Source organism: Anopheles merus, chromosome 3R, assembly GCF_017562075.2.
Source record: "Anopheles merus strain MAF chromosome 3R, AmerM5.1, whole genome shotgun sequence".
In the NCBI taxonomy this organism is placed as follows: domain Eukaryota; kingdom Metazoa; phylum Arthropoda; class Insecta; order Diptera; family Culicidae; genus Anopheles; species Anopheles merus.
In genome coordinates this window covers 6,854,067-6,922,162 of record NC_054084.1, presented here as the reverse complement: position 1 = coordinate 6,922,162, position 68,096 = coordinate 6,854,067, and the positions used below count along the sequence as shown (strand labels likewise).

The window sequence follows — 68,096 nt, the reverse complement described above, 5'->3', positions numbered from 1 at the left end:
AGGATATAAAAGCCTCTCAACGCTACCTTACTGAACGCCTAAAGGTATGCAATTTGTGATTTTTTCTTGTTTTCAATGAATATTTTATACAATATTCTTGTTGATGGGCTGTTGTTGATCCAGATACCGGCCAACTAATAAACAAACAGATTTGATGTAATGTATTAAATTGTATCGTAAATTGCTACTAAAACATTTGTTAGTACAACCTTTGCTAAGTTCCATGTGTGATCCTGGTCATGGCACCATGTACATATCATTACTTACTTACTTATCCGGCACTTTGCGGTCTTGGCCTGCCTCAGGAGTGTCCGTATCATTATATAAAATTAATAAATTACAATTTATCCTCACTTTAACACTCACTGCATTGCATAAGATGTTTCTTTTTTTCTATTTACCTTGGTTTCAATCTAATTAATATGCAATAAAATATTATCGCTTTCAGCGGCAAACACAGCTGCATCGTAATCGCAGGCAATGGAATGTAGATAAGTGGTCACCATTAGCCACTGGGCCCGGCTAAACCGACCCAAACCATTCTCCCTGAACCCTGAACTCACAGCTTGTCGAGTGGTCATTTACTCCTGCCCGGGGAGGCATTTTCCCCGTACGCTTCGAGCAGTGCGGCGAAAGAAACGGCGCTACAGCTGAACGCACCCCGGCCACCAGAGTGATCGTAATTGAAAGTGCACCGCAGCTCGCCCACATCCACACTGACACACTTCTATTCTTTTGCAGGGACGGGACGTACTGTTGGGTTGGAAAACGAAACTTAACGCACAGGTCACCGGTCACCGCTTGCCGGAGGCTGCTGGGTCCAATTTCAAACGGGAAGAGCGTAACCGGCCCGGTTACATTGGGCATGTTCGTGATGCGGATGCCTAGGATGCATCGCACTTGGTGCCGCAGTAATTAGCTTTGCAAGCGACGGCTCACACTCATCCGTCCCAGAGGATGAGATGGTTCCGGGAACGCTCTGTCTGGCGGTAGCAGGTGTGGCCAGCCTAATGCTGGCTCTACCGGAAAGCTCCCTTTGGCGCGCTGATGGATATGCACACTGCTAGCCATTTGTGTGTAATGAGCGATGCGGGCACATCAGTCCATATTATGGTTGATACAAAAACGGATTAAAAGAAGCATTTTTCGTACGTTTAGAATGTGCATACATTCACTTCCTTTGGAGAGTGTTTACCCGCCCCTTTGTTTGATGTTGAAAAATAACAGTTTTAATGTGCAATTTTCATCTTCTCACCGCGCTTTGCACCATTTTTCGCAAACAGAAGCTCGCTCGAGGGAGTGCAGAAAACCATCCACTTTGCTTCCGGTAACACAGACAAAACACATACATTCCCCCGTTCGCTGGCTAGAAGATAATAGTGTGGAAGGTGGAAAGGTGAATACAAAAAATCACACCCATCAAGCTGCTTTATGGGGATGCTGCTCGGAGCTCGTGCTGCTGCTGTGTTTTTTTTCTCAGAACCGAAACAAATGTTGTTATTCGCTAAACAACGTTGCACCTTTTTCCGGAAGATAAGTTCACTGCTCGGGGCTTGTGGGGGAAAGGCAGTGTTTCGTTTATGCACGCTGTGTCTACGTACTGTGCAACAGGCCACAAAGGAGCCACGGAATCAGACCGGCCCGAGGTTACGTGGTTTGGTCTTGGTGCGGCACACAGCACAAGCAACACACCACACAGAGGAGTGGAATGAATTTGTGCAAAGGTTTGTTCACTGCTTCATTCCGGGTCGGGCATAAGTCGGTACACGAGTACGGAATGCAATTGCAACTTTTTATTTTAACCCCACAAAGAGAGAGAGAGAGAGAGAGAGAGAGAGAGAGAGAGAGAGAGAGAGAGAGAGAGAGTCAGGGGGAAAATGGGGATATTTAGCTTCATAAAGCAGAAGCATCCGACCGGGCACGAATGCACCTGTGTGGGACCAAACCCCATCGACGATGATAAAGTTTCATCCAGCGGTAAGCTCTTTTCTTGTTGAGGGTGTTTTTCATTTTCGCCCTGTGCTAGGTGCTAAACACTGGTTTACGGTACACAGATGGGTTTGCTTTGTGCTGCAGATGGAGCGCAGTGGCGAAGATGCTCCAGCTTATGGTGCACGTTTGCGTGCGATTGAATCTTGGTTTTTAGTTTTATTTTGTTTTAGCGGGAAGTTGTAAAGGTGTGAAACAATATGTTTTATTGCACAAAACAGCAAAATATTGAGTGTTTTCTTTTGTTTCTTTGAAATGAATTTCCAGTAAATGAAATTAATTACACAACCAGTAAAGAATGCAATTTGAACTGCTGAGCTGCTGAAAATATTACAACAAGACATAATGCGCCTACATGTATACTATCCGCATTACACAGACTACTAAAAGGCATGAACATTAGTTGAACAAGACTGTTGAGATATAAAACCTTTTTCGTGCCCGGAATTTCAGTCCTCTGTCTTCCAAATCTTCTTCAGTTTTCCTCAATCGAGCACTTTTGCACTTGACAGTAATGGATTTTTCGTTGAGAAGGGACCTTTTTTTTCATGAACCGAAGTGAATTTTAATCAGACAACAATACAAATTCCTCCAGGCTTGCATGTAAGGAATTTCGTACCCATCTCTCTTAGCTGACCTCAATCTCGAGCCTACCGCCGTAATCATGTAGTCTATTTATCATCGCAAAAAGGGTCGCCAGTGGGAACTGGGCAAAGGTACTGCTGTATGGTTTTATGGAGCAAAGCTGATGATCGGTCATTACATAGGCAAGGCTTTCGTTATGCTAGATTATAACATACCAAGCATGATGAATGAATTGGTTTAATGCAGGTTTATAATCATCTTTACGAGTATGTTTTGTGTTTGTCTCGAAAACATATATCGTCCACTCAAATTCTATGCGTATACCCAATCAACCATAACCTCGTAGAGCAACGAAATGTGATTGGCAATACCATATCAGCTTGACAATAGGGGTGACATGTATGCAAAATCATGTCTCCTTCGTCACCAGCAATGTCAAGCTCCCAGCTCAGCAATTGACTGAAGATTAAAGCCCTTAGCTCGACAATGCAATGCGACGGAAGTAGCAGGCAACAGGAATGTGAAGGATATATCATTTTGTACATCACAAAACCCGATTCCAACCCCCAGATTGTCGGACAGCGATGAAGCGCACTTCCACTTCAGCCGACATTTGACAATCGGTAAGGAGTTTCCCCGTGCGACGAGTAGGAGTCCAATAAATCATCGCAGTACATGGGCGGCAGTGGTCGGGAGGAAAGGATACAAACCCGAGCTACAAATGCGAGGTCCCGAGTGAGTGAACTGCGGTATAGGGCGCTCTTCCTGCGCTTACAATACATTCCCGAATACATTCCCGAAGTCACCGTCCGGAAGGAAGCGGTGCTGCTACAATAGCTGTAATCCCGGATGAAAAGTGTAGTTTCGTTTTTACTTGTCTGATGAAGTTTTCTTTCCGGCTTTCTCTTTCAGCCACTGCAGAGGTTCGTGCTGACTTCGTGTCTGGTCTGGACGGAGGAGAAAGTTTCACGATCAAGGAGTTAGGGGCTAGGCGACAACTTGGAAAGTTGCTGGGAACAGTGGAAAGAACATAATAGTGGACAGTTTATTGTTTAGCAGTTTAACGAAGCAGCTTAAAGCTTAAAGATTAAAAAGAGAGATGAAAATCATTATAAAAGATTGAGCCGATAAGAAGAATGTTAATAAATGAATTCATAGTTCAAACATAATCACACAAACAAATTGAATTGAAATAATAAAAAGATGCCAAAGAATCTCATGCTCTTGAACAAAGCAATACAAATAGACAATAACAAATATTCTACCCAAATAATAGGAGGAATCAAACAACAGCTAAGTAAAGGTTATCATCACAAAACATCTGTTTTCAAGAAGTGCAGGAAAAAATGCACACATCAACAATGTCTTTTCTTCCCTACCAGAAGGGGCAGGGCCGAACGTACGGAAGGCTCTTTTTCCTTTACCATTGTACTCTTAAGCGCATCTCTTTATCGCCGCTTCCACCGTACGGTGCGAAATTGCGAGTGGAGTGCCGAAAGGTTCGCTCGTACGTAGGTGCCAACACAGAGAAGCGGGACGTATCGGTTTATTTTCTTCCACTTTCAGCACAACTAGCGAACGAGATGCTGTACTAAGGGACTCAATAGCAATGACAACACCCATCGTCGTCGTACAACAGTTTTGCAGCGTGTGTTTTTTTTATTGGTGCGATTTTTCTTACCCGGAAGTGAAAACCGATCGTCGAGCAATAACGGTGCTGCTTCCGGCGATGCCTTAACGAAGGGTAGACGACGAAGCGGCTTAACAATTATTGTCGCCAGCAGCGTGTGCTGCCGGTGATTTGATCCGTTCGTGCAGGTTGGAGGATTCCAGATTCCAGGTCCCCACGAAACTGCTGCTGCTGAAATGAACGGATGCTTCACTAAAGGTGCTTGATTTGGAAGCTTCCGCCTTTCCAAGCCGCCAGCGGGTTGAGCAATCGAACGGGATGTTGTTAGCGCTTTTCACTGCACACATTCTTTGGCAATCGATTGCAGCGTTCTTCTGGGGGGAAAACTATTCATGCGACGAACGTGAAAGCGTTTTGCAAAGACTGCTAGGAAAACAGAAGGAACAGAACCCACCACTCTCCGAGCTGTGTCGATGGAAAATAGGGAAGGAAAAGCATGGAAGAAAGAGCAGGAAGCAGTTTAAATTTTTAATACCACCCACCAACTATCCGACCAGACAATCCCCAGACCCGCTCAACCATCGGTTGTAAGTGGAAGTGGAAATGGGAACTCCCAGGAATAAGCCGCACGATGCAACAACCCGTGCGTTGTGTGAGAGCAGCTTCCGGTTCAATTTGTGGATTCATTACTCTCCCTCGCAGTGCTCACTCCGGCTAAAGCTGCAGGGAAAAATCCTTGCTGGAAAAGCTGCAGGTAGAACTGCTCAACAACAGAAGCAGCAAACGTGGCAAAAAAAAACGATTCCTTCTTAACTGTAAGCAAACCCCAGGGCAACGAACGAACAGGCACAACAACATCATCGTACCGCCTATCGCGCTAGGCTGGATGGTAATTTGTTTAGGCGTTTTGTTGCTGTGTCTTCATTTATTTCCGTGGCATGACGTCAACCCTGGCCCGGGCTCGAGACTCGTCAGAAGCAAATGGAAGCAAATTCGTTTGCAATTCCGCTGCTTCCGCTGTGCGGCGGGACAGTGTCTTCGCGTCTGCTGCTGGCGTGAAACCGGAAATGGCATCGTCAGGGCTCGTGCAAATGGTGCCACCGGCAGAATGATTAGATGTATTGAATGGTTCGATGAGAATGGGAGGAAGCGGCAAAAGGGTAGGCAGACGGAAGATGGGAGCATAATTTAGCAACATCGCAGCATCGGAATGCGTCTTTGTGTCGAGTGTAATACATTAGCGAAACGTTGATAAGGCGGGCCGGATGTGTGCGCACTGATTGATTCTAATTGGAAATGTCAGGTTTTTGGCGCTGGGAGAAGGTATTGATTATGGGGGGTTGCTTCATTTGCGCTGCTAATCCGGCTGCTTTGAGTGAGATTAGGTTTGTTTCAAGGCTTTACATTGTAAACCATACTATTTTGAATAAATCAATAACTGAATCCGGTTCAAAGGACTAAAACAAAGCTTTAATAATTTCTATTAATTTATTTATTATTTATGTAAAAAACAGTAATTTGATTATGAATCGTGGTGCCAAACATACTGACACACAAAACAGTAATTTAGAAAACGTACAAAACCTCTATCAACACTACCACTGTGAAGGTAAATCGAAGCGAAATTATCACAAAAACAAAGCAAATCTAATCGTTCGCTCCGATAAGAATTGAGTAACTGGAACAAAGTATCGTCACTGGCTGGCGCTCGGCACTGACCTGCGTAGGCGAATGCATGGGCTCGGCACTGCAACGAATGCGTCTCGCATGCCAATGTGGGCGATCGATCAATAGACCGTACGAAGGGCGGAAACAAAAAAAACGAACCCTCTCCATACGCCCCAAGCGGAAGGAAATCGAATTGGTCGGTGGTAAATATAAACAACGACTAAAATACTACCTCACGTACGCAAACACACATCCAAACATATACACACATCGCACCTGAAAGAGCTAAAACTGGCCCAGCAAAGGGGGTGGAAGATGGCAACAGAACGGACGGTGGCACACAGACACAAGTGTGTTTCATCAATATTCAACACGTGTCATCGGAGTCGTGCCGTGCCGAATGGTTAAGAGCAGGCAGTGGAAAGGGGAGGGAATGTTTTCCTTCTTCCGGGCACGTTACTTCCGGGAAAAAGGGGAACTACGGTGGTCTAGGATAGCATCGAACTATTCCCAGCAGTGTTGTATGCAAAAAAAACGGCAAGAAATGAAGCTGCAAAGCATGTCGAGTGCGAAAAAGTGTAACTTTTCTCCCATTTTTTTGTGTGCGCCTTCCAGCGCTTGTCCAACAACCCACCGATGTCCAGCGCCAAAGAGGTGGAGTTGGTGTCCGTTCGCTTGGGAAAAGAACAACGCTCGTCCGGCACGTGAACGTTTGATGCAATTTTTACGCTTGATCTTTCCTGTCCGTCTTCTGTAGGTTTTTTTTTGTTTCGCTCCCATGTCCCCGTCTGAGTCTGAGCGAGGGCGTATTCCGGAAGTGGACAAGCTAGACATCACCCATCACTGTAATCTATCATAGAAAAAAAGCAGGAAAATAACATAAAAAACGCACGCCCGCACCAGAAAGAAGTCAAGCCCAAGCGATCCGTTTGATCTTTTGTTTGGATGGCCGAAAGCGGTCTCCCAGAGTTTGGTCTGCGTTTTCACTCCCAGAAAGGGGAAAGCGAGAATGTGTGAGGAAAAGGGGGACGTACAGCACACACACACACAGACAGACAAAAAAACTCCCCCAGCCACAAAGAAGACGAACGATGCTACTCGAAGCTGAAGAGAAATGTAAACAACGGTGCGAGCAATCAACAGTTTTCCGTCCGACAAAACCGTGCGGCCTGTGTATGGGCCCGTGCGGTGGAGGTTTTGCCCGTTGCCGATGCCGTTCGTCCGTCGTGTGTAGCGTGCTCTCTGGCCAAAAGGGAAACATGTGCTTTTGCCACGAACCATGCCCGAGCGATGGTGCTCAACAGATGAGAGAGATAAAATGAGAGAGTGTATTGCTGTGAGAGGGAAACGAGTAAAAATAAATATTGAAGTAAAGCAAGGGCACTTAGTGTAACATATAATTTATTTATTTATTTATTTATTTGAAAATTGCTTCTATTTAACAGGCAAAAATGTTGAAAAATAAATTGCAAATATTTAAAAATACTATTAACACATGAAGCATTCTATCTGTTCCTCAACAACTCACTGTGCAAAACGCGCCTTCGCCTCTCCGTGAGACTGAAGCAAACGCAACGGGTCGAAGCGAGACGACTAGCTACTTCATTGCTCGCGTTGCGAGTTTTTCCAACCCACCAGCGGAAGGGATGCTGCCGGTCTCGCGATCGGCACGATCTCTGTGCGGAGGCACGGCCATCCTGCACGGTGTAGAGCCGAAGGAAAAGTGCCAAATCCTTCAGTCGGTGGCGTGAATTTCCTCCGTACGGTTGTGTCTGTCAGCCAGCTCGTGCCCGAAGAAGGGAACCGTTACGTTTTCTTCGAAGTGTGTGACTCGAACTGCGCCTGTTCGTCGTGCGAGCGTCGGTAGTGGAGGCAACACAGCGCGGCATTCGATTGCGACTCCATCTTCTGTTGTGTCCGGTGGGAAATTAAGTAAAGGATAATGATTAAAAAATAGCTTCCGCATTCATACAGCAGAGGTATGCTTTCTTTCTGCCTTTATTGAAAATGTTTATCGTTGCGTGATTTTGTTTCGTGCGTCTGTCCCTTTGAGCTACCTGGTCGTGAGCGCTTGTTTTGTAAATTTTGTTTCCTCCTTTATTTTAAAACCAAACCTCCGGGTAACGTAGCAGTGAATCAAAATTTAGCCAATCATGAAATTTACTCCTTTCTTTACAACCTGACCGGACCTGCCATCGCTTCACATCGTGAGTGTGTTTCTTTGTGACGTGTGCGTGCTGTCCCGCCGGAAAAACGGATAAAAAGGATGTAAAAACGCGCGAATGGTTGGTTGCGTGAAGGTGGCGGCGATGATGATGGTGATGAGTGGTGAAGTTGAAAGTAATCCGAATCGCTTCATTTTCCTGCAACAGCCTCCCTTTTGAAGTGTGGCGTAAGCCGACATCGGCCAAGCTCCCAAGATGGTGCAGGTGCGGCGGGCGTGCGTTTGAGTCGGATTGAGAATCGGGTCGCGCGCTCAAGCGTACGTTTTGTGCGTGCCCGGGTGAACACGGTGCTGCACACGTGTGTGAGTGTGTGAGTAGTGGAACAACGACAGGAAAAAGAGCCAAATCGAAAGAAAAAAATCACAAAAAATAAATACCCGCAACCCGTAGTGTGTGGTGTAATTTACGCTGTGACATACGCACCACGGAACGGTGGTAAAAGAGGTAACCAGCAGGAGCCTTCCGAGTGGAGGCTGTTTTTTTTCTTCGTAAAATAGATTGCCATTTTTATTGACTTCGACGGGGCCGTTCGTGAGGCAAAGAGGAAACGCGTGAACAACCCGGAGCAATGTTGTAAATGGCGATCGGTAAGTTACCTTTTTCAATGTGCCCTAGCCCTCGCCTACCTTTGCGTGGCAGGATGTGGAAGGTTGGTGAAGCGGGAAATAAAAAAAAGAAATCGTTTATTCCTTTCACTGGAAAATGATCAAATCACTCACCGACAGGCACGATTTATTACAAGGAAAAGCTGTTTCGTGCACAGCGAAGGGGAAACGTAACGTAACGGCGAGGTACTTTGATGTCCCGTGGAGTAAAGTTATTAAATTTTTGGTTGGGTTGAGCAGTGAGCTATGCGGGAGGTGAGCGTAAAACTGCCCGCGTGGGTGCTCCTGTTGTGGCGTCGTTGTATGTATGTCAGAAGCGTTTGAGCGCACTTTTAATTGAGTCAATTGTTTCACACCCATTTTAATGGTGCACGCTGAAAAGTGTTCTAGGGAAGTAATGCCATTTAATTTCACGTTTCACAAAAAATAAAACACTTAAAATGGCTTAGTCCTTTTTAATAAGTAAATTTTTAGTTGAAAGCTCTTAAAAGTGAAAAGTGTTGCATACATTTAGGCGCTCACCGAATCTAACTATTGAGCAATCTAATTGTAGTTGTCTACTCATTATTTTGTTTGATTATAGAAAATTATTAATCAATTTTAGCAAACTTTATACAATGAACTCTCTTCTCTTAAAAGTCTGGAAAAGCTTGTCGAAATTCCCTAAATTAAATATATTTTCTACATTGAATTGATTCTCATTTTTGTTCCATCCCTTCATTTGAATAGAGCCCCAACGTGGACATTTAAAGGCTTCCAAATTGAATTCATCCGTTGCTAAATTACATCAAAACACTTCTCACGAAATTTACCTTTTTTCAATCCTCTATCACTGTAGCGTCAGACGCATCATTGTCAATTTCCGCCATTGAGCGACGAGCTATTCAATTGGAATCTCATCAGTCTTCAATAAAATTTCATTACTGTTGCATTTTGTGACGTGCCGGAGTCGTCACAATGTTCGTAAAGCAGTTTGTATGAAAAAACAGTTTTGTTGCCTTTCAGTTTCTTTTGGAAAGATTTTTGTTTTTCCTTGCTCCCCGCCAATGGCAATGCGTCAAGCGATAACTGAACGCTTACCGAGTGTCCCACTCGCTACCCCAATCCCGCCGCCCGTCCTGCCCCACCAATGGACGACGGATGAAGAATGGCAAAACCTATGCATAATCTAATTTGACGAAAATAAACGATTACTTTTATGACCCACCTTTGCTTCCGGTTACTTGCCCGGTCTAGTGGCGCGTCCGATGCGATTCAATTATGCTCGTGTTGCCCGAGTCCGTCGCCCGGCAGCGTACTTTACCGCGCGAGAGTGAGTGGGACATGTCTCTGTGTATGTGTGCTTCTTTGCTGTATGTATTCCATCATCATCGTTCGTCTGCTCCGCTTCCTTGTCTCAGGGTCACGTGCAAAAGCGCTTGCCGGGAAAGTTGTGTTCCACGCTCCGACAGCTCCTTGGAATGTGCGCGAGGGAAACCCGGCGTGTGATAAGAACGATAAAGCAGTTACTGATGCTTTATGAAGCTCGAGCGGAACGCTTTGGCCACTTGGGGCAGGCGACGATAATGTGGCAGAGAAGATTGCTGCCGCCGAAGCAAGGTGTGCATTAAAGAGGGAGAAGCCCTCTGGAAAACAACTCGCCTCATACCGACAGGTCGGGAAGGTTCCAAACAATCTTGCTGATTTAATTTTACCTTCCACAGCCTTCTTACTGAGCAGCAGAAGAGCTTCAGCTGAAACTGAAAGTCGACTCGTTTGCTCTTCCTTTAAGCATTTTCTCAATCTCAGCGCTGAGTACATTCTGACACAGATTTGCCTACCCAGTGTTTGTGTGTGTGTGTGCGTTTGTCCACAGCTGTGACCCGTGTACTGTTGCGCACAATTCCGGTGAAACCAATTCAAAACTGGTCCTCGACCGGGGGACGTATCGTCGATCGTCGAACGCAACGAGTAGTCCCGGTTCGCAACAGTAACTCGGCGGATATCGTTTTAATTGGCTGGCGCTCGGGCTGCCACCATTGTGATAATGCCGTCATAATAAATGGTGGAAAAGCTAATGAATGCTAAGTGAATTTCGGTACGGTGGCAATTGCAGCAACGCCCAGGATCTGGTAGGCACAGGAGACGGTCGGAGGCGTTGGTAATACCACTCGGGGTTGGTATGGCATTTGTAAATCATTAATTAGATCGTGGAACGCGCGCATTGCCGGTGACCGGCGGAGGAGTTTTCGGATCGTTTGGCTGGGCAGAAATGGGAACGGTTGCAGGGCAAGAACATTTGGAGACAGATGCACAGAAAGGAACTGAAATGTTGATTTTGCCCTTTGTCCTTTTGGCTCCGATGGTTCTTTGCTTTCAAAGAGTCTGTGTGCTGTAAAGCTACTGAGATATATTGGTGTAACTGTTTGAAACGGTAATAAGTACAAATTTCAAGAGAAATATTGAAAATAATGGTAATAAAATCCATTCGTTTTCAAGTAATTCAAACTACCGAAATAAATAAGTGATATATGTGATGTATAAAGCATACCTTTAGGCGCTTATTTTAGAAGATCAGCAAGATAATCAGTTTCACGTTATTGATGTTTTCAAATTTGAACATATTTTGTATTTTATAATCCTATTTCATGTAATCATAGGATAACACAGTTGTTTTCGCTCAAAAAATCAAAATAAATACAATCACAATTATGGCTCTTCCATTCGGTTTTTGTTTTTTTTTTGTATAGAATTTCCAATTCAATTAAAAAATAACCCCCAATAAAAACGCCACTGTCTCTGGCGATTAATATTTCATCTTCGATTTTTCCCGCCCCTCAGTTCAGTCGGTGGTGTTCGAGCGTCGAGCAAGTAACAAAACAAAACCCCGTAACAGATGGTGCTGATGAGTGATGTACGCTTACCGTACACGTATACGATGCCCGAAGAAAAACCGAAACCCGGCACAGCCACTCCAGCCGTCCAACGCGCACACCGGAACTGAAAAATGTGACCCACCTGTGGTCCAATCACATGGGGGTTGCGCTGTGAAAACTTTCCAATTCACACAGCAAGCAAAGGAACGAACCATGCCACGCTTGAAAGACCATTTGGAAAATTGCTTATTTTGATTGCGAGCGTGGCCCCGGAGCTCGTGCAGTCGGGTTTCGGACTGTGACTATGATCCTCTGGGGGGTTTTGCTGCCATTTTTTTGTAGCTATTCTGGCCACCGTCTGAGTAGTCTTGGAAGAATTCGAGCTCGAGAAACGTTGTACTTGAATTCATTGGCATGCGGGTTAGCGTGATCGTTTCATTTTTCCAAACACACACAGACTCATACTAACCTCGTCTCCATCCATACTGCACAGCACGTACAAGCGCAAAGGGTTAAAGGGGTTTTGCATCTTGTAACGAAAAATATTCCATCGGAATATGATTCCAATTCTAGCTTCATGCCAGCACACACACACACACACACTGCGAAGATTGCTGGGAGAAAAATGGAAACATTTATTTATGACACTCGTTGGCGAGCAGCAGAAGCACAAGTTTTTTCCAACTCACGCTGGCTTACAGTGTAACAACATTAGATTTCTCAATTTACTTCGTGAGCGTGAATATGACAAAGAAAACACGCAAAAACATGGCTGGGAAAAAAGGCGAAAGTCAACAAAGAGCGGTCAACGGTGACGATCATGGAAGATGTGTAGATATTTATCGTACATCATCCGAAGCGGAATTTAAGCATTTCTGAATCAGATTTTCCTTTTTTTTTGCGGTACCACAAAAAGTGTATCTTTGGATGGCAAATTTTTTTTTGGCTTCACTCAAGTTGTTTTTTTTTTTGGCTTCACGCTTGGGAAAGGAAACTCGATTTCACTTTTTCCACTGAATCAGAAAGCATTCGGTCCCTTAAGATTAAGAGCGATGGGTTCAGCTGGGTCTCGAGTTGGTCCGGTTAGCGTGCTTGGGTGGAACGACAACAACCATGACGTTGATGATGATGATGGAGATGATCTACACAGTGAGATGAGATTTCATTCATTTTTCATAAGTTAATCTTTCATTTGCTTCACTTAGCCTGGGTGCTGCACGGGTCGTCTGGGGAAATGATTCATTTATGCACGTTTAGCTTGTGGCTAGTTTTTGGCAGCACGGGTCTCTGATTTCATTCTTTAGCTCATGGTAGCTTGTTGGTACCAACTTTTCCATCAAACTTGCTCGCCTCTTCCACATTCACACCAGCCAAGAATGATTGAAGTGGTGGGATTAATATCGCAATATTGTTTGCCGCTGAGCATGGCGTGGCGCGAGCACGGATGTATAGCGCAACGGTTCATGAAAGCGTAGATGTAATAATTATCCTCGAAGCATTCAGGAAACGCTTTGCACACGTCTCAATTATGGTGTTGGCACACGAAACTGTGAAAGCAAATCATTTCCACATTAGAAACTACATACAAATAATCGTCTGGCGGGGTGTTTCCGCCACGAAATTGCTTTTGACATAATTACACCCTCACTTCGTTCTAGGAGCAGAGTTTATCAAAATTACCTACGTACACACCCACCTGAGCGCCTGCACCAGCGCACCCTCATCTCCTTCATCATCGTCATCATCCGGTCCGAGTTGCTTTGAAATGACAAAGCCCGCTGGAAACCACCTGTCACCTTGCGTTATGCTTTCTTGCGTCCTGTGCCGAGCGCATATAATTACCATAATTGATAGTGAGCCAACGGGACTACGCTCGCCATCTGCTCGAGGCAGCAGCGTTGCATCCCGGACGTGGCCGTCGTACCGGAAACTTGGTTAGTTTATGTTTACGAGGAAAACCGGTAATCGATTTATGTGGGGTTCGTGGAACGTAACGGTACGGCTCGCGGGTCTCGTGGTTTGTTTTCGAATTAGTACGATCAAATAAGGGAAGCGGCCGATGAGCGTTTCTGTAGTTCGCTGAACGTAAATAAACAATGCTTGACCCCGTAGTAAATAATTCATTGCCTGCATGGAGTTGCGCGCACAGGGTTTTCCTTTGTGAAAAGATGAAACAAGCAACACTCATTAACGCGAAATAATTACGTGGGAAGTTTGATGGGAATAATTGATTTCGTGAATTCTTGTACACTTTACATCACGGTAATTGACGCTTAACTGGTCAATATGATCGGTAATTGTTTTAAAACTAATTATTACTACTGTTGACGCCGTCAACCGTCAATTCAGATGCAACAGCCTCCTTGCACGGGTCACGCGATAGAGGGCGCTGCCGGTCGCTTCGAAATTAATCGGTTTATCGAAACCCGACCAGCGACGACACGAACCGAAGCCCTTAGGGGGAATGACCGGCGCAGCAGGATGACGAGCAGATTCCTTCGCGCACCTGAGCATACGCACGTGATTTTTTAGCGCCACCTTGCGAAATAGTAATAAATTATACCATTCAAAATTCGGCTAAAAAACGTTTTAATTGATCTTTGGGTAGAAAGAATCGGTTGCATCGCAACAACTACTGCTAGCATGCAAATTAGGTTGTTGATAACCGTTTTGCATACATTTAGGCGGAGATGTAATTGTGGAGGCTTAATAGACTCATGCATGAAACACAATTGCATACATTTAGGCGTTTGAAAATGTAAATATCTAACATAAATATACCAAATTTTGAAAAATATCTCTCCGTTGCTTGAATGCCTTTTCACGTAAAAGCAATCAACGTATTCCTGTCTCATCATGGTGGAGCGTCGTAAAGCAATAAAACAGGAAGACGCTCCTGTATAAATGTTCACCTTCTTCTAATTCCCTCAGCTGTTAACATGCACCCACACCAATCAAGACTGTGATACGCTGGGTCGCTCGGATCGCTGATGTAATCTTACATTTCCATCCGGAGCGCGGTAACTGCCAAACCTTATGTTCTGGAAATGGTACAAGTAACAAAATTAAGCATCTCATCGCTATTTCACTCGAGCCGCTCCCTGCTCCACCACTGGCATTGACTTCGTAGCGTAGAGCAATATTAAGATGTAGCCCCGAAAGCGAACCAATTCACTTCCCAGACCTAGTGCTGCTTCCGTTATCGAACAGATTTAACTGGAATCATTAATTTTGCTACTCAATTTGTAGCTACACCCGGTTCCTTCCCAGTGTGGTATCGTAGCTGTCGGGTGTGTTCTGTGTCGGCCGGGCTGTGAGTGTGGGATGCCAGAGAAAGGGACCGGAATTCTGTTTTCTTTTGGGCTGGGTCGTTCTAGGTCTGGAGGAAACGTTTTACAAAGCCGAACCGATATATCGTGCATTTTAGAGTTTTTGGTTGGTAGTTCGGGCAAGGGTGAAAGCGTATGAATTTCGATGTGGAAAAGAGCAATTTATTGAGTTTTGGGTTTGAGTGAGGCCAATTCTCTAGAGACCGAGCCATGAGCGGCACGTGTAAGGGAAGGCTTTAAATGAAACTCGAACTCGAGGGATTCTAAGTCGTATGTAAAATAGGCAATGTGTAAGATAGTTGAGGTTGGGTAGGTCTCCTGCCTCAACCGAAACTATCCATTTGCCATTTAACGCCTTAATTATCGAACCATTTTCAAATTGCAACGTGAGTAATCGGACTGATGTTTGAGGTTTCGAGGCGTATATTGCCCTCAGCTTTCACAAAATGGTGCCAGGTCGGCTTCAAGATTGGGTTTGTTAGGCTAAAAGGTTTCTGATGAAAGGCCAGTACAATAGCCCATTACATTCACATTTCAAACGAACATGAAGCTACCGGAAGGAAAGGTGCAGCTCGGATGTGTGACTGTGCGTAAGAGCCTTGGAATGAATTTAGAAGCGATGTTGCCCACTGTAGCATACTGCTCTGTGGCTGATGGTACGTTTTCCAGGAAGGATGGAAGGCTTTGATGAGAGTGAAACCGACACACGTACACCCTTGGTTTGGCTCATTCCTTCAAGCATTATCTGCTGAATGCAGGGTGAAGCCAAAGATTCTTCCAGCTAAACCACATCTCATAGAATTGCAGTGACCGTACGCTGCACACACACGCTGCTGACGTTCACTTTGTCAATTCTGTCAGATCAATTTGCACCGGCTGGAAAGGGGAAAATCTACTGGAATTGGTAGCTTGTTTGATTGTATTGCATTGCGCTCCCACAAGACAGCGGTGTGCGTTGCTTTTGTTCACTACTCGTACATAATACAATATTCGGTGAAAGCAGAGAACTAAATCCCAAAAAAGGCTAACCGTAAGCTTGCTACCAAATTCGCATTCACCAGGTGGCACCGGGTGTGTGGGAAATGGAACGAGATGCCATAACCTTAGGACATTCAGCAGAAACGGATCGGCAAAAGCTATCTCGTGAAAGATTCCACCACCAACGACATTGATGCATTTCGGTGAAGGATTGCGAACGGAATTGTACCATAATGTTGGCTGATTGATGGGTTTTTGAGCTTTATATGGTGTGTGTATTTTTGTTACGCTTTATGCGTTATGTGTTTGAACGGTGGGTTGTTGCGTGTTGGCTAGTGACCAGCAGGGAGGTGTGCACTACATACGCAGCTATATGCTTTGTTTCCCGCTATAAGTATTTTCCTTCTACGAACTGAGAAAAAGGGCAAGGAAGGCAGGCAAACAAAATCAGGTGGAAACGATTGGCTTTCTTCGAAGCATCCCGGGAAGAGGATTTAGTTTCGGCGGGTGATTTGATTTTCCGGTGGCATTTGATACTTCAACCAAGGTGTCAGGTTTCTCGGGAGTGTGGCAAGTGATGATGCTAAGTGAAAGTGCTAAGTGAATAGCACAAACAAGAGGATTGGAGAATATTTGAAAAGAGTGTGATGATGTTTGTTTGTTGATAGTTGTTTTGCTTTTCAATGATAGAATGAAAACAGCAATGTTGTTCTATTGAATAGATGAACTTTGAGCCACCACTAGCCTGATTTGTATTTTTTGTGATTTAGTGGATACAAAATAAAATAAAATTATGCTATGATGTTTAAAAAGCAACAAGGGTGTCAGTTCTCCGTAATAAACCAATTTGTTAAGTGAAGTGCATACATTTAGGCGCTTATGCATACTGTACGTTCGTTTTTTAATAGAATTTAAAATAAAAAAGAAAATATCGATAATCATTTCTATCAAACACTTGATCGTTTCATATGGCAACAATCTCTACAACAGCCCATTGTTTAAGTGTAGCAATAAACGGAATAACAAGCTCCACGCCACACAAACTCTGCTCCATTGTTTCGAGCATCCCCAATAAATTAATCGACGCTTTGCGCTCACCCCGGACGGAGATGGAGCCAATCAATCGGCAACCGCTTCCGTACCGTATGCCGGGCCAATAATCTAATGTAATTTAATAGCAGCTCGATATCCGTTGCGCTACATAGATTTACGATGCGAATCCGGAACGCGTTCCACACCTGGTAAAGAGTGGAGCGAGCATGACGGTGGTGGTGCTGTTGTTGGGAATCCGAACATCCACCACAAGAACGATACACCCACTCAGTGTAAAGCCATTAGATTTATGTTTGCTTCCCTGTAGCCGGCGCGCAAGCAAACATACCATGACGTTCCTTGGCGTTGGAAGGCTGCTCCTCGAGAACGGGGTTGGTTGGTTGTTTTTTTTTTTCTTCTTTCAAAACAAGCCTGGAAAAAAATGTTGAAGAAAAGCTGCTGCGTCACAGGCAGAGTATGTTTTGTTAAGTAGCAAGGCTATAGAGAGAAAAAGGAAATCAAAAAGAAAAACAACGCTTCCCTGTGAGATTGCGGTGAGCGCGCTGCTAAGTAGTGCCCCGAAGCGTACAACCACCGTTCGCTTCCACCGACTCGATGCGATCTAATTTTCCGTCGCCATTCGCTGGAAGAGTGAACAAAAAAAAATGAAGAGAAACAACACAAACGACATCCTTCCGCAGATCGGGTCGGTGCTTGAAAGGTTTCGTTTTTTTTCTACCCCAAAAAAAAAAAAAACGAGTCGCCATCGGGGATTAAGTTGGGGACGCGGGATTATAAAATTTATGAAATCCCAATAAAGCGTGGAAGTGATTTAGCGAATCGTGAAGAAGCTTGGCTCCATTTGGATGAAGGGTTCGCTATTGTTTGCGCAGAGTATCGTTTCGTATTTGGGTTTGTTTGTGACACACACACACTCTTGCGTAAATGTTCTTTACAATCCTTTTCCATTCGTTACTGCACTGTGGATCGGCTGGGAAGGTTGTGGACAAAGCAGAATATTTAAAATAAATAATAATTAATCTCTTTTGCGTTCCGTTATTCAATTTTCATAGATTGAAATGATGCTTGTGCTGATGGAAAAATAAATTTGAAATTTAAATTTATTTATATTTTTGTAATTTTTATTTTTCATTCCTGTTGATTTTATTTCCACTGTGCAGTGACTCAATTAGGGCTGGCGTTCGTGCCCCCGCTGTAAACCAAGACGAAGACGAAAAAAGAAAACGGTTCCATGAAAAATGACTCAAAAACCCCTTTCAGCTACTTGAACCTTCTGCGGAAAGAGCTTCGATCTGATTTTCTAAAGGAAACCTTCACCATCTCAGGCGCCCCCCTTTCCACGCCCGAGACTTTAACCCTTTTTTCGGATTTATCGTTTCCGGTAGTCGGTCGGTCGGGGTAGTGCTCGCCCCACGTACGCAGTGGATCGGTTACGGTTCCTTTCAATTTCCTGTTGAGCCATTTGCGAAGCAGGGATTCACCTTAAATTTGGCCCAGGCTGACAGGCGATGACAAAATAATGGCATCGCTTTGACACAGCACAGCGTGTACTTTGGCGTGCGTGTGTGTTTTTTTTAGTCCAACGTTTGCTTTCTGCTGACGCAAATCCCCTCTTGAAGATGTGCCTTGCATCCTGCTCCATAACGGAGTGCAGCGCAAGAGATTCGTCTTATTTCCGTCGCATTCATATTTCACAAAACACGAAAAAAAACTCTACAAAACGGCGCACGAAGCGCAATCCTTTTGAAGAAGGGGAAATGTTTATTAAACATTGCGAAACATGAATCTCGGTGCCGGGGCGTGTTTGTTTATGTTTATAGTTTTGTCGCTTTGATGATGAAAGCACACGGAGCAGGGCCATCCCGCGAGCCAAGTGGAGGCAAACATGCAAAAGCAAATAAAAACATTTTTGTTGAATAAAAGAACCCCGCCCCGGATATGTTTCGCTTATTTGAAGGATGTTTCGGGTTGCAGTTTTTGTTTTATTACACTTGTCGGCGAGCCTGCACATGCCGCTGGCCTATGAAACATTATTCGAGTGCAATGTGGTTATGGAACTGAGCGCGAGAGACAGAGAGAGAGAGGTAGAGGTAGAGGAAAAGGATGGAAAACGTTGTTTGACACACATAAAATAGAACTCATTTCCTTGTAGTATCTCCATCGAGATTCCGCTTAACCGCAAATCCCACCGGCATGCCTGAAATTTGGATACGGTTCTTTCTGCTGCAAGTGACAGTTTTCCATTTTCATCATTCAACACATTGGGCGGGTAGTATAAAGAGCATTTTTCTATTTTTTTCCTCCAATCTGCGAGCATTTCCGCTAGTTTGCTCTTCCGGACCAATACTTTCATTGTGAAATATAGATTTTTATTTATTCTACGATATTCATGCAAAAACGCCTAAATGTATGCAGCCTACACGGCTTTATTGATTTAGCTGGCAGTTGCATACGTTGAAAAGTTTAAACGAGGCACTGAATTGTTCATCAGTAAACAAGAGTAGTAAATTGTAGTTACATGGCTCTTGTCATTTTGATTACATATTTAATCTGTTACAACATGTTTTTATGTTCTTTTATTGCATTGAGGTAATGTGAACATCGAGCTTGCTCGGCACAGTATGGAAAACCATTTTAAATCTCAATATACTCCTCCACAGCACCACTTCACATCGTTCACTGCCTCATTGTGAAATACCAAATGGATAGCCCTTAGGGTCTATTTCCATTTCACAAACAGCATTAGTACCATTTCAACCATATAACCTTTCATAAAATGCATACCGAGAGCCTGGGCGGGGGCAACAGACACTCCGCTGATGCTGATCCTGATTGATGATTGACCCAGCCCGCACACACCCGCATACGTATCAGCTCGAAATTGAATTGGCTGTGCCGCAGCGTGTAATGAAGCACTCTGAATCCATTGGCGTGGCGTGGTTTCGTTTGCCCAAGCGGACGAGGTGGTTTTGCATACGCCCGTGCAGCTCCCCCGGCTGCCCAGCGCCAAATGGTCGGATGTCAGTGGGCTCATATTTGATTAGCAGCCGGGTAAAGTTTACCCAGCGCCCAGTGGGATGGCAGTAGTGTCGCTGTAAGTGTGTGCGGGGAAAGCATCATGTTACAGTGGTGATTTGCACCTCGCTTGACATTAGGACGGCAGTCGGTTCGGTTTCAACCAGCGCGAGCCATCCTTTTGGGGGCTGCAAGTGAAACCGAACTGGGTGTAAGTGAATCAAACCGGGTGATGGTGAACCAGTTTCGGTTTGACCAGTCGTAAATTCGTTGATTGTCAGCGGTGGGCGAAATTTTAGTTCCGAGAATTTATGTACTACAGGCACGGGTGCAGTTAAAATGACGACCCACTGGTAATGTCAACGGCAGATGGCCTTTTCGCTCGAAATCGGACGGAGTTTTGGGCTGTGACCGCAAAGTGTGCACCATTGGCCGTCATCAACCTGCACAGTCGACTCGATTTATGACGTTATTGTGTAAGCAGGAAAAGGATTATTAAAACACTTCGTCGTTCTTCGGTTGTAAAATTAATACGGCCATTAAAAACTTAGAACGCTATTCAAGCGACTCGAAAGATAAATTTGTGAACAAATCAAGACAAGCATTGTCTTCAACTTCAGTCTGCCGTACTCCCGCACTCCCCTAATTATTGCTGCCCTACTGTCCGGCAGAGATGTATCTTTTATTGTTCATTATTTTCACAGCCGAAGAGAGCGCGGTGCGATGGAATAGCAAATCTTGGGGAAATGATAATAAAAGCACCATCAATAATGCAATCTGTCTCTGGCAGCCACGAGCCAGCGGAAGAAGATTCTTGGAATATTAAAAGCAACACACGAGCGGGAGTTTGTGAGCGCGTTTTTCTGCTGTCCCTTGGTGTCTGAATAATGTAACGATTCATCAGCCGGGCGATCATTTTTCTGCAGCACCATCATTACCATCTCGGGCAGCGTCAGGTGGTCGTGTTTCCACGGTTGCGATGGGAAGTGCTTACTGGATGTCGGTATGTGCTCTGCACAGGTTAGTGATTAGAGGAAACGCGTTCAAGGAGTGTTCTAAGCTCAAAAAACGAAGAATAACTATCCATGGAGGAATTTCAATGGAAATAATTGTATATCCGCTTCAATAAAACAATTGTTGCACAGCACCTTTGTACAGTATGATAGCCGAATAAAGCTAATATTAGCTTACGAGCAGGAAAAGCATACGTAATTCCCTCAGCAAATTTTGAACCCACTGCAAACACAACCGTGGCTGCAATCTTTAAGCAAACCTTTCGCATACTATTTGCTGAGGGTAAATATGGGTATGCATCAGTAAAGAAGAACAAGAAAAGAAAAATAAAACCGAAATCATGGGCAGCAAATATTTGCTAAAGTTATTTACGCGCGGCAGGAGAAGCGCCCGTTCGTTCTTATCCTTCATTACGAGAAGCAAAGGGTGAGAACGGGGCTAGCAACTTCATATTTTCCCTTTTTTCTTTGCACGCATTAACACGCTTCACACTTGTTGCAATGGTGAGGAAAAAGAAAAACAAAACAAAAATACCCCTTTTCATATTAACAATGGAGGGTTACAACCAAAAAAAAAAAACCGAACCAAACTTCTCAGAAGGAAGGAAGCGTGCTGCATCGTTTAGTTGAAGTAATTTTACTCTTTCCCATCTTCGAAGGGCCGGAGAGGCTGGGAAAATTTTTTGTGGATTAATGTTGGCCGATTGCAAACAACAAAAAAGTGGGTGATGAAATTTGTAACCTAAATTAAACCCAGCCGGTAGGCAACATTCGCCAAAAAAAGTATCGTTCGTTTTTCATCCACCGAGCACAACGGAAACGGACGCAGCACATAATTGGTACCTGGAAGTGAAATAAAAAGCGCACCGCATTAATTGCGTTTGGATAACCACTTAGCTGAAGCGCTCGAAGGCAAGCCAGAACTGGATTGGTGCTGAGCAGAATTGTGCTGCATATTGTGTTATGTGCTGTAGAAACAAAAAAGCTTTAAAAATAGAAAAAAGGTAGCACACGGCGCAGGGAAAAATCAAGCCAAGCGAAGGTAATGAACTTCAAAGGAACGCGCTTCTGCTCCCCCAAAAATAGGCTGAAACTTCTTTCAATATTGACTTAAGTTTATTCATCTTCCTGCAGAAGCAACCTTCAAGTTCTTGCTCCCTTCTCCTGAAAACGTACACACTTTAAGCGAAATTTCAATTAATGTGTTCAACAACGTGCGTTTTGCGCAACAATTGCTGTGTCTGTCTGTGTGGCCTTCTTTGCTGTTGTTGTTTCGATGCCAACCCATGTGGCCAAAATGTGTGTGTTTGTGTAAAAATTCTTCGGCACATTCTTCATCTTTTTCGGCAACCATTTCTGCCACGATTAATGAGCGTGCGTTGGTTGTGCGCGGGCAGGACGGCTCAGACGGAGCATTTGTGTTTCTTTCGGTGGAAGTTGGGGCTTGTTTTTGCTTCGCCCAAAACGATGATGGATCCACAAAGGAATGTGTTTCTGCGGATGCCATTTCCACCATTACCACCTACTTATGGGGTGGAGGTGGGACAGTATTTTCGAGACTTTGTGTTCCGCTTCTTCCATCAGCAAAATGAGCCTCCACAGTACTGGTAAACATGACAAATGGGTGGAGTGATTGCAAAAGAGGAAAGTAATTTTCCACCAAAGCTAAAAGCTAACACGGGGACCGTTCGGTGACTGTGTGCAACTCTGCTTAAACACTCCAATCATCACCATGATGAAACATGAGCTCGACTATGAAAGACGATCGGCTTATTTTTTGAACTGGCAACGGCGGTTCAATGGCTCAATGCGTCGTGATGAGTTCGGGGGAAATGTGTCTCAAGAAGGTCTATTTATGAAGTTCAATGGAACGCGTTTTATGATGTGGAGAGTGAATGTTGCCAACAACATCTCAAACAATGCCCATTATTAGACGAAAATCACTCACACCGAAATGGGGTGAATAGTTTCCTTGGTACTTGAAGCTTCGTCCGTTACATGCAAACGCCCACCGTACAGTGTATCACCTTGCCAGCGCTGCCAAACCATAATCGAGGGATGATGAAGAGCATATGGTTGTGTCAACAAATAGATAAATAAAAGCCATGTTTGGCTGAGTCCAATCGGGTTGACAAAATGCTGCCATCAGGATGGTATTTCATGACACATAGACGCACACCCAAAAAAAAGGGTCGTTTGTCAGCGACATTGCTGGGGGTAAGGGTTTGTGAGATTGCAGAATGATGAAATTGACCCTTGTGAATCAATCCACTAACCCTTTTGTTGTGGGTTTCGGCAGAGCTTGGGGAGGAAGGTTTCTGATATTGTGAAGAAGCAACAAGCTCACCAGCAACAGAAAAGGATTGTTTTGGTGTGTGTGTGTCAGGAACGTGTGCAGTATTAAATGTCAGCGGAGAAGTATCACGGCAGCAGAAGCACACGGGCAGGGGTTCTTATTGCGAACCTTTCATTCCGACGAGTTTAGGATCGAGCTGGCAGAAGTAAGGGGTAGTTTATTATATTTATTCTGTGTCATATTTCAGTAATGAGCTTTCGAACCTATAGAAGATGTGGTTTATTTGTAAATAGAGTTCCACTGTCGTTGTCTGATATTTCTCGTTAGCTCGTTGGTGGTAAACGCCTGAAGGTATGCAATTAATTTACAGCTAAATGCCATTTAATCTTGTTTCTCGCTTGTTATCGATTTTAACACAATAAATTTCTAAAATCAATTTAATTTTAAAGGTGGGTAATATTGTGTCACTCTTAAAGGGGCATTTTTCATCAGAAAGGATAGGTACCCAATTATGCCTATGCCACAGCACACCTTCTTTTAAACAGTTTTATAAAATTATTTGCAAAAACTTCTCCAACTGCACCAACAGATGGCGCTTCCTGCTTCCAAGTGCACCGCCAATGGTAACCATTTCAGACCCTTCCTCGGAACAGAAACATAAGTCCAATAAAACGTCCCACCGAATGGCACCATTTTGCACACTGCAAATCACAATAAAAAGCAATAAAGAAAGAGGAAACATTATCAACTTCGCATACCTTTCCGCAAGAAGCGCTGGAGGGGAAAGGCAAGAACCGTAAGAAACAAATTGAATTCCTCCGCGCCTGTACCAACCACCCCAGGGGTAGCCATCACTATAACGGGCGCGTCAAATTTAAAAAGTTTCGCTATAAATTTGGCACCGGTGCCGTGAACCTTTTTTCTCCCTTTTGCTGCTGGGCTCAGTCGGCTCCAGTCACCTTTTGGTAAGATGGACGCTATCGTGTCTTTAAGTGCGTTATGGATTTTCCTTTCTTTTTTTTTCAGCGGCCTGTAGCCCAATCCTTCTTGGTGATTGTGATATGCTTTGGTTTTATGTGGTGACATGGTGTCGGTTTGGTTTTTGTTTTTCCTTTTGCCTCCAGTATGATGGACTGGTTGGGCAAGTTTTGCCTTTCTGCCTGTACCGAGAGAAGAATTAATCTTGCTCCATTAGGTGAGTGAGTTTGCTGAGGGACGGCCGAAGTACAAACTGTCGATGTTTCAAAGTAACATTAATCTTAGGCAATGTAAGAGCCGCATGCAAGGTGCAGGTTGTTTTGTATTATTTTTACTTGTCTAAACCCTCGAGCATCGAGCACTTCGGGGAATTGGTGAAAATTGGCACAAAATGTAGCAAACAAAACCACAGCGCCGAATTGCTGCGAAAGGGCTCCAAGTTTGCGTTCGATTATTGATTACGATTGCCGCGGGGGTTGTTGGTTGTTCAGCATTTTTTTCTGCTTTGTTTTTGATGATGAATATGGAGGCATCCAACGGTTGAGATGTTTCCATTACTTCATTGTCCGTCTGAGGTAAGCTATATCTTGTGCGATGGTACCGAAATGCTTCGCACAAAAGACGGATCAGTATGCTAAAGTTTCACCAAGCAGCGCTGTCAAAAGAATTGATTACAAGCCGTACGCCGGCAGAAATCAGAGTTGATGAAGCGAGCATGGTGGGTTTTGTTTGGTGGGCTTTGGAGGCTTTGCTGCAGCACGTTTGACCGATTGGTTTACCGGTGGCTATCGATAATCGGGCCTCAAGGGTCGGCGAAACATGAACCTGGTTTTGGTTGCTGTTTTTGAGCTTTCGGGCAACTTGATTGTTCGTACCGAAATTATTGAAATTTCCGAAAAAAACGAGCCTTGCTGGGTGGAGGTGAAACATTCATTTCACTAATGAGGAGTACAGCACCAAGGAATAAAATGTCACCGGGTAGCAAACGATCATTAAGGAGTTACGAGAAAGCGGTTGAAAATAATCCAAAAACCCCAAAAAATAAAAACAACTTTTGAACCACAAGAAGTGGATGATGATGAGGATGAAGGAAGATTGACATTGTTAAAAACATGCTCGAAAGTTAAAAAGTGATTGACTTGTAATCAAAATGCTGCCCATAATAATTGATGGCCCGGCGATGACGGCGAGAAAAAGAAGATTGGACACGATTTGGATCGTATTGTAGAGGAAATGTAGAAGATTCATTACGGGAAAAGCAAAATGTAACAATGTTTCTGATGTTATGAAGGTGAGAGAAAAAGTGTACAAAATTAGAGCTTTTGCTGTGCTACGAGCAGAAATGCTCTTTCATTTAGCAATGCTTTACGCAAAGCATAACTTTAGGCGTTTGCTAGAGCCACAAGCCGAACTAAGCATTTCTGATTTTTATTTTAACCCACAACCTTTTCGACAAAGTCGATTGTGAGCTCGAAAATGACCTGTCAAATACTTAAAGCCCTTCGGACCCTTTCAAACCTTTCACCCCAAACTTTAGGCGAAAATTAAACTCCACACCAGCCAACCTTGAACGAAGGATGGTTCATTTATCCGAAACTTTAACCCATTTCCCATCAATAGCGACGCTCAAGAAACACATGTCATGTAAAGCAGCGCTGTTGGGGCAAAGTTTTGTGCGAAACTCGGTCTTGCCTTTACAAATTGTTCGTCCATTCCTTGCGCTGCCTTAATCCATGGCACTTCCCACCGACGAAAAGGTCACTAAACGTGCAGCAAAACACAGCATTTACACCCTTATCCCAGCTTCGGCGTGCCTTCATTCGGCACCGGTTGGTTTGTCCGTCCCAACGCACGGTGCGCAATCATGCATGAAATTGGTGCTGTCAAGTATTCTGCGAAACGAGAAGCGAAAGCAACCGAGAGGAAGAAAAACGCTTACTTACTTTCTCCCTTTTAGCCACTATTTCTGTCCAAATCTTTTCTCGTCCTTTGCCGCAATCACGTTGCGCAAAAGGGAATAGCAAAAAAACAGCGTGAAAACACTAACTTAATATTGAATGAATCAGATTATGCGAGCTTCATTGAATAAACTGGTCGCTTAAGGGCCGAAGAGCTCGCGGTCCGCTTGGTCATAATTCAGACACGGACTTGTCCTGTCACTAAACGTGAACGCGAAAAAGTGCGGCAATGATTGAGCAGCAAGCTCTTTTTGGTTTGTTTCACAATGTTGCACGATGCTTCCTCAAGCCGAGACAGTGTAATTCTATTGTTTCAATGGGCGTGTTTGGCAGGGAACGAGATTTGTGAGGTAATTGATTGGTCGGTTTGGTGAAAATAATGTAAGCCTCGTTTGCTGACAACTGACAAGCGTAAGTGTTAAGAAGGAGTGATTGAATTTTTCCTACTGTTGAGAAATTCTAGTTAGAAAAATTAAAAGCGACTGCAAAAACACGTTCAAATTGTTCAGACACACCAAATGCGCCTAAAAGTATGCAATGTGAGGGATAGAAAAGTCAAAGGTCACCGTTAAATTGATTGCCAATGGCTTCGTTTCATGGTGGCACGGGGTCAAACGAGCAAAACCCCTTAAAACCAAACCACGACGGCACTGGAAACGGCTCGTGTAGCGGTTTCCAAAGAATGCAAATGAAAAATTGGCATCATTTTATAAAAGCGTTCTTTCGTTTCGAACACTCCGAAACAGCTCACACTTGTGCTGGCGCAAAAAAACGTATTCTCTTACCGTATCGATTGATTCCGAGTGTTGCTCGCAATCCTTTCGGAAACGGCTCGGCTTCAGTTAACGTTTGCGGTTCATTTACACGCTAACGGTGCTGCTTGTCTCGGTGGTAGCTTTTTCACCAGCATCAGCATTATTCTCGCAGTTGTTCTCGGGCTTCGGGGTTAAATGGAAAACTTTTCTCGCCCCCTTCTCTCCGCCTCAACTCAACGTCTAATTTGTAGCCGATACCTTCTTCGGCAGCTTCTTGCTTGCAGTGGTGCAGCAAACCCAACCGAGGGAGACGACCAGAGCACAAAAGACAAAAAGATTGGTTGGCAAATTAGTTTCCACCTCTTCTGGCGCTGAATCGAACTTTTTCGCTGTGTGGTGTCGTTGAGGGCAATAAGCTGGCCAAGGGTAGATAATGGGTTTATCGATTTAAGTGATTTGTGATGAACAGCAAAGAGGAGGAGCGAGGAGGAGGAGCGTTGTTGAGGTTTACCACTGATAAATGATTGCACAGCTGAAGCTGGGAGGTGAGATTTGAAATATTCTCCGATGAAAAGTTTGCATCGATATTCCATTTTTATGTAACACGTTCACGCCTTCAATTTAAGTTTCTAGTTCGTTCGAACGAATGGGCCTTAAATCTCCTTTCATGCGATCATTTGTATTCAATGAACTTTCCATTTTTCACCCCTTGGTTGGATTACTTTTCACTAATCTGGCATTCATGTTCAACCTAGTCTGTTACACTCTATGACCATCAATGTCAAATTCCATGGTTTGAGTTTTATTTTTCCTGATCTATTCTCTTTTTCGAATCATTCCCGAATAACCTTCACTCCCAACCAGCTGCAACGGCGACTAACTCTTTAGGAAATGGCCTTTGCCAGTGCGATTTATGAACTCCGGTCGCTCCGATGCCTTTATGCAAATGTGATGAGTCCGGTGGAATTCATACATATCGAGCGGTGGTTTTGTTGTGCGCCTGGTCCCTTCATTGTGTCGTGCAGCTGATGGAGCTTTTCGGACAATGCCGGCCGGATGTGCATAACTGCGCTTTCGTTGTACGCGGCAGCAGGAAAGACACTGTTTTTTTTGCCTTCCATCCTTTCGTCACTTAACCCACCCTGCATCAGCCAGCATCGGAATGGAATTCGACAAATTTTCTAACGGAAGTGTTCGATCGTTGTTCGATTCGCTGGAGCGGAAGGAACGAGCCTCGACGATCCGTCCCGTGCGGCAAAGGTTTGACCCGCACAGCTTGCCTTCCCGATGGCTTTATCGTCCCGAAAGCTCGGAAGCATCCGGTCGTTATTCGGTGTATTTATGGGGGCGAGTCAGAGACTGCCTGTAGCATTGTGCGTGCGTCCCTGCATGTGTGTGTGTGTGTTAATTCTCCGGAAAGCAATAAACTTGTTGATACGGATTGGATTGCGCCCGGTCCGTCTGTGTGATGCATTCCGTGCCCGCACACGTCGACATGTGGTCGTTCTTCATGAGCTTCGAAGTGCCGGCCCGGACCGAAAAGGATAGCGAAAACGCCGGACAGCAAAAGCGCACGAGTGGGAGGGATAAGCTGAAACCTATCATTTTGTTATCTTTATCGATTTGCTAAATTTAGTCCCGGTCTGGTACCGGTGCGAGCTGCGGATGTATGGCTAAACTGGGACAAATTTAATCCCGCCAAAGCTGTTGGAATGAGTTGTATTCCACTTTTAGACTTTTTGGCATCTCATGGAACAAGCTCGTAGCAAAACAAAATAAAGAGAGCGAGAAAATGGACTAATTATAATGGCCTGCTTCATTTGCTTGCGATGGAGGCGCACGGTGGCTTACAGCTTAAAGCCGGATGGAGGCGCCTGGTGCCTTTAAAGAGATTTTAAAACTGCCTCGGCGTTTCATCATCCACACACACATAGGCAGCAGTTGCCGTTCCACACACATCAAACAAAGCATTTACTGGCTGGTGGGTAATTTATCATCATCATCATCATCATCATCGTCGTCGTCGTCAGTAGCATCGGCGTCATTATCATCACGAAGGCTTGCAGGCTCCATTACAACCCATTTGCACAAAATTGACTGTATAATCAGCCATAACCGGGTGCGGCAAGTACGGGGCAAAGTTGAAAAGATAAACACCAGGCTCGCAAGCAAACGCAGTAAAGGCAAACCGTCCGCTCCCCCCTGGCTCGGTTTGATGAGTGAGTTTATAATCCACAGTGTTTATCTTGCTGGCTGTCAATTCGCGGAAGGATGAAAGCACGAAGAAGCCTTTCTTAAATTAGATTATTGGACGTAATCAATATTAATTGTGTTTAAATTGTGAGCAAACATATTGTTGAATAGTGAAAAGACTCTCTCGCAGAGAGAGAATATATTTTCTGCTGTTTCATGTGGAGATATTTTCCCAAATCGCGAACAGCACACAAAAGTTTCAAATTAATTAAATTACAAAATGGTTGAGCGCCTGCCTTTGAGCATCAATGTTCACCTGTGTCACCAGCGTTGAAGAAGCTTTCTCAGTTTCCTAGCCGGCAAAGCTTAATCCGTTAACCATCATCGCCGGTCGTCGGCATTTTCTAATATCATCCATGTCAGTATCGTTCGCCGTGTAAATGAAACCATACACCGGCCGGAGATTGTTACGAATTCTGTCAATCATGGCAACATGCAAAACACAGTACCACGGCGTTTGCCAAACACATCCGCTCTCCCTCTCTCGCCCTCGTCCCTCCCCAAAGCGCTGGCAGGCTGACAAACATAATAAAATATTTGTCTAGGATTCCGGGCTTTAAGTGAAACGTTTACTCATCTCGTCACAAACAATGCTTCCGCCAGCGCTGAGCGGTTTTTGGCGCCTTGTAAGACAAGCATCTTCCTGCTTCCTTCCTTCAAGCCGCCGTTCACTTTCAATCCCGTGACGCGACTTCTCCGAGCGAGCAAGAGAGAGAGAGAGAGAGAGCGAGAGACATGGGGAATCGCTCAAACGTGACGCGTCGGCATCAATATGAGAAACAAAATGTATCTTGTTTGGTGTGCCTTGCCTAAAGCGTTGCGCTGCCTAAAGCCCGGACGCGGATGGATTGTTTCGGCAAGTGCTGCTAGGGTGGAGTGGAGTGCACCGGTCCGGAACGGTGGCTGCCGATGCGCCGTGGCATATAAATTAAATTATGCCTACATGAGTCACGGTCGCAAGGCAAACTAAAAAGGTCTTTCGACCCCGCGGGAGCCGCCACGGTGCCGTTTCGTCCTCTCGCACGACGAAACACATTACGGGGCGCAATTTCCAGCAGGGCTCGCCCCGTTTAAAGCACGTTTTGGTGTAATATTTTAGGGATGCTGGCATGAACCGAGACAAGCGCTATTAGCTGATCGGCAAGCCAGTACTCGAGGGCCAATCGAAGGGAGCGCACAAGAGGCAAGCTCGCTGGGTCGGCGAAGGCACGTTCCTTGAAGGTAATTGATATTTTATGAGTGCGTGGGTAATGGGAGGTTGTGTTCGCATTAACATTCACCTGCTTGGGCTTGCATCTTGGGTGGTGAATAGGGAGCAGGTGAAAATCGTTCAATTTCGACGAACCATGTAGGATGCGCACGCTCTGAAGGCAAAGATGAAGGTGCTTTAGATAGATTTTGTGATAAATTGTTACATTATTTTAAAGGTTTATTCTACGATAATGTACTTAAATTTACAACTGATGAATGTACCCAATCAAAATAACGATCCAAATATTGCAAAACTGCCCTCATACTCTTGGATGAAACTTTGAGCAAACATACTTCCAAGGAAATTCAACATGAAATCAATTGCTTCACAAAAATATGAAATGAAGTCCTCTTCCATCGTTCAGTACATCAGGAACGAGCCGTCCTGCATACCGTCAGTAACGGATGAATGTTCCCCTTTTTTATAACGACCCCATATGCGTCCGGCTCATAAATGTTTAAGTAAGTTCCAAAATCAAATTCGCGAAAGGTTCCATCACCCAGCCCGGGTCATCGTTTGCCGATTGCTTACACCCCAGCAAAACAACAACACCTACATGCGCCCTCGTGCACAACAATTCGGCGAAACAACCAATCGCTCCAAGGTATAATGGCAGCGTAGAAGCTCAATTTGATTGAAAATCGAATTTTAACGCAAGGAAAGCACAACAACCTCCCGTTTTGGGAAGGAAGTGGCGGTATCGAGTGGGCTAAAGCTCGCTCTCAGTTTGTGTAACCTTTGTTTGTTTGTTTTTCTCTTCAAATATAATGCTGTTGTGCTACTTCTTTTGTTTTTTTTTTTTTTTGCCCAAAAAGGTGTGCCTTGTCGAGGCCTGTGCATGATTTACGAGTGTCTTAATCCAACGGGAGGGCCAACCGGCTGATGCAAAAAGTTTACCCCGTAACGAATTTTTGCCTCCCTAATCCAGGGCTTGCCCGTACCGTACCGAGCTGGGGATGGGCGCAGGGAAATTGTTTGCGCTTTGTCGGTGTCAGTGTCCTGAAGGATCTGCCCTGGAGTTGTTTCATCAGGAATGTTGGGGCGCTATTTTCGTTGTGCATTAGACGTTGTGTCCCGGTCACAACGCCGGCTTCGGGTGGAACATGTAGGAAAACAAATTTAAATTATTATTCAAATTGCTTACCCCGAATGGCTGGGCGGTTTGTGGTATTGTTTAGAGAATTTTCCCCAAGGATTCCCACACGGACACTGAGACACGGGAGGCCTGTGTGCCTGTGGCCGGTAGAAATAGCGCTCTTGCAACGAGCCCGAGCCAGTGGACAAACTGCGGCTTGCGTCCAAGTGGGTCTGCAAACGAATGGCACTCCAATCGGACAATGGGGGAGTGCAGTGAGTAAATAGACCACCGCAAAGAATGAGCAGGTGATCGGGACCGGCTGGGGGTAAGGGACGGGAGGTTGGGGCGTATGATACTAGTTTTTCACTTACCGCTCCGGAACTATATTGCATGGTGGTGGTTTGTTTTGTTCCGAGTTTTGTGCGCACTGCATGTGTCCCGGTGAGTGGGAAAGCTGCGGGAAATTGGAGTGCCTTTTGTAAGTCATGCAAGCGAGGATTTTTCCAGATCAAGTTGTCGTGTTTATTTTTCCTGTTTTTCTAATTGATAATTGAAATTATTTGAAGCTTTTGTAGGTTGCATTCAATTTAAATTAAGATAAACACAGCATTCTCAGTAAGATATATCAGTCTTTGTTACTGTCTTGAAATTCACTCAAATCCTAAAAATGTGGCTAAATTCTTTGCTATTTGTGTTCAGGTCAAGTTTGCTCCTTCAATGGTATCCACCTTAATAGGCTCTACACATGCATTCTTGTTGAAAATTGTACTCCCACACCAACGAAACTCAGCTTTAATGAGAGCTTATTTTCCCACTCAACATACACTTGTACCTATTTCCACCCTCACGCAAGAACGACCATTTTCAAGCGGAACGATTCACTTCTCGCATCGCGCACAGTTGGATTCCTGTTGGAATCTGTGTGCCCAATTCTCAACACAACAGGGTGACCAAAAAAAAAAAACACTTCCCCCACACTCAGTGCAATTGCTCACCTGTTGGAAAAAAGACGACAACGGTGTCCACAAGGAATGTGACACACCTTCGCACATTGGGACGGCGGCCGTTTGCTTCCCGCCATCGAAGACGAACATTCAACATTCATGCAATGCGCTCAATCAGTGGCACGCTTCAGCAGCGGAATGTTCGCCTCGGACGACGACGACGACGACGACCGTGCAATGTGAAAATGGAATGTTGGCCGTGATTTTGCCACCGTGAAGAATGTACACCGAAAATTGCCACAATGTGACAACGATTTAAGGGAGCTTTCTTTTTTGCGATTCTGGCAATGATTTTGCTGCCACTACGACGATCACGGCGTTTGACGGGAAAAAGATGGGTAGACACACTGAGTGGATGGAAATGCTGTCAAATTTGGCACTTTGAAGCAAGTGGCGACGGGTTTTCCACGCCTCAGCAAACGCCACACAACAATACATTGCGGGGGGAATGGCGAGAAGAAGGGCTTGAGTTAGGTGCGAGCGAGCAAACGCGGTGGATACATACTTCAAACCAACCCTGAAGCATAAGTCAAATAAAGGCTCGGCATGTTGTTGCCGTTTGAAGCTTTAGGTGCTCGGCCCCATTGTTCTGCTGGTGGCTGGGCCAGCCGTTGGTGGCCTTTTGTTCTCTAGCCCATCAGTACCTCTGTTTCCGTTCTTCCACACTTTCCGAACCGTTCCGATGCAAATCATTCTGCCAGCATGCCAGCAGGACGGCTATTTGTCGTGCGGAACCTTTTATTTGTCTGCCGGTGTTAAGCTGCCGGGTGTCGGGGGGGATGTTTTTTATTGTTCTAGAGGTTGAAGTATTTACCAAATCAATTGCATGTGTCAAATGTGTGCTCTAAACGTTTCGTATCCGGCGCTTTGTTTATCGTTACCGTCTTTGATGTTGGTTGTTGAGTTGAAATCAGCTTTCAAATCACGTCCTCCGGCGGGGTTTGGCTGGGAGTTCTTGACTGTATCTCTACTGAATCACTGCTTTAGATGAGAGTTTAAGAGTGAGAATTGCACATTTGAAATTGAACCAAATATTGACAAAGCTATCGAGCGCTGATAAAAACTTTTTCATATGCTTTATTAAAGATTCAGAGTTCAAGTCGCATTGGAAATAAATATTCTTCCATTTTAAAAGCTTTCATCATCGACCACTCATAACTCTGGCACAAGGTTAGCAGTAGGTCCATGCAGAAATGGGTAATTTTCTGCACCATAGGGTCAATCCTCTAGCCCGACCACCTCAAAGCACATTCGCTCCGTAACGCTCACTCGTCCCCGACACGTGCACATAAGCATCTAATAAATAAATGAATAAATAAATGAACGCTTGCAAATGTCTCCATTTTCTCAATGTACCACCGGGCAGCACCGCGAACAGCACACATACAGTTTGTTTTTATTGTATTTCGTTATCCTTTCACTTTACCGTTCTGGTGACGCCTCGCACCGCTCTGAATGCGACAGCCGCGGGATTGCCTTTTGTTCTGTACTGCCCGTGCATACCCGCGAGCGGATAAAACCGAGGCCAAGGCCGTGCTGCAAGGAACGGTGTGGCTTGCTGCTTTTCTTCTCACTCGCACTGGTGCTCTCTCTATCCTTCTATTGGTGCCGTTGGCGAGCTTGTAAGGATGTGTTCTGCTTCGCGCGTGTTCGCCAGCGGTCTCTTGCCGTGGTGCGGTATTTTGCGAAATTCTAAACCGCACCAACCGCTCCTTCTCTCTTCAGCTTGCAACGCGATGTTTCAAGTTTTGTTAAACCCGGCGGGATGCTTCGTTTGAGATCCGACGGTTTATCCTTCCGATGTTGGGAAACTACTCTCCCCCCCCCCCTCTTTGGGTTGATGAAAGGGACCGAACAAACGCGCTTAACTTTGCGGTTTGCAGTGAACCCGCCTGTGAACTTCGGCCTCGTAATAAGGGAGCCCTTTTCTCGGAGCAAAGGGCACCGGGCGGGGTTGGCGGGAAAAAGTTTCATTCACCACCGGATTTGGAGCTTTCTGTTTTCTGATTGTCGATTCAGCGTCGGAACTGGGGCGGGCGTGTTTGGGTGTGCGGACTGGTGTGAGCTGAAAGGAAACTAACGCTTGGGCTGGTCTTTCGAACGGGGCAAGCCAGCTGTTGTTTGAGCGAAGCGTCACGTTTGATTCAGGCTGACTGCTTTGGATGCACGAATGGACACAAACCGAGAAATTAGCAGCCGGAAAACAGCTCTTAGCGTGTTTCGTGTTTACAACATTGTCCTTTGGTTTGTGGTTGCGCTGAGACATTGGTTGACCAAAATCGATATCAACGTTTGACCGAGAATGCGTTGTTGGTTGCATACATTTAGGCGCTTACGAAGAATAATGTGATTTTCCCATTTTGCAGTGAAAATACTTATGAAATATGTTGAATGCAGATTATGTAGCTCACTATCATGTTTCAGAAGAAAAAAAATAAATGCATTAAATAAAAACCCTGAAAAAATCCCATCACACCTTAATCTTCCCTCACAACTGGGGTTAATGAATCGTTTTAACCGCATGTGGTGCGTATAAATTTATCTCCGTTTTTTTGTTGCTCTGTTTCACCGGTCGATTTAATTCCGATTCAATCACGGTGACGAGATACTGGATTTTACGGTGCACACACGTTCATAACCCACGGTGGATCAACGTTCGTTCGTTAGTAAAATATTCACCCCCTCTGGAGCGTTCTGTTCGCACAAAATACCCTCCTTCACGCCACCATTTAATTGGGAGATGATGCGATGGCGTAATTAATCCGCTTATCACGATCGACGGACACGTTCGCGGCGGATGATCGTAAAGCCCCACCAGCACTGCCTCATTGCCCTCTAGGGTCGTGAATTTCCTTATCGCAATCTCTCACCCAATAGCCTTCACACTGGACGGCTGAATTCGATTGATGGGTGTATCGAGCAGTGTCGTTAGATGTACAAAGAGAGACAGAGGGATGGTCGGCATCATTTTAGTGGATTGTAGTGTCGGTTAACCTCGCTGTTATTAGGTTTGGCGAATCAGTGCAGTGGAATACAAGGGATAGAGTTGCGATGGTAGCTCCATAGTTACGGTGGTAACCGCCCGCGGCGATATTAACAGTGACCACAGTGTCGCGGTTACAATGAACGAGATTTTGTGAGCTAATAATGTTACATGGCGGTCATAGATGTATTGGATTTGGGTAATGCAACGGAAGAGGTCAGTGGTAGTATCAATAGCTATAAAAAAAAAAACTGGGATTTTAATTAATGTTATCCGCTTTGGTCAATATTTGATAAAATAATTGACTTTTTCTATTGAAACGATAGTGATCAAAATCAATATTACACTTGATAGAGTGTTGGCTAATAAACTAAAATCCCCGCTTGTGTGTGGTCGCGGCGTAATTATTAAGGCTTTACATTTTGTGGCACATCAACATCAAACATCCATTTCCACTCGGGCAACAATCATTTCATCGCCCCGGCTCAAAAGTAACGCCGCACGCTGCAACAGTGAATCATTTTCCCGTTCGGTGTGATCGCAGCGAGAGATGAAATTTTTACGACCCCCAATTGCACACTTACGTCCATTTTTCATTTTCCCATCGTTCTCTTCTCTCGTTCTACCCCATTCTGCAGACAGTCCCTACGACGGTCGGACGGCGGATGTTGACGGTGCAGCAACGCAGCATCGCTTTTGGAGACCTTCGTACCAGCCATCGGTGCCGTCCATCATCATTCCAGCCTGCTGTGTAGTGTGACCGTATCGGATGCCCTACAAATAGGGACGGAAAAAATAAAAGGAACTCCAAGAAGCGGAGCGGTCCGAAACATTCATCTCGCACAGTCTCCAGTTGCTCGTTCCATCGCTCCGAGCCGGGCAGACTGTTGAGCAAGTTCACGAATAAATAATAATCCATAAATCAACAGCCACTGTGCCCTGGACGCCGGTTCGGGTTCGGGCTGCTTTTGTGAGTGAGTGTGCGTGTCGCTGCAAGTGCACTTGCTGTAAGGAATTGAGAGCATATGTGTAGCACTTCCGTTTGAGGTGCAGCCCGAGTGAACAACGGGAGTGTGAAGAAGTCGGTACAATAGAAAATACAAGTCCGTGACGTGTTAGTAAGTGGAAACATGGTACAATTTTGAAAAGAAATGGATACAATGTGATGGCGTGGTGAGCGTGTATTGTACAGCGAAGGGATTTTGGTTTTTTTTTTTTGACAAAAACACATTAAGTGAACTGACATGAGCGTCACAAATGACGTTTCCTTGTGTGCCAAAGTTGCAATCTGTGGACTGACATCATGGATGGAGAGAACCGCATCATACTCAATGTAGGAGGCATCAGGTAAGTTTGGTAGGGAAAATGCACCTAAATGTATACTCAACCAAAGACTTAAGTATCGTTATAAGAGGAAGATATGCAATCTGCATTACAAATTTAAAATTTTAGCTCAAAATACTTGTAAAAGACTTCAAGAAATGATTGTCTTTAACACAACTAAATAATAATCAAGCCTTCTAGGGAAAGATTCTTATTTATATTGTTTTTTTTAGTAGATTATATGCACTACACCTATTTATCACCACCTTTTAGCTCTAGGTTCAAGGTTTTCCACATCCAAAAGCTGGTTTTTTGGTCAGAAGTTGCAGTGCCTCGCGGTGATGTCACTGTTTGTCTTTCATCCCAAGTGGAAAGCGACCTAGGACGTGCCGTAACACTGTGCAACCTTTGCCGTGCCTAATGGCAATAATGGCTAACTATATTAACAACTTGCCGACTCGTCGTCGTGTCATCGTGTCCCCCTTTATGCACAACACTTTCGTCTTCAGCAGCACAGGACAGCTGCGAGTGTTGCGTGTGCTTTAAACACGGCACGACGAACACGACGACCAGGACTTGGCAAGTTTTGACGTGGCCTTGTTTGATAATTAAAACCAATAAAGCTGTGAAGTTAACGCGCGCCTGGAACTATTCTAATTGGCCCCGGTAGGAATGGAGGGAAGTTTGTTCCGACCGCGGACGAAAGACAACAAGGTGGCATCGTCGTGTGCGATGTTGTTCTCAAAGGGAGGGAGCATGAGGCACCGGAAAACTTTCTCTCAGCTTCATTCAGGCAACGTCCGCACGGTGCACCTTGGGTTTGGTGGGGCAATAAATCGTCTGAGACGACAAGACTCCTAGCGCTACACGCCGAGGAAGTGACTGCTTGGTTATCTTCCCTTTCCACCAGGTGCCACCACCGCGTTGGCAAAACGACCAGTGTGGCAAATGTCAGACAACGATGACGATAATGGCTTTCGAATGGTGAAAGAAAAGACTTTCACTTGCATAACACGGCGGAACAGTTTACTAACTACCTGGACTAAAGGACAGTAAAGAATGGAGGAAATAAAGGAGCAGGAACAGATGCTTCGAGGAAGGACTGAGATTTTTTTCCCCTTTTGAGTTGAAGCTGTGCGGAAGAGATGGTCGAAGCAATGTTAAAGTTTTCTCGTTTGTTTGCAGCAATTCTGGGGGCAAATTTCTGAAGGCAAAATGTTGTTGCTTTGGAGAACTTTTGGTACTGGAAAGAACATCATACAAGAAGAAAGTTAGTTCTTTATGTTCCAGATATTTTTATTATTGAAATAAGTAGCTTATTCTCTGTTTTATTGAATCTTGTACTATTGTTATAAATGACAGTAGCTGTTACATGACCGATATGTGTTGAATTGTACTCTTTCCACAAGCTTGTTTAAGAAGAAATCAGCGCTCATCTAATTTGCGCGCGCAACCACTACAAGCTGTGGCTCCTTTTGCTCGAAACCACCCGAACAAGTTCTTCGGCTCTTCATGCCTTTGGCAAGAAAGTTAAATGTTTGCCGTTTCACTATTTGAGCAGGAACGATTCATTGCCTCCCGCTCGAAGCCAGTTTAGTGGAACGCGCCAACATTAGCCAGCTGGAGTGGGAAGTGGCAAAGACAGCGGCAAAGGCAAGTGCCGTACTAGCTTTTAAGACGCGAGAATGTGTTTATCTAACAGCTCTCTACGTCCCGAAAATGTTCTTCGTAACGAGTTGTGCTCGCTAGCGCTTTCGTGGCTGTGCTGAGTTGAGTGTGATGGAGAGGAAAGCTTTGCCGCATGCACGCAACTCGTGCACAGAAGAGCACGAATGTGCTACACTTTGGCACAGTTTGTCATTGAGGCTGAGATGGTTCCGTACCACTCAAAACGGGTGCACTCATGTGGAGCTGCCAGTAATTTTGAGCTATGAATATGTAATGATGTTTACACAGGCATCTGGCCGCTTATTCGGATGGGCTAGGGGCATGTGAACAGAGCCGTACCGACGGAGACACTAGACACTATCCAGACCCATTTTTTGCTTTCGATGAGCAGCGTTCGATGAGGCTAACTCGAAAGTATTTACCCACCCGCTTTTCCCTTTGCCCAACGCAGGTATGAGACGTACAAGGCGACGCTGAAGAAGATCCCAGCCACCCGGCTGTCGCGCCTGACGGAGGCACTGGCGAACTACGATCCCGTCCTGAACGAGTACTTCTTCGACCGCCATCCGGGGGTGTTTGCCCAGGTCCTCAACTACTATCGGTAAGGAAGGGAGCCACGCTTTTGCAGGTTACGGCAACCCAACAGCCATCATGCACGGCATAAAGACATAAAAGTCCGCAGCGAACAACGACTCATCAAGCCATCTTGCCGTGTTGACGACTGTTCGCGAACAGTTCGGGCTAGCTAGGTGAAGTAGTATAACACAATAGCGTGCTAATAATAAAAAGGCAAACTCTTCAATGCGGCTTATCTCGGCCAGCAATAAAAAGGACGCTAAGACGCTGCCCACAAATTACGCATTGTCGCATTGCTGGATGGGAGCGTTTTATCGCTCAACGCTAGAGAAAGCTGCCAGTAACGAAACTAAGCTTAAGGCTGGGAGCGTTATGGAGTTTTCATGTTGGAGATACTGCTCTTACCATCAGGATGACCATTACAGCGATGAAGTTTTCAAATATTTTAACGCAATTGCTCATACTGTGCCATAACTGTGTGCGGGAATGTGTTTTCTTGACGTGCTGCATTCGTTACAGAACGGGGAAGCTGCACTATCCGACCGATGTCTGTGGTCCGCTGTTCGAGGAGGAGCTGGAGTTTTGGGGCCTCGACTCGAACCAGGTCGAACCGTGCTGCTGGTCGACGTACAGTGTACATCGTGATACACAGGTAAGAAGGTGATTTTCGCTTTCATGAGGGATGAGTACCCGGGAAGATTAAATGCAATTTTGACGTAATACTCAAAGGTTGATGGAGATTGCGCCACAATCTGCTTAATGGAATAGTTGTGTTATTGTAATTTGGTGAACTGATGTAGAAGATTTCATGAAAAAAAGATTATGATTTGTTTCGAAACCATTTGCAGAGTTTTTCATTTTGCATAACACTTTATTCCCTTTTCTTTATCAAACACCAGCAAGATAAGGAATCACGCTTGGACATCTTACGTTAAGCTTGCATTTTTAATTTAATTCAAAGCATCCTCGGTCAAAAGATTCATTTTTCGATTAACTCCAACACGCTCAATACTAACCCACCACGGTCATTGCCGTGCCAAACTAGCAAAGATTGTGTTTCTGGTTTATCGTAAGATCATCTTCAGCTTTACCGATAGCAACAACAGCCAACTCGAGAGCACACCCACATACACGACCCAATTTGCATATTTCTTCCGCAACGCTTTCTTTTTTTGCGGCAGCGTACGGCAAACCGGAATGGTTATGCATTGGAATCGTTGAATTGGCTTCTTCGTTCACTTTTTCTTTCCTTTTTTCTTCCCTCTTTTGCAAAATCCCCCCAACAAAAACAGAGCACACTCGCGATACTGGACAAATTGGAGCTAGACGATGAGCAACCGTCCGAGGAGGCGATCGCGCGGCTGTTCGGGTTCGAGGAGGCACTGCTAAACGGCGAGCTAACCTGCTGGCAGCGCACGAAACCGAAAATCTGGGCCCTGTTTGATGAACCGTCGAGCTCGACCGGTGCGAAGGTAGGTGCTGGGGAGATGGTGCTTTGATTTTCCGGCTTCCTTTCAATACCGCGACGAGTGTGCGAAGAGCGCCGCAGAAGAAGAAAATGCAACGTGTGCCTTCGGCCGGAAGCATCCGGCTTGGCCGGAGACTTTATTTAGGCGCCTTAATTTATGCATGAAATAATTGAAGTACGCTACACCGCCCTGTGTCTGCCGAGGTGAAGCTGATGCTGCGCTGGTAAAGATTTGCGGTCGATAGGATCGCTGTAGGAAAAGCTGTATCACCGATAACATCGATTGCCAGGTGATTGGATGCATTTTCTTCCCCGTTGGAGTTGTGTGCGAGCTGCAGCAAGTGTTTCACGGAATGATGAATTCATAAGGCGTCCATCCGACCGGTGGACAGTAGGGCAAGGTCGAGAAGCGATAGCGACAGGACTACATAATTGATTCACCGGAAAGAGATTCATCGCGAGATGCGACATGCATCTGCTGCTGCTACGAGCTTGAAGAACCGTTGAATTATATGAAAAGCACAGTTGTCCGGAGATGATGGCACAAAAAAGCAAGCGCTTCGAGTGGCTCTTTCGATAGAGGAAGATACAGGAGGGAGGAAGAGGACAAGGGGGAAAGAATAGCAAATGAAATGGACATTCCATATTCTAACCGGGTCCATTTGCATCGCAACCATTTGCGTTAATAGAGCCAAATGATCAAAGGCTGGGAAAATGGGCGAGCATCCGTGTAGGAGTGAAATGAACGAGAAGCGCTTTTACATTGATACGGGAGAATGTACAAAGGTAGCCACTTTAATTAATCAACCGTCTTTGAATTAGCTTAGGCCGTTTTATGCTTTTGCAGCAATTGATTGAGTGCTTTGGGAAACAATGGTAGTGCTGTCGTCTCGTTAGTGAGGCGCCAGAATGTATGCAAAATAATGTTATAAGTGACAGATGTATCAAACATTGCATACTTTCAGGAGTGAAACTGATTCCTAATGTAAGTGAAGAAATGATATTGCATAGTTTAAGGCGCTTAACGAGAGCTGTCTAAAAGTAAAATCCAACTTTCCTGCAATCCTACAAACGTCTAGTCCACACATGTTAACCTTTGCCTCATGTCACTGCCATCCCTCACGCATTTGTACAGATTGTCGCTGGCATATCGGTGTTCTTCATCTGCATCTCTGTGATATCCTTCTGCCTCAAGACGCACCCGGGGCTGCGGGTGGAAATACCGGCCATCCTTAACATCACGACCAACGGCAGTGCCAGCGTGCTGCCGGACGGACTGCCCACCACGCTGGACGAGCTGCTGGACCATGGCCGGCTGGACGAGCTGCTGCTTGACTATGGTGCGCCCACCGGTACCGGTACCGGCTCCACCAGCACCACCACGACTACCACCAGTGCCACCACCGAGAGCCATTCCGCATCACCGACCCGGCCGGAAACGACCACCCAGCGCACCGGACGCATCGTCTCGAGCGCCTACCGCATGAACTCGGGCAAGGGGGCAAGCATCGTGGAGAACTGGCAGGAAACGTACGGTCAGCCGCACGAAGCCTTCTTCTACGTCGAGCTCGTCTGCAACGTGTGGTTCATCATCGAGCTGACCGTTCGGTTGGTGGTAAGTAATGGGGCGGCGGTGGAACAAGAATCATTTCTTCAAAAAAACAAAAAAATGCTGAAGCCAATGTGCTTGGGTGTCATTTTCGAATGCAAAGAAGGGAAAGCTTCACGCGAGCAAACAAACAAACAAAAAACCCTCGTAAACGGTCACTTTTTCCAGATCGTTAGCGCCAAACCCAGCTGGGTTTTATGGATCCAATCGATCGTGTAATCACTTTTTTCGCGCACGCACGAAACTTGCTCCATTCGGGCGAAAACGACCGAAAGTTTGGCGTCACTTTCACCATTCAAATGCAGATTGAATCGAGTTACGCACATCGTTTTTCCCACACACACGCACCGCAGAAGCACCGTAAATGATGCCAATCGTATCGAAGCCCCATGTCACCAGTGTGGAGCGGTTGTCGTCCCGTGGAGACGACTGCACGAGATTAATGATAGGCTTCATCGTCGTCGTCCTCGAGCCGTCTTTCCACTGTGCAATGGCGAATGTCTTCGTTCGCCTTGTGATGGGGCACACAGTTGTGGGGCTTCTTTTGCTACAGGATAAACATTGAAATTCATCCTGCCACCCAGGACGCCACCCCAGCACACACACTGTGAAGATTGAGTCCGGTCCCACCAGGCTTAGTTTGGTCGAGATTTCTCTGTTGGCAGACATGTTTTCCTTTCATTACTACTCGTTTTGTTTAGGCAACCGGGCTGGGGAAGTCCTTAGACCCTGCTGACTGAAACTACTGCCCTGGGCAGTGTGGGTGTGTGTAGAAGTACTTCTGGTTGAGATATTCAAATGAGACACGGCAGTAGCACTTATAGCTTGAGGTGTGACGAACTTACATCTCATCAGGATTTGTTTGCTTTAAAGTAGTTTGCTCTAATGGTAAGGAAACATTTGTGTACGCCATTGCGTTTAGATAATCTTGTGCGTGTAGAAAAAACAATCTGTAATGGTTCCGTTCTGTGTAAGCTCCTTTCTGTAACGTTCTAATGAAGCAGCAAACGGGAAGAGGGCACTCCAAGCATCCTCATTCAATCATTATCGGTCGGTAAACCATCAATCAACTTTGAGCATTCATCCCGAGAGTGCCTTTTACAACTTCCTCCCCCCCCCCCCCCCCCCAAAAAAAACCCTCAAAACGATGAAGGTTCTGAGTCAGCAAAACGCAACCCTCAAAAAAGGGGTTTGATTAATGAACAGTTGTCGATTGTAAAGTACCACCAAAAACCGTCTCAAACGAACCGCTGTTAAGAAGCTGTGGTGCGAAATGAATGCATGATGGGAGATTAAAGTTCACACCAGGTTCACAAACTTGGTGGACCGTTAATCCTAAGCAATAGAGATAGAGTGGAGGTTCACAACAACCATTACACCATCATCCACTATTAGCATATGTCTTTCCAGCACGTGCGCAACACAGCACCGAGCACCACTTTCGTCCGCTCACTTGCTCCCTTAGTTTTATGTGCGGGATAAGGTTGTGGGTTAAAATGACACCAAATGACACCAAATGACACCTAACTATCGTGACGATACGGTTACGAGCGGGTGGTGCTCTTCTAGGGTGCCAACTAGGTCGCAGGAAGCCGCTCGGGTCGGGTCGAGTACCGTCATTTGAGCTTTCTGCGTCTCGCCGTACCTTTCTGTACGGTTTCCGGCATCGCCGGGGATCACAGGAAGGATGGGAATTAAATACACGTAATCGTCGTAACCCCCCGTCGTAATCGTGACGATGGATCGGACTGACATTAACATCTGCTTACCGGGGATGTACGTCGTGTCCGGTCGTGCTGGTACAGCTCGGCTGGTACAGCTTAACGTTAAAGTTGTTCGTTTTGCAAATCAGCATGAACCGTTTCAGTTTGCCAGTGGTTGTCAAAATAGGACACAAAAATCATCAGATAGCTGGTAAAAGTTGTTTATCTGTAAATGTGTTTAGCTAAAATCATAGTTTTGAGGTGTCAGAAGTTGACAACCCAACCAATGTTATGATATACCTGAAAATGGTTATCATTAGTAAAGTGAACTTCGTTGGAACAACCTCAGAAATAATCAACTATGTATGCATCTTTAGGTCCTTTAACACTACTTCTTCCAGCAAGTTTCTTTTCTCCGTTGACCTCACTACAAAACGACGCAAATGCTTACTCCAAAAGTGTACCACGAGTACCCAGCCTCCAGGTCTCTTAGTGCACATTAATTTTATGCTATCCAGCTTCTCCATACACGGTATGTAAGTCTCCCCGTTTGGAAGGCTACAGTAAACAGAAAATGCTATAAATTTAAATAAATATCATTTACGCGTTTGCCTTGAGGTTAAAGTTGGCCTCGGTCGGTTTTCGGTGTCGACGCCGAAGGACGCTTTAGGGGAGGGCCAGATATGTAGTTCGGCAGTCGGAATGCTGCAACACACTGAAACTGGATGTTTGTGTGTGTGTGGGAAGGAGAGCAGGCGAGCAGGGTTTGGTGGTGGTATTTATGTCAGCTTATGAAATATCGACTTTGCGTTACGTACGACGGCCGAGGCAGCATTTCCTCGGGAATGCCTGTCCTGTTTTGGGAGAAAGAGCCACGGTGGAATGTGTAACGTATGCTCGCACGTTTGTTATGCGTTTGGGTATGATGGTTTTTTTGTTTTGGTGAGTGTGTTGTGTTATGTGGCCTCGTCATCGATCTTGGTTAGTCGACAAGGGGAAACAAACCGAATGTGTGCCGTTGGAGCCAAACGAAGGATTAATAAGCTAAACATGACATATTTTTCGCACATTTGAATGGATACACACAACTAAAGTGACATGAGCCAGTCAGCACTATAACGCAAACAAATCCCCTTTTTTTCGCAACAAGAAAAAAGGGATAAGCAGTTATCTTTGTCATAATTCAATCAACCGCACTGTAACACCTTCCACGCCAAAGATTGCTGGCCTCCCACGGTGACACTTTAAAGCTGTTTTAGTACATCAAACATTCATGACCATTCACCAACTTCCTGCCCATCCTTCAACAACGAAATGACCGACCTGGCAGACAAACCGTTTACCCTTTGGCCCACTGTTTTGTGGTTTACGGTGAAATGGTGTTTGCATTCGAAATGATGCTAATTAAAATCGAATAAATTAAGCCCTGAGCCGGCGTCGTGTGAGCCCCCGATTATGGTGGTGAAGTATTTAGCGGTAAACGGTGGGCAACGGTGGGTTCGCTTTGTCGTTGGCCCCGTGCCCGATGATCGATGTAATGCAACTAATGCAAATTTAATTTTACAGTGCCATTTTAGCCATTTGTCGGAATGGAAGGGCAGGTGTGTGCAGGGAGCGTGGGGGAAATTTCAATTTGATAGCGGCGCATGATATGCGTGAGCTTGGTGGGTCTGTATCCGTTTCATATCGTGATTTAATTTCAATCGTTATGAATGCATTTATTTTTATCATCGTGTTTGTGCTGAACGGCGCGTAATTGACAGTGTAGAATAAAGCTTTGAGGGGATTGTATTGTAAAATGCATACTTTCAGGCGCTTTCAATGATGCATACTTAAGCCCCTGATATTATGCATTCTACATTACAAGCATCCCTTTTTAGTTTTACGGCCAAATCATGGTGCTTAACAGGTTTTATTTTATTCAAAATCAATCAAAATCACTTACAATGATTTACTTTGTCGATTTCAAGCCAATCATGCTGGGGCAAAAACATAGCTTTTCTAGTTTTTTACCAGCCAATTGTGCTACAATAAACCGTGCAGTCATACTGAACGAAGCACTTGTTTTCCTGTGCAATCAATGTGTCACTTGCCGTATGTTGCCGAACGCCCAACCCATGCGAGCTGTAGTTATTTTCGTCCATAATGCCCACTTTAGCGTACATAATTGTGCTTGACACATGCACCTTTGCCCTGTGCTGCAAACTCATCGACCCGCTCTCTTCCCTTTTTCGTTACCTCCCCTCTTCCAGGTGGCTCCCAACATTTTCGAGTTCATCAAATCGCCCGTCAACATCATCGACCTGGCGGCAACGCTCAGCTTCTACACCGACGTCTGCCAGCGGATGGGCGAGCAGACGGGGCTGCTGGAAGCGTTCTCGATCGTGCGTATCCTGCGGCTGTTCAAGCTGACGCGCCACTCGCCCGGCCTGCGCATCCTGATCCACACGTTCAAGGCGTCCGCCCGGGAGCTAACGCTGCTGGTGTTCTTCCTCGTGCTCGGCATCGTCGTCTTTGCCAGCCTGGTGTACTACGCGGAAAAGCTGCAGGTAAGTGCTCACTCAAGGGTAGCGGGAGAAGCGGCAGAAGCACGCGTAAAACAATCCTCACAACGCCATTGAACGCAAGCACAAAGTGTGTCTCCCGGGAGAGTGCGATTGCGGGACTGTTTGCGTCAAGATGTTACCTTAAAAAGCCCCCTCCATCCACAGTGAGCGATTCCGGGAAAATGGGACGACTGTGGATGATGTTTGGCTGGCTGCCTGTGCGCGCGTACGTTTCACCGGATACACGCGCTGCGATGTGTCTGGTTTTTGTGATTATGACCTGTTGTTATGGTTAACCGGTGAGTGCGGTGTGGGGGAGAGCATTCGCTTGTAAGTTCCAATCATCACAGCTGGCTCGAATGTCGACTCGAACGCAGCGGCCTCTAGACGGAGCATAAAAATTTCCTCCCCTTTGCGCTGCCTTGGCTCGCATTACAATATCCGGTTTCATAACTACGCTCGATGGCTTTGTCTGCAGTGCCCGCAAGAGCCTTGATTCTGTGTCCGAATGGATTCGACGAGACGAACTCTTTCCCGCCCGTGCACCACCGCTTGAAGGTTATGCATGGTGGCAATAAACTGTAGAGTTCCATTCGGAACGCATCGACCCGTGGTGAAGCCGAGACCGTATTGCGCTCGAAGCTGCGGGAAATAAAATAAAGCGAAACTAAGGCACAGACGGGCAAAAACAAAAATGGATCTTTTCTTTTGCCTTTCCCTCACTGTGTTTATCCAGCGGGTAGATCGTCCCTCGCAACGCTTCGGTGCGGAAGCATGCCTAATGAAGTGGTGCCTTGTCTGCTGGGAGAAGTTCGCAGAATCGATGCTGATGAACAGCTCAATAAGCAGTCTGGCAAACAATGGTGATGTTTGACAGTTTTCTTAAGTAATCTCAATTGCTTGCGACAATAAGTACCGAGCGCAGTGGCGGGTAGGTGAACAACCGTAAACAGCGCTGGTGTTAATGCTGAAACACTTCAAGGAATCGAACGAGAGCATGGGAATCGATTGCTGGGAAAATCGGGCGCTCGGGTGAGGGTGCAAAGTTCAAATTAATTGCTGCTTCCCGTGTTGCTTAACTATAATAGATTAATTTAACGTTCACCAACCGCTCGAAAGAGCAAGGTGTTGCGTGAAGAGTCTTCAAATTCCTGTTTCAATTACACTAGAGAGGCTTTTAAAACTGGTGTAACTTTAGGCTTTTGAAACGCGTTGATGAAGCGTAAACGATTTTGCTAATTATTTGCCGTTCAGGTTCGTGCCGTGAGCCAGTTTTAGGCAACGTGGCTCCCTCCGGTCGGAGGGTTTAATCGAAATTTAATACTGTATTTAATGATGATGATCCACCATAAGATTGTTCCCAAGGTAGCACTAGACGTTTACATCATAAAAATCGTTTATTGGCAAATGATTCTTTCGTTGAGGAAGCATTAAGAATGGCATGAAAGTTGGGTCAATAAAAGTGAAAATTTTATTTAAATCATCATGGACCTACTAAAGAGTTTTAATTCTTTTGGAATAATGTACATCAATTTCATACTGTAAAATCGAAATTTCGTGTTTTCTTTGGAACAAAATGTAGTATAGAAATTGCAATATGCAGCTTTCTTGAGGCATTTTTAATCGAAACAGCAAGCTTGCAAGGATTCTGCGATGCCAAAGCGGATTTAGCCATTATACTTACGCCCCATGAAATTTAAAAGCAGAAATAACACTTCATTCTACCACAAAACCATTCAAGTGCTTCTATACTGCCTCTCCACATAGAATGCCGTGAAACCGCCAGTCCACAAATCGCTCCAATTGTGCAGCATTATTGTTCTTCATCATCATCACCACGCTCATAATGCAGCAGAAATGTAATTTTCCATACGACCACATATTTCACGTTTATCTTTCGCTGGCTGGTTGAAAAACCTCACTACTCACAACTTTGCTCCACCGGACGCGAGAGCTGCTTCATCTTGACGCTGGGAATGTGCTTTCGCGCTTTCCGCCCCAAAGTGCAGACACACGAAACAAAGAGAGGCAGTACACACACCATCAACGACCCGGTTAACGACCGGTTTTTTTTTGGCACACAGCAACACAACACACTCCGCTGGCCCCGGGACCAATCGGATGCCGATATGAGATAAAGTTTTTGTTTTATGGCTTTGCTACCCCTTTCGCTGCGCGCTCCTTCCTTCCTTGCGTTTGCGTTTTAATGGTGTTCAAGTTGCGTAGGTTGACCATGACGCGGTAGCGCCTGCTAGAAGCGGAACCGCTTTGTTGATGGAAAAACTATCTCCCCGGGTACCGGCAAGTACAATGGGTCGTTCGGCAACCCGTTACTATGGATGCGTAGGATTGATGTGCGTCGTGTGGGTGTGTAAGATGGAAGGAAGGCACACATACACACAAATAACCGGTGTACCGCTTTTGTTGTCGATGCCAACCAGTTGATGTCGCTAATGAGAAGTGGCGTCCGTTCGCAGGTTGCCATGGTGCGTGAGTGAGCGAAAAATCGAGCGAAACGACGACTACAAATGAGCTACGATGACGGTGGAGTTCCTTAAAATAATGATCTGTCCACACGGAGCACGGTGGTGGTGGTGAGCGTGAGCGCGCGTGAAAGAAAGATTTGCCCGCTCGGTTCGAGATTACGTTGATTAGGGTAAATTAATTTGAATTTTGTGTCAGCCGATTACGAGAGCGGCAATCCGGGGGCCGGTGTTCACCACGGTACAAGGATCAAGCGGGTGGTTTTGGTTAAAATTGCCCCGCCCCTTCACAGTGCCCTTTGTGCGGGACGCTCCAGCAGGAGTTCGTTTAAAAAGCGGAAAGCTCCGCATCGTTTGTGTTATTTTTTCTCGCTCCCCACCCCCGCTTCTGCTGACCTTTTGCGAAAGCTCGTTAATCTGTCAGTTTGAAAGTTTTGCAGCTGGCACTCTGCATTTTTTTCCCTCATCCTTCTCAGCACGAAACGTTGTTCCAGCGAAAAGGTTCGATGTTTCAAGCCCTCGTCTCCCACCGGAAGCATAATTAAAGATTAAATCGTAAAGCCCGGCTAATGATACGGATGAGTAAAAATCATTTACGTCCATTACAGAGCGTGTGTATGCGTGCGTTTGGGTGTAATCTTTGACCAATCCCTTCATGCGAAAAAACAAAAAAAAAAAAACAACACAAAAAAGGTACTTTACCATCGAGTGAGTGATTTGTTGTTTTTATCGGCGGGGTTTCAGTACGTGCCAAAAAGGATTATGCGTTCGTGGCTTTTGCTTTCGTACCCAAGGACACAGGTTTTAACGCCATGTTTAAGAGTTTAGTGTCGCCACGCACCCCCGCACAGAACGTTGAGTCTTATCCGATGTCTCCCCCCAAAAACAACAAAGGTCACGCAGGTTCGTTCTCGGAAACATTCGCGCATTACCATTCCGTCCCGTCGTGTTTAATTTCATTTACCATGTATTTATTCATTTTCACACCTTTTACTCATTATAAAGCTGCCTTTGCTTCTCTCTCTCCTCTCGTTGTTTTGCAGGACAACCCGGACAACCAGTTCAAGAGCATCCCGCTCGGGCTGTGGTGGGCGATCGTAACGATGACCACGGTCGGGTACGGCGACATGGCACCGAAAACGTACGTCGGCATGTTCGTCGGTGCGCTGTGCGCCCTGGCCGGTGTGCTGACGATCGCCCTGCCCGTGCCCGTTATTGTCAGCAATTTCTCCATGTTCTACTCGCACACACAGGTGAGTGTATGGGGATGAGGCAGTGGTGGTGGTTCAGCGGTTTGATGGGAAATTTAATGAGCAGCAGCTCCTCGGTCGCCGAGCCGAGCCTGTAAGATCGGGTTTTAATTATTCGCTTTAATTATGAATGTGAAATTGCCAGCTTTACGATCGTATTACCGAAAATGAGGATGGATTATAGTTGGGGTTTTCGTGGAATTATGTGAAGATTTTAATAATGGTGTGAAGTAATAAATTCGAGGTAAAAACACAGACGAAAACATTATTAGAAATTTCAAATAAGCTTCGCAAGCTCTCGTTCAATTCTAATACGATAAAATTGAGTATTTTTAAATTCTTATAAAAGTCCACTCTAATAGGAAAAAAACACTTCAACCATCTCGAAAGTAAGATTTCATTCCACTCAATTGCTTATTACCATAAAAAAATGACATGCATGTCTCGTGTCTCGTGGTACCTCTTACTCAACCTAAGCATCAAATTTACGTACAAAGGTCACTGGCTGCAAGAGCTCATCGCATATTTACACCGACAAGGCGGAAACCTCACATCCACCGTTCCATTCCTTATCACTGGCGGGAAAATCCAAACATGTTCGTTCATCAATCACCCATAACGAACAGCTTCTGATTCGAGTCATGGGTCGGGCGGTTATTTTTGGTTGCTTTCTGGCGGGAGCTCTTTTTTCTCTCTCTCACTCTCCTCTCTCACGGCAAGGTAATGCCCGAACAAAACTCATCATCAAACGTAAAAGTTGTGTTTTTGGCCCGCTCCCTTGCAGTGCGCGGAAAAGCTTGCGGGATGACACGAGGCCAATGCTTGTTAGGTACGATTTATGACCGAGTACAGCTTTACTGAACTTTTTACTCACAACGAAGCAAGAGCAGCAACATCAGGAGTAGAAAACAAAACCCTGAGTGTTACCCCACAACCACAAACCCCGGACGGGCGGGAAAATCCCAAGCTTGTGGCGCAGGCTCTTCCGGCACCTTCCGGAACAGAAAAAAAGGGCTGTTGCTCCGGAACGAACTTCCTGTTGCTCAGTGAAACGCATTTTTATCCACCCGAAAAAAGCAATAAAGACATTCCAAAAGCCTCACCAACAAAGGCGGGAAGTGAACGATGAGCTCCGGTCGGTGTCGATGTTTCCAAACCGATAAAGTTGACACTCTGTTCAATGCTCTCTCTCTGTTGCGCACTTGAGCCACTGACCACCACCAGCACCACTGGGAGATGTGATGATTAACGGCTTTAATACTCCCGCCGTTGGGAATGCACGCGGTAATGCAGACGGCAGAGCAGGCAAATTTGTCAAACTATCAGGGGCGACTGGGCCACCGTTGGCTTGTTTTCTGACTGCTGCTGCTGCTACTGCTGCCCGAAAACCATTCACTCAATGATCCATGTTTGGCATGCAGCAGGGCGGAAAGTGTAAGTAAATGGCCGCCGGGGGTCTGAAGAAATGGGAAAGTTTTTTTTCTTGCGCAAGCAGTGTGCGAAAGAATTCTGCATAGTGATAACTTTACTTCACGATCTGCTGCCGGCGCAGGAACGCACGGGGCAGTGTAGTGCAGACTTTGATTCTGGTGCTTCCTGGAAGTTTGTGCGAGACTAGACTTTGTGGTACGGATTGCTCCGGCTGCTGCTGCTGCTGCTAGATGGACGGAGTGTGGTCCACTTGGGAGATAGTGAAAAAGCTGCGGCTCAGCGTAACTTTCACCGAGGCGGAAATATTATCTTGGGATAGCGGACGAACGGATGCGGAGTCTCGGAGTTCGCAGCAAAACTTTAGCGAGAGCCAAACTTTTATCCCCCGTGCCAGATGCGGTCGGGTGAGAAATTGCTTATAGATTCATCGCCATTGTCGTAGTCGGAGTGCGAGGGACGAGCTTGGTTTTACTGCTTTATTGTCTTACCGTTCGGTCGGAATGTCTTGGTTTGGTTTCCCCCTTTTTTTTTGGTCGGTCGTTTCTGCAGAAAATCATTACAGAAATACATCAAAATTATGCTTTTTCAATAACCCTGCCCTACAGATGCTTCATCCATTCTAATGGCGCCATATTCATCATGCTCCAAACGGCGGATCACTAGGTTCGAGCAGTTTGAGGCTAAGTTCCTCTACAGACTAAGAGAGCAATATTGTCTTAATCTTGACCTTAATTTGTAGATTTATGTTCCACTCCCGTCGCGTCAGCTATGATTTATGTACCTGTCGCTGGATGGTTCTAAATTTTCCACCGTGAACTTGGGCCGTCTGGGTTTGGGAAGCGTGGCAGCAACCGTGAGTTATCGGCGTGTCCAATTTCTTTCGGTTGTGTGATAAATGATCTTATTGCATGGCCGTGCTAGGGGTTGGCAGAGGACTGTTCGTCGGTGGCGGGAGAACATTTCTCGCTCATTTGGAGGGCAGAAATTGGCCCAAAGAAATGAATCATAAAGGTAACAGTCTGCATTGAAGGCAATTTAGGAGTTAGTTTTTGTTTGGATCTACTTGTTGGATCTCTACGAAGATGCAACATAGAAAGGTTTGTTAAAATAATGTTAATAAACGGGTTGTGTTTGGAGCTTTTTAATGTATTTATGTATGAAAATTTTCATGCATCCATAAATTAATTATCTCCTCTTCCCGTTAGATTGTACAATAAATTGCCATTCCAATTGAAAACACAAGCTCCCCCAAAAACTATTCAATACTCCACTTCGCATCTGCTAATGACAAACTCCAAAACCCACACAATTTCCAGCCCGTTAGTTGTTACTCTTTTTTTTCTCTCTCCTCAATTCACAGGGACAGTTTCGTTCTAATTAACTGCACTTGACAGCTCGTTTACCCGGTCGAGAGATTGTTCCAATTTGCTTCCCATTCGATAAGGATTCAATGGACATAGGGACACAAATGGAGCCAGCAATAACAAAAAAAAAACACGATTCAGGCAAAACCGAAACACTGAAAAAAGGGAATAGAAGGCCCTTCATCCTGTTTTTCGAACCATTCAACCCAACCCCGAAGTTGGCCGTGTTGGGTAAAGTTGATCAAACAAAACGCCCCGCCTGACAGTTGCACGCTGTTCGGAGCACTTTGAAAGACATTCAAGCATGATGCACGGCAGCCCACATGCTCAAGGTTATTAGCATAAAACCCGTCCCGCTGGCTGGGTCACGCTGGGCACTAGTCCCTTCTAGACTAGCGGCAGCCGACTCATTTAAAGCTCGAAGAGAAGCCGAAAGCCCTGAAAGCCACCTCACCCAAGACAGTGTCCTTTTCAAGTGTCACGAAAGAGAGAGAAGCGAGAGGGACAGAGCTGCTTGACTATTGACTACTAATGCCACCCCCGGGCAATTCTTGTGTCACTTCATTTGCTCGCTCATCAAGCGGTGCCGTGGGCTAATGTGCGCTCATTTACCTGTTGGCTTGTTTCACGATACATCTGTGCTGCGTTTTGAAGCGTTTTCAGCGTGACGGTGGATGAAAAATGGCGACGAAGAGACACGTCCGCTTACGTCATTAGTCTGACCCGGCGCTTCCGTAGAGTGGCTTTGGCGAGTGGATGTGTCGAGCAGGGATTTAGCGAGGGCATAGAGCAGCCTCTCCACAGCCTAGACATACAGGGATACAGGCGGAGCAGTGTTCTATTTTTGTTTCTATAGGAAATGCGGGACAAAAACGCCTCCACGACTCCTGATGTAACGACACATGAAGCAGCAACGCGGGGCCCAGCTGCGGCCGTTTCATTTCCCTGTGCTCCGAGTTTGTGTGCACGAATTTATCGCTGCACGGATGATTTCCTGCTGAAAGGAAAAAGATTACCAAACTGCAGCCAAAACTGCCGCCCCACACTGCCACTACCTCCTTTCCGGGCGCTCTGTTTCGGTCACCAGGTGCCACATTCGCATTTTTATGTTTGTGTGTGTATGTGTGTGTGCGCGTGTTTTTCTCCAAGCAGCTAAAAAGCAACCTTTCGCGCAAGTGACAGAGGCGCACTCTGGCGGCGCTTGTTCGATTTACATAATTTTCTCATTTAAATTTTTATCGACTCTGGCAGTATCTCAAATTGGGCTCCCTTTTCTTCCGCGCTCTACCCGGTGGGTTCCGAAGGTGGAAAGCAAAAATATATATAAAAAAAAAGGATTCACACCGCGCACATAATGTGCACCGTGTTCGCCTTTCGGGACAGCTACGGAAAGGGCGAAAAAAAGACAAAGCAAGAAAGATAAACATTGCGCAATCGGCGATGGGTTGTAGCTTAGCGGGAAATTTATCCTCTGTGTGTGTGTTTTTCGTTGCATATTTTCCTTTGTGTTCTTTTTATTTTCTCCATTTGCTAAAACAACGAACCGATCGCATTTAGTTTGTTGCGCTTAGTAAGCGATTGTGTAAATGCGATTTATTATGCTGTTGTGTAACGAGCTTTCTGGAGCTTTCTTTTGTCCGCTTCGTTTGAAAGGTAGATCGGTTGTATGGAGCGAAAGAAAAGCGCTTACGACTGACATAACTTTTCTCATCACACACACACACACACCCACACCCTCTCTAGACGCGATAAAATATTTATTGTTAATTTTGCATAATACGCTGTTGATTACTTTCACCGATTAGCCCGGGTCACCCCGCGTGGTGGGTGGAATATTAATGTGTAACCGATCCTTACAGCGGTGGGTCTCTCTGTGTGTGTGTGTTTTCTTTTTTCTCTGTCGGTCCAGTCTGAGGGCAAAAAGGGCGTCATTTATATGCAAAGCAATTTGAGCCCATCTCCCGGCCAGACCTGAACAAACAATCGCACTGATTGGCGACATCGGAAAAGACAACACCGTGTTCGACTTACCATGGGGCTCCTGGAGGTGACGGGACACTTGCTTACCTAACCACAAAAAAAAAACACGTGCTACTGGGAAGGTTTAGACAGTAGAAAACCAAATCCAAAAACAATGTAAAAGGAATCATTGGAATAGGGCGTTTGGCTCCGCCACAGTTTAACATTAATTATCATCAATTATTTTCGTTGTGTGAAACTGTTTCTTTAAATGTTTAAATTGCTGAAATATAGTCTATACCAATAGCAAAAGAGAAAAAAATCCGATATGTTATCAACAGTTTCCTTTTAATTATCAAACATACTGCAGATGTTTCCCTTTTTTTCTTATCAAACAATTACCAAACACAAGGTGCTGAGGGGTAAAGCTGAACCCACCGAAACGGCTGAAAATTGAAAACAAAACCTCCAAACGGTTCCCAAACCTTCCAACTAACTACTAACCACCACCACACAACTGCCCGGGGGCTAGAAAAGGTGTTTTGTGCTGATCAGATAATTTACCCTTCAACGAAAAAGGGAGCACAAATTTACACATCGTACACGGTTCAGCCTCCCACACACAGACACACAGAAAGGTTGCTTTCTCCACTTTCCATGCCCACGATTTTCCATGCACCAGCAAACCAACTCCAGCTCCAACCCCTCCAACGGTTCACACTTTCCCGCGAACTTGTTCCCTTTAGCCACAACACAAAGGCAAAACATTTCCTCCGCAGTGTTACCGGCGCAGTTTGGGGAAGCCGAGATGCAGAAGAAACCCCCCGAAAAACAAACACAGTGTAAACAAAGACGTTGTTATCTGGTGATTATTTTCTGCCCGCCTTGCCTTGCTCTCCCTTCCTTTCGTCTGCTCCTCTGCTGGCTTATCCACACTAAAGCTACAACTTTCCGTGGCGATTATTTTCCACGAACCATCCGGGCCTTCCTCGCGCAGGAAGAAAAAAAGGGACACTTTGTTGCCCGCTTCCTTCGGTCAGCGTGCGGTGGTGTGTTTGTCCGCAAGTGAAATTCGGTGATCATTTGCTTTTTATTCCTTTTTTGTTTTTTTGTTTCTTGCACTGCATTGTTGTCTTTCCGCTTTCTTGCAGGCCCGCTCGAAGCTGCCCAAGAAGCGTCGCCGTGTGCTGCCGGTCGAGCAGCCGCGCCGGAAGCGGGACATGGGAGTGGCCAACCGGCGGGTGAACGCGCTGAAACACCAACACACCCAACCGACCCATCCCGCCATCTTTAAGGACGCTTTCGGTGGGGCGAAAATCGGTAAGCTTTCGCACGCGTCGATGGAGCTTTTCCTTCTCGTTACTCGAGCTTCGTGAGCTTTGGAGCTTTCAAAGCTTTCGCCGCGCTTGAAGGGCGCGATACAGTGATAGCTTTTTAGTAGTATTTTTGTAAAATACATTTTTGTAACAAATCTTTTCCCCCCTCTATAGGTCACGTGAACGGTGTCAATGTGATAGGGCTCACCCTGCAAGGACCCTCCGTGCCGGGGCTGGCCGTGCTGAAGCCACCCGCCGTACTGCAGCAAGGTAAGGTGGCTAAGCTCCAAGCAAAGCCTTACACCGGCACCGTTTTAAGCTTCATTTGCAAGCAAATTTCATGCTAATAATGCTGATAATAATCCATTCGTCTTCTGCCGACGACAAATTTGCTCCCTCTTGAACGCTTTCCATTCACCGGCTCTTGCCACTCCCGTCTCCTTTTGCGTAGGTGATTTTATCAACGTCCCTCAGCTCAGCTCCCTGCAGCCCCGCCAACCGACGACCGGAAATGTGGATTTATTGCTACCATTACAGCCGAAATTGCTTGTTCCGCTGGGTAAGAGTGGGCGGGGAGTCGATTCTTTCGCAAGATTTTCTCCGCCAGAACGAAATGCGTCTGTGTGCCATTAACTCAACTCCAAACCGTTTCCGTTCTCTTTTTCTTTTTTTTGTCTGCTTTTCCTTCGTCGCCGCTCATCCGGCATGACATTCGGCGTTTGAGTGCAGCAGTCGAGCGAAGGGAATCCCGACCGGAGGAAATGATCCCACTGGAACCGAAAGTGACGCTCCAGAGCGACCCGAACGGCGGTGCGTCCGGCAACAACACGCCCGGGGATGAACCTTGAGCCGCTGGTGGATAGTTTGCTTGCGTCCGAGCGAAGCGGATCGAAACTTTTGCCTCGGGAGGAGAAATTCCGCGACGACTCCACAAAGAAGCAAATGCTTCGAAATTGAAAATTGAAAGGATTTTGATTAGATTCGTAAAAGTTGTAAGCTATTAATCGAACAGGATAAGCTGTGGGAGGAATGTAAAAAGATGGGTTGAAATACAATTAGAAAAAGGAAGGAAAACGGGGAGGATTAAACGAATGTATTTACTACTCAAACGAAGGAACTAAGCAGGGATAAGAAATAAAACAAGCACATGAAATAAGTTAAAAATAAAACATAAAAAACCGTTTGGAGTTTACAGTGCTGCATTGGTAAAAGAATAAATAAAATGAAAAACACTCGACGCAACACCATGACAGAATGAGGTAACTTGAACGCTTAGTGGAAATTATTGTGTCCGGGAAAATGTGACCGTAGAAGCAGCAGCATCAGCATTTATTTTGAAAAAAAAAAGAAGTCGTTTTTGTCATACAAAAACGGTCCTCCGTCGATTGTGGTAATGCTGGTGTACAAAAGCGTGTGTCAGAAGCGTTCAGCAACACTAGGCTTGTGCCAAGCGCAGTATAAGTAAATTAGCTAGAACAATAGTTGTTTAATTGGATAACGTTGTTGTGCTCAAAGTTTTATACGATAGCGAATCATGATGATGCATTAAAAAAGGGGGCAACACGCGCGCAGAAAGGGACACACGACACGGAGTAGAATCAAAATGGAAACAGATTTCAAAAACCCGAATGCTGGATGTCAGACAAAAAGGGGGGTGATAAGGAAGAGGGGAAACAAATTCGTTGTATGGCATCACAAAAGTTTAGCGAACACCTTCATGTATGTCTGAATGTTATGGCAACATTAAATGTACGAATTGGGAAGTAGTGGAAAAAAAACAGAACATTAAAACTCTTACCGTCTGTGTCCAAATGTCCACTACTATTGATGGCCAGCCAAGCTTAGAGATAAATTGTGGAGTAAAACAACCAACCAATATGTTGTAATCACTGTATGGCAGTAGAAGCGGAAGCTACCGAGTTGTACACAGGAAATCATGAACATTAACCCAAGCTTTAATCGCAAAAAAAACAAAACAAATCCCACGGTGGGAGGTGTGGTTTTAAAAAAATAAACACACATTGACGTCGAGTTTAGGATGGTAAGTGTGTACTCTCGTATCTGTATTCCACTACTCTAATGTTCTGCTGGAAGTCACACACTAATGTAATCTTTTGCAATGTAAGACAACCCGTCAGAGCAACAATTATGAACCACATTAAATCAATTTTCTGATCGGTTTCAAATCGACAAGCGGACGGAGCTAATTAGGAGCGAATGTTGTGAACGTTTGTATTGGTATGGTTTAGTGCTTCATTCCTATCAACAAAGCTGTCATTTTATTTGAGTAAACAAAAAGGTAAGAAAAGATTAAACAAATTCAAAAAAACGATACCAACACTAAAAAGCCAAATGCAACAGTAAGTGTCAAGAAATTTAAGCTGTTACGTTTAGTAAACGAATGAGACCAGAAATATATTTGTGCGTTTTTAAACGAATCATGGCCGTGTTATTGTAGTTTGATTTTGTTTCAATTGATAATTGACGTAAATTAGTTCAAAGAAATCCACAAAACACAATATTGTGACACTCTTCGCAGCAGTCATCGCTGGCATCGGTCACTCTCTTTCGCTTGCTCTTTCTCTTTCTTTGTTTCCAACACTCTCCTGCTATACAAACCAAGCAAACATACCAAAGAAAAGCCCAAAGTGTTTGCAAAATAGCATCGGGAAGATATAAGACTTCATTCGAGATTCCTCTCCTACGTGGGCAGTGTTGCGCCGAGTGGACGACAGTCCACAGACAGTGGACAATTTTTACGGCAGCTCGTAAATTTTGCAAATAAGAAACCGACCCGGGGAAATTAATGACGGCTGTTTAGTGCTTCTGATGGTTAAACAAAGTAAATGGCGGTGCGCTCACGCTGTCCACTCGCACTCGTCGTTTCGGCGGAGAAGGGCGCCAGCAGGCGAAAAGGCAAGACATGCCACGTTACTTATTTCATTGCGAGGCTCTTGTGAGACACAAAAAGAGCTTTGCTGTGTGCCTGGGGATGCTCTTCAAGAAAGGAAGTAGGCTCATTGGCTAGCTAGCTGCCTGAGATGTGGCGAATTATATCCCCGAAAAAAAGCAAAATCATTAAATTAGGGCAAGCGGTAAGCTGTTCATCAAAACCGTGGGGCCTTCATTAACTCAAAACGTGTTGCCGTTTCTTCTTTTTTCCGGGGAACCGTTTCATCGTTATTGGTGGGGCGAATTTATTGCCCGAATGATTCGGTCGCACTTGAAAGCTTGAACAATGTTACCATACCAACCACTCAAACTCGCTGGATGCTGTGAAAGAGACTGAAATTTTTACCAATTTTTAGAACTAATAAAACGGTTTATTTTGTGAAGCAAGAGGCTGGGATACCGGGAAATCAGAACGGCAACAAACCACCTTCAAATAAAAGCCGTTCAAGGGTGCCGACCACACCACTAGTATCTTCTAGTACACTTTCAAGAAAGCAATCAACAGACACTCTCGCACGGCAATCCGCAGCAAAACACTCCACAAATGAAGACCCTTGGAGATGAAGCTGGCAAAGCTTAAATATGTTTCATTTCGATGCTGCTTCATCGTTCAACCCCTTTTGCCGTGGCGGTCCGTGTCGTTTTAATGTTCGGCAAAAAAAAAAACCACAAACCAAGCCGTAGACGGTGAACGCCGACAGCTTGCATGGCGATTCTTTGGTGCGGCTCGTTCCGTAGGCCAAGGGTGAAACGGATGCCGAGTCTTTATTTTTAATTCGGTTTCGGGAAGCACTCATGATGTTGTTTCGCTGTGCTTGTTTTATTTTATTGCACATGTAGACTATTTAAAACGTAACATTATTCCTTTGATTGTGATAAGCGTTTAAGTGGAAGAAAAAAAAACTTTCAAAAGATAAGATTTCAGAAATTGTTTAATTAATAACGGCACATGTTGAGTATTTCTGTGCACATTTTCAAACGGTATGTTTATTACCTTAGAGACCTACTAACACACGAGAAAAAGCTATTTCAAACCATGCTTCCCATAAACATTCTTTTCATATTGTCTCTTCACATTGCCCACACACTCATCCCTACACGGTTGCGTTCTGTAGCAAATGAGACGCCCGGCCACGAAGAAAATGTTCGCAAAAGTCATTTGTCGGACGGTAAATGGTCGGGAAAATGGTTCGCCACGGTGGACGGAAAGCCAACGCTCACCGGTTGTGAGCGTAGCGAGAACACAAAGAACCCGGTGAAAGTCACAGCAAAGCCCCGGGTGAAGCCATCATCATAAACAATCATTGCTGTATGTCAGCAGGAAAGGGCATCAGCGAGCGGCAACGGGTGGAGATTTGGCGCTGCGAACGTTACGAGCAAAACTCTTCCCAAAAACGTGCCTTCCGTGCTGATGAGAACCTTCTTCTGCTTCTCTCCCCACCTGGTTCGTTCCCCTGCTCTGTTGAATGATGCTTTGTCGTCTGTCCGTTTCCGGGAGCCCGTCGTGGTGAAAGATTGTTTCAATTTTCCTTTGTGTGTTGTAAAGATTTTTGTCTCGTGATTTCTGAACCCATTGACTGTTGTCTGCCAATGTCCCAGCAGGAGGGGTGATTGTGTCGCGTTATTTGATGGGGTGAAAGGGGGAAAACACATCAAACCCGATTCGGTAGTGATTATATGTCTGAGCAGGTTGCAAAGGTTGATTGATCAAACTGGTGATGGGCGAAGCTGTAATCATTGAATAGTAATTTATCATGATTTTGTTGGTATCAATTGAAGAACAATCAAAAGCATAAAGCGTGTATTTGAATAGATTTCATTCGTTATTTTTTTCATCGAAAACGGACAATTTTAATACATCAGAATAATTATTTTTACTTTTTTTCACATTTACATTTCGTTGTTTATTTTATTTCTCTATAGGAATGTTAATACATTACTGGAACATTTTTGAAACAGCAACACATAAATGATGGCTCCATTGGTTGCCACCTGCTATCTCTGCTTACGAATTTGCCTTCCCTTAACGGTGCTTCGATCGATTCTGCGCGAATCAAGAAGGAATGCGCTTAAATTCATGCAATTTCTGCGTTACACTAATCCGACCTTGATCCTTTCGCCTCGTCCCCCTTTCCCTACACCCTCAGCTTCAACGATAAAATAACAAAAGAAGTCGCATTGCGACACAGCACCGATACTAGCGAGCAAAAAGCCCTACCGCTTTTTGTGCACATTAGAACAGGCAACGCAAGGAAAAAGTCCTCTTTTCAGCAAAAAAAAAACAAAAGCCACTCTCCTACACTACCCAACCCACGTTTGCCATGGTGAGCCCGCGGCACGGTAAGGGTGCAAGGTGGTAATGAATCTTTTATGGCACTGATGGCAAATTAATCGACAAGGAAGGATACGGAAAGCGAAGCGAAACCAACCCCCTCGCTGCTCGAACCTGGTGTAGCGTAAAGGCATGTACGGCCAAAAGTAAGAGATCGAAACCGTGCAGCTGAAGACGCTGCCCTTTCGGGGCGCGTTTGGGTTTGGGGGCTACGAGCTACTTACGTGCCGGTTTTGGTGGGTGAAAGAACGCGCGACACACCATAAATCGTGGATCGATAGGGCATTGGGGAGAGGGGGACCACGGGGAGAACGAGGGAGAAGCTTCCCATAATCGGACTTCTTGGAGACGAAACGAATCCGGCTGTATGTATGTGTGTGTGTGTGTGTGTTTCTTTTTGGATGTTTTGCCGCTTCCCGATACGGTACGATTGTTGCGCATGTGATCGATGGAGACGCCTGGTGGCTGGAGCGCTTGGGGTAAGCAATGTGAGCTTGTGTGCGGCGACGGCGGGCAGCGTAATTTTTACGTATGCTTTTTTCCACCTTCTGCATCAGCGCCACCACACAAACACACGTACTTACACACTGGAGCTGTGGGAGAAAAATACTTGGCCGAATGAAATGCGACCAACCGACGAGGCGGCGTGTGCGTGTGCGATGTTTATGAGACTCGATAATGAAGGCCATAAAGCACAGCACACTCCACACGCGGCTGCCATCAGCTAGCCACAAATGAGTGTCCACTGGGGAGGGCAGAATCGATCCATTTGGTCCCGGGGCCCATACAGTGGCCATTTTCGCTTCCATCGGGTGATTTGTAAGACCATAAACTCTAATCTGAGAGTGTTATAATTTGTTTAGCCATTACATGTCAATACAATCTCAGCGTGTGTACAAAAACACACTCTCGCACACACACACGTAAGTGTTTCGATAAGCCGTTGGGTAAATCTTTCCTCCACCAACACCACCAGGAGCTTTGAGCAAACAATGTTTGCTCCGGAATGTGAACGAATGCTTCCGAGAAGGCAATGGACCGGGTACTGTTCCAACGTATTCTTTTACATCCATTTTGGCACACCGTGCCATTTGCGCTCCAAATTAAGTTCATATTTCCGCATAATCAGCAGCACCGATCGAATTAGCATTCGAATGAGCCACGAATTCGATTCCGATCGAAATTAAGAGCAAACCGGAGCCAAATTGACAAAAAGGTTCACCGGGATGTGCTTTGATGGAGCTGGCATGGCGTGTTGTGCGCTTTGTTCTGCTCTCTTGCACACTCGCTCTCTCTCTCCACTTTGACAGTGAACTCTTCACGAGCTGTGCACTTGAGCTGTGCTCAAACAAAAGGTCGATTCGCTTATTTGCATAACCCAGTTCCGCTGAGGCAGATGCGGAAGATGCGGAAAACCAAGAGAAAGCAGGCAATGGGATGTAAAGTAATGTCGGTAGCCGGTCAAGTACATTCAACTGGTTTCTGCTTTGAGAAAAGGCTTTAAATTGAGTTACAGAGTTTCTTGACACTGTGAAATATTATTGCTGATAGAATTAAAGTCTTTTATCAGTAAATTATTGTATTGTTTAGAGTAAGTTATGTGAACAGTTAACCCCTTTTGTATCGCGATTGATCTACCTTCATTGTCCTACACGGAGATACGACCCACGCTATCGATTACTTGTGAATGCAGCCCAATCGACCAACCTATTGAGAATGTTCTTCCGGCTGAATGTTCATTACAAGAATAATTGTTTGATGTCAGTGACTCGAACCTAGGCCGTACACACCTTTACCTTCCTGCTTCTGCCCTAACACCTTCATCAATTCCAATAGGATCGTTCAAGTCAGCAATTCCTTGAGGCGTCGTTCATCGCTTCGTCCATTTGCCGCGCTGGAAATGGGTTTCGGCTGGAATGTGCCAACGATGCGCCAACCTCCCAGGTGGGCACTCATTGGCGCTTGTCAATGTGTTTTGCGACACGCTGCATAAAGCTTAACACTTTGCTACCGGCGCGTGATGGGAATGGCGGGGACGGATTAGCTTGACGGCTAAAGCGTGTTGCGAACGGTCGCTGGTGTATCCGTTCCACCCATTCGGTGCCTTCATCGAGTGGCTAAATAAATGCGACTCCATGTGTGTGTATGAGAGGGGGATAAAGGGAGCTATAAGGAGCATTAAAGAGAAGGAGGACATTGCTTCCTCTTTCCTGCCTCAGCGGCCGCTTGAAGCCGTCAGGATCAAATTAAGTCCTGGCGTAGATTGCTATCTTTCCCTTCGCTTAGCGACAAGCCGTCTCGAGCCCACTTGCTGTGGGTGGAGGTCTGAAAACAGTCGTCGATTCTACGGATGCGTCTACAAAACACGTCTCAGCAAGGCCCCGAGAGGCATGTAAAGTATCTAAAATATCAGCCCAAGCTTTCGTGGCTGCTTCTTTTTTGTGTGCAGTCTGCCGCGCAGCCGTTCTTTCCGCAACCGCCAAGATGAAACATTTTGTTTCGTGTTCACCCAGTCACGAACAAAACGGGCTGTACGCGTTTTTTTGTGTGACTGTCGAAAACGGAAAGGATGCTGTGTTTTGGGGTACGATCGAAAAACGCACCCGCATTAGGTATGGACGTGTATTTTGTGTGTGTGTGTGTGTGTGTGTGTGTGTGTGTGTGTGTGTGTGTGTGTGTGTGTGTGTGTGTGTGTGTGAGTGTGTGTGTGTGTGTGTGTTGGGCTCCTCCTTTACGAACTTATAAATCTCTCATGAGCAAGCAGGCGGCAGAGCGAAAAAACAGGCCAACCTCAGCACCCACAACACGGTGCTGGGTCCAGAAAAATATTCGCTGCCACAAAGAAAGCCCCCCCCCCCCCCGACGCGCACATTTCCTAATCCGTTCAAAATTGAATAATATTGATTTCGGGATCGGAAGCTTTTACAACAATGCAAAGACGGTAAAGTGCGCCCACCCAACCGGAACCGGTGTGTATCGTCCTGCAAAAGGGCGCACTTTGAGCAAAAACGGTGCCGCTGGAAGCCAAAACACACACGAAATCATTTGTGCAAATCGCATTTTTCGCTTCATTTTCCACTTGATATGTAGTGGGTTTTCTGCCAAACTTCAGCTTAAATGTAACGTCGCGTGGCTCCGGTGCAAAGTAATAACACTCGAACGGAGCTCACGCCATTGTTTGGTTTGGAAATCATGTCGCTATTGAACGTGAGACAACAAAGAGGTAGCTTTAGCTTGCTTAGCTGTTATCGGTTGAGCGCTGATGGTGTAGTTTGACAATTTTAAACCTGTCTGGAAAACGATATTGCTTGTTTTTGTGTTCGGAGGCGTCACTGTAGACAGATAAATAATCCTGAATTGTTCTTAGAAGGATGCATTGAAGAGTGTGCTGAGTCATACTCTTGCAAAGATTTCTTTGTTGGTAAGGTTAAGAATCTTGTACTCTTTGGCATTATTGAACGATACGACGCTAAGGAAAGATGTTATCGCAAGGACACTCTTATTAATAGACTCAGGATTGTAATGCTGAAAAAAATATATTTATACTTAGATTCTTTACCAATTCTTTACCAACAAACTTAATGAAACGATTTTTACTTTAAGGATCGTTCTTCATCCAGAACGACCCTGTTTCCTTACAGTTACAATGCACGCAACACTGGAATTAGTTGCCAAAAAATGCTCTACATTTTAAAACGCTCCAAATCTTTGCTTCCCTTTTAAGTAACAAAAAGAACGAAGAACGAAAAACAGCTAAAGCAACAATTTCGAACTGTTTCTCGCATTCCAGCATTCTCGGGAAAATTGTCCTTCCAGGGAAGCGTGCGAGCGTCCGGGCGGGACGCAGAACTTCGCCACTCGTCCGCCTCGCAGCAATTTTTCGTGAAAGTTTTGCTCCTTTGCGGAACGGAACGCCCCACCGAACCGCGAAGGCAAAGCCTGAACAGAGGAAAGTGGTCTACCGATACGCACGCAGACACACACACACACACACACACACACACACACACACACACACACACACACACCTACACACTTCAATAGCTGCTTTGGTTCGGGCACAGCGGTACATCAATACACAAAAAGGGCATAAAGCAGCATTCAGCCTTCGGCCCGGGCCCGGCGCTAGCGTACCACGAGGGAATAAATTATTTACCGAAAGTGAGCCGGGAGCTTTTCTTTTCCCACACTGTGTTCGCCTTTCTAATCGCACGAGTACACACACACACACATAAATACTCTCAGAGTAAAACAGACACACGCACACACACACATATGAGGAAGCACATTATCTCGCCCGCCCTCCCAAGGTCAATAAACGGACCATTTCCTTGACCATACTTTTGGGTCAAATTTTCCGTCCGGCTCACTGTTTCCGTGGAACTGGCGCTCACATCCCTCCCCCTCCCCCTGGAGGGCAATTGGAACTACGCGAATTAATATCTAATGTCGTTTGGTGTGCACAAAAAAAGAAAGAAAAAAAGACAGGGCAGCATGCAAGGTTAGCGACGTAAGTGCGTTTCACGCAAAAGGTTAGGGACCGCAGCCGCCCCATTAGGGGAAACTTAGGGAAGGAACTGCCTAACCGATGACGATTCGTTTCGTTTAATTTAAATTAAGAGCGTGCCGGGAGGCATTTACATTACGCAAGCTCAACATTACAGCACCGATTGGGCAAGCCGGGGGAAGAAATTTGCCAATCAAAATGCTTCGAATCGTTAAGACGCGCTTAAAGATGATTATCTGCTTTCAAGAGGATGTCGACACATTTCCCTACAGGAGAAAGGATTTCATTCTTCTACAGGGGATGTTTTTTTTTAACGGTTGAACTGAAATTTATGGTTTATAAAACAAGAGACAGATAAGCACACTGACAGGGAGAACGGGCGTGAAAATGAATGTAACACGTGCGCGCATTGGGGATGTAAATGGTGCGTAGCGTCCATCACGCTTTCGCGCACTTTATCCCCATTATCGTATATCTTATTTTATTAAAAATAATCCCTATCCTCGACCGTAAACAAAGAAACACAACCCAAACTAACACACACACATAGGTTAAAGTTTGCGAAGGATTGGTGAAAGAAGAGAAGATGAAAACAACAACAACTAAAAAAGGTACAAAACCGTCGGAACACAAATTGCCATACATTTTCCACCCGAACGGAGCTGTCGGAAGATGTTTGAAAAGGAAAATTGTTGCACGTTCGCCGTTAGTTGCTGCTGCTGCCGCTCCTTCTTGACGTTTTGTTTTTCTCCTTCGCTTCGCTCTCATTTTCCAATCACTAAATTTTCCGTTCGTTTTTTTCCTTCGTTAAAATGTGTGTTGTTGTTTTTTGTGTTTCCTAGGATGAGTGTAAATCAGGACACTTCAGACAGTCATACTCCCTTTCCAGGCCACCGGGCCAGAAATATTACCACCATCCGGGATCCTGTGTATAGATATGTGTACATTGTAACCATGTGTGAGCCCATATATGTGTCTATGTGTGTGTGTTTATGTGTACTTTGTTGTGTCAACATGACTTTCTTTCCTTACGTTGTTGTTTTTTTTTATTATTTTCAATGCTGTCACCATATTGAATTGGTTTCCTCCGCCTCCTCCCTCGCGTTTGGTGAAGCCGCACCGAAGCCAAAGCAGGACCTGTCCCAATAAATCTTGCGCCGACGGGGACGGCCGTAATAAATCTCAACCCAAAGCCATCGTCGTGCGAGCCGGAACCGGGGAGTTCCGGAAACTCCGTGTGGCGGAATCGGGACCGGTTTTCAAAATGAACCATTTCCTGGTGGATAGTAGGGCAGGTGGTTTTCATTTTCCAGCGAGTGTGACGAGCGCGTGCATGGAGGTCGTTTTCTCCGGGCGGGTGGCTTGTTTGGAAGTACACACACACACACCCAAGTGTGTTGTTGAAAGCAAACGTAACGGTGGCTTATTGGCCACGGGAAACAGGTGAGCCAAAAATAAATCATTACCGGAAAGTTGTTTTTCCGCTCGTTTTTTGTCGCTCTCTCTAGCTCTCAACGACGAGATGGCCAAAGTCAAGGGTGGCTCAGCTCGAGGTAAGTGGCTATTTGCTAGTTGATTTTGGATATGCATGCAGAAGAGCTGGTTAGCGTAAGCCTGTAGATCACAAACGTTCATTCAACACGCTCGAAAGGATTGAAGGGTCAAGGGCAGTAGGTTTTATTATAATTAGAAGTGTTTGTATACTTCTTGGAAAGCATTTCTGATGAAGAGCTCACTTGTTGAGCGAAGATATCCGTAATGAAGCATTTATTATTGATTTTGATAGAACCTTCAGCCCTTCAACTGCCATTTGGTTACATAGCAATTTTCACAATTAAAAACAATGTGAATACATAGTAATTAAAACGGTTTGCAACAGTTGAGCGCTTTGTTTCATCGTGCCATGCCAACCTTCAACGCTCGTTCGAGTGTTATGCACGTCCCAGTTAGCGGAAAACGGAAGTTTGCGCTTTGCTGCCAACTTTCACTGCAAGGACACAGACAAAACAGGCCTAGCATGAAAGTAAATATTTTCCGACCGCACACAAACATTGTTGAAAAGTGTGCCAAACTTATGACACTTCCTGCTAGTTACATTAGAAAACAA

General features: G+C 45.4%; 1 protein-coding gene across 4 annotated transcripts; it reads left to right on the top strand.

The window, feature by feature from the left end:
• Nucleotides 1-7,624: 7,624 nt before the first annotated feature.
• Nucleotides 7,625-58,637, top strand: LOC121596976 (potassium voltage-gated channel protein Shaw-like). Of its 4 annotated transcripts, none has more exons than XM_041922410.1 (13): nucleotides 7,625-7,851; nucleotides 8,138-8,684; nucleotides 36,141-36,849; nucleotides 38,945-39,094; nucleotides 39,589-39,721; nucleotides 40,362-40,541; nucleotides 41,673-42,152; nucleotides 46,102-46,398; nucleotides 49,922-50,131; nucleotides 56,034-56,202; nucleotides 56,373-56,468; nucleotides 56,650-56,757; nucleotides 56,928-58,637. In XM_041922410.1, exons 3-13 carry the CDS (start codon nucleotides 36,806-36,808, stop codon nucleotides 57,044-57,046), a joined length of 1,986 nt encoding a protein of 661 aa, XP_041778344.1. In that variant the 5' UTR covers nucleotides 7,625-7,851; nucleotides 8,138-8,684; nucleotides 36,141-36,805; the 3' UTR covers nucleotides 57,047-58,637. The 4 variants fall into 4 exon arrangements, with proteins under 4 accessions (XP_041778344.1, XP_041778343.1, XP_041778345.1 ...); XM_041922409.1 differs by having other exon boundaries at nucleotides 8,002-8,684; XM_041922411.1 differs by lacking the exon at nucleotides 8,138-8,684.
• The last annotated feature ends 9,459 nt before the right edge of the window (nucleotides 58,638-68,096 follow it).

Excerpts from the sequence above, each read along its gene's own strand:
- LOC121596976 (XM_041922411.1), top strand. The coding sequence starts at position 36,806 with ATGGATGGAGAGAACCGCATCATACTCAATGTAGGAGGCATCAG. Across the intron at positions 42,153-46,101 it reads AGCTGACCGTTCGGTTGGTG|GTGGCTCCCAACATTTTCGA; the intron begins GTAAGTAATGGG and ends CCCCTCTTCCAG. Across the intron at positions 56,758-56,927 it reads GAAATTGCTTGTTCCGCTGG|CAGTCGAGCGAAGGGAATCC; the intron begins GTAAGAGTGGGC and ends GTTTGAGTGCAG.